The sequence below is a fragment of the Neoarius graeffei genome, chromosome 8 (genome assembly GCF_027579695.1).
Source record: "Neoarius graeffei isolate fNeoGra1 chromosome 8, fNeoGra1.pri, whole genome shotgun sequence".
NCBI lineage: Eukaryota > Metazoa > Chordata > Actinopteri > Siluriformes > Ariidae > Neoarius > Neoarius graeffei.
Window position 1 is genome coordinate 8,235,619 of NC_083576.1, and position 54,279 is coordinate 8,289,897.

At 40.9% G+C, this 54,279-nt stretch overlaps 3 protein-coding genes and 1 gene segment (V, D, J or C); all 4 read right to left on the reverse strand.

The window, feature by feature from the left end:
• LOC132890416 (Ig kappa chain V region 12F2-like) overlaps nucleotides 1-2,333 on the reverse strand; it is a 3,478-nt gene extending 1,145 nt beyond the window's left edge. Inside the window, 3 exon segments of the V gene segment in view lie at nucleotides 1-1,409; nucleotides 1,592-1,966; nucleotides 2,155-2,333. The exon segment at nucleotides 1-1,409 is cut by the window's left edge and continues 1,145 nt beyond it. Coding sequence covers nucleotides 1,252-1,409; nucleotides 1,592-1,966; nucleotides 2,155-2,197 — 576 coding nt within the window.
• Nucleotides 2,334-25,835: 23,502 nt separating this feature from the next.
• LOC132890016 (uncharacterized) lies at nucleotides 25,836-29,101 on the reverse strand. The gene is made up of 6 exons (XM_060926817.1): nucleotides 29,033-29,101; nucleotides 28,435-28,776; nucleotides 26,619-26,954; nucleotides 26,354-26,470; nucleotides 26,143-26,186; nucleotides 25,836-26,049 (listed from the first exon to the last, which is right to left on the reverse strand). Exons 1-6 carry the CDS (start codon nucleotides 29,076-29,078, stop codon nucleotides 25,918-25,920), a joined length of 1,017 nt encoding a protein of 338 aa, XP_060782800.1. The 5' UTR covers nucleotides 29,079-29,101; the 3' UTR covers nucleotides 25,836-25,917.
• Nucleotides 29,102-37,818: 8,717 nt separating this feature from the next.
• On the reverse strand, nucleotides 37,819-41,989 carry LOC132890012 (uncharacterized). Its single transcript, XM_060926813.1, has 6 exons — nucleotides 41,915-41,989; nucleotides 41,296-41,640; nucleotides 38,877-39,212; nucleotides 38,501-38,611; nucleotides 38,058-38,101; nucleotides 37,819-37,950 (listed from the first exon to the last, which is right to left on the reverse strand). The coding sequence occupies exons 1-6, from the start codon at nucleotides 41,985-41,987 to the stop codon at nucleotides 37,819-37,821; spliced, it is 1,041 nt and encodes a 346-aa protein (XP_060782796.1). The 5' UTR covers nucleotides 41,988-41,989.
• A 4,043-nt stretch (nucleotides 41,990-46,032) lies between these two features.
• LOC132890013 (uncharacterized) lies at nucleotides 46,033-51,766 on the reverse strand. Of its 2 annotated transcripts, none has more exons than XM_060926814.1 (6): nucleotides 51,677-51,766; nucleotides 51,072-51,413; nucleotides 49,267-49,602; nucleotides 47,018-47,131; nucleotides 46,577-46,620; nucleotides 46,033-46,457 (listed from the first exon to the last, which is right to left on the reverse strand). In XM_060926814.1, exons 1-6 carry the CDS (start codon nucleotides 51,747-51,749, stop codon nucleotides 46,326-46,328), a joined length of 1,041 nt encoding a protein of 346 aa, XP_060782797.1. In that variant the 5' UTR covers nucleotides 51,750-51,766; the 3' UTR covers nucleotides 46,033-46,325. The 2 variants fall into 2 exon arrangements, 1 of the variants encoding a protein (XP_060782797.1); XR_009655130.1 differs by having other exon boundaries at nucleotides 46,403-46,457; nucleotides 46,577-46,709.
• Nucleotides 51,767-54,279: the final 2,513 nt, after the last annotated feature.

Consider the following 54,279-nt stretch of genomic DNA (forward strand, 5'->3'; position numbering starts at 1 on the left):
TTTAGACTACTACTACCACCACCACTATTAATACTACTGCCACCAATATACAGTAACTACTACCACTACCACCACTATGGCTACTATTACCATTAATACTACTAATATTACTACTACCACCAATATAACTACTACTACTACCACCACCACTATGACTACTAATACTATTAATACTACTAATATTACTACTGCCACCACCAATATAACTACTAGTACTACTACTACTACCACCACCACTATGACTGCTATTACTATTAATACTACTAATATTACTACTACTACCACCATCATCACTATGGCTACTATTACTATTAATACTACTAATATTACTACTACTACTACTACTACTATTAGGGGTGTCACGGTGGTGTAGTGGTTAGCACAGTCACATCACAGTAAGAAAGTTCTGGGTTCGAGCCAAGCGGCTGGCGGGGGCCTTTCTGTGTGGAGATTGCATGTCCTCCCCGTGTCTGTGTGGGTTTCCTCCGGGTGCTCCGGTTTCCCCCACAGTCCGAAGACATGTGGTTAGGTTAATATGGGATGGCCTTGGGCTGAGGTGCCCTTGAGCGAGGCACCGAACTCCCAATTGCTCCCCGGGCGCTGTTAGCATGGCTGCCCACTGCTCTGGGTATGTGTGTGTGTGCTCATTGTTCACATGTGTGCATGTGTGTGTTCACTGCTTCAGATGAGTTAAACGCAGACAGGAATTTCACAAGTGTGTGATGAATAAAGTTGTGCTTGCTTGCTTGCTTGCTTCCTACTAATAATAATAATGAAGCTGAAATTATAGTACACAGCTGATCAAAGAGACTGTATAAATTAAATGTAGACAAATTACAGGTGTAAATAAATGTAAAAGCATTTAATGGTCATGCATGTTAGGCTCATCTTTATGCGTGCTATCTACAGAACTATAGTCTATCATACAGTCTTTACTTACATTATACTGTAGATTGTATGAATTGTTTACTGATCTGCACACGTACCTGCATCGCTCCGGGAGAAAATTCTGTAGATGCTTTTGCTATGAACACAGAAACACACCTATTAGTCTTTTTGTTAAAACTGTATGGAAGTAATTATTATCTGATCACAAAGCACTTACTTTTATCCCATTTTCTTCTCCTCAGTATGAAATAAATGAGACAGAAAATCAGAAGTGCACACAAACCCAAAGCCGTTCCCAAACCGAGCACTGAGGAGTGGAGAGATCTGGTCACTTCTGAAAATGTGATTTCACTATATTATGAATTAAGGATGATTAATTAATAGTGAATTATCAGGCATCTGACCTGTTTTCTGTTGTGTGTTCATGTTAGTGCTGTTTCCATGCAGTGTTGGTTCACAGCCCACTGAATTATCACCCAGAGCTGGTTTAGATGTTTCTGATTCAATAGTAACATGTTCACCTGGAAACATTTATCATCATTCATTGACTAAAAGTCTGTAACTCAGTGTAGTTGAAGAAGAAAACACAGTGAACATTTCACTACTTCAGGATTATTTGTCTTCCATGTTGAACATGTTAATGATAAGGAAAAATATAACGACATTAAACCAGGAGTTTAAGAAAGTTTAGTGGAAATCCTACCTTTAATTTTTAAATATGTCCCATTTCCAAACACACTGTATGGTGCTGGGGTAGCACAGTAGTACATGGCTTCATCAGACTGGATGATGTTAGAAATGGTCAGATTAGAGCGGTTTGAAGATCTTTTTACTTGAAAACGAAGATTTTGGAATTCATTGTAAAATATTTCTTCACTACTTGTAAATACTCTGCTCATAAGCCGGGGCTGTTTTCTGTTTGGTTGCTTGTACCACATAATCACCCCATCATATTTTCCAAAAATACAGCACTGTAGAGTAACCGAGTCACCGATATCCACACAGAGTACTTCATCCAGCTGATAAACATCTGGTTCTGTGACAGAATGGGAAAAATTCCTCCGAGTTTGGACTGTATCTAAAAAAGCAAATGTGTTTATTGGTTGAATTGAATTCTTATCCCTGAAGATAAAGATATATATTATTATAAAATAATAACTGGACACTTAACACATATTTATTTGAAGGTTGAAGCTGAATTTAAATCCCAGATCATTTTGAAGAAGGAAAACATTAAACATGATGAAATTTGCCAATATTACTCACTGATGGTGCAGAAGATCAGAATGAAAACCCAGGAACCAGCCATGTTCCGTATTCGTACTAAACAGAGTGCATATGAGGCAAGGGTTGTATTTATACTATAGGCGGTCTTTACTGAGCATGCCTGAAAATAGGTATGTGACTGGTTCTAATAAATGAAGGAAAAAAAACCCAGATCACATGCAGTACTCACATCCACCCACATCTCACCCACATTTCCATATTTCTGTTGTGCTGTAAATGAAAACAAAAAAAGTGATATCACAGTTGTGATGGAAAAGAAATATAATCTATGCACACCCTCATATATAGTCTAGTTAACTATGTTTACAGAGCAGTTAAATAAACTAGAGTGCATTTCCACAGAGAAAATGAAGTGTGCTTGCTGAGCTGTAGCACAGGGTCACCGACGGTAACTCAATCAGACATGAGATGTCACGCTCTACAACCGGTTTAAATGGCTGAGTTTGCAGCGTGAGTGTGCCAATACAGCAAACCATTAACACTGAGCATGCTAACATGCTAAGGCTAGCATGCAAACTGAATGCATGCTGATAAGCTAACATTCTATCATGGCAACAGCTATCATGCTAACATGCTAACTGCTAGCATGCTAACATATGAAGGCTAATATTCTAACTGCTGCTGATGATGATGATGTTCATCCTTCAGGGTCAAAGAGGACTATGACTTCAATTTAGTGGGTGGTGGTTGTGGAAGTGACTGATGAGGCCACTGCAGGCTTTGAAGGTAGGACCACATGTCGGGCACGCATGGGGAGGTGCTGTAGTGGGGGTGGCAGTAGTTTGAGCCTTCCACGCAGCTTGTTTCTTTCAGGCCTTGGCGATGCATTTCATCTCTCCTGCATGTGCACCACCATGTTAGACGATCCTGAGCAAGTGACTCAAAAGAGTTGAGATTGATTTCTCAGGTTTTGAAGGACTCTTTGAGATCATCCTTGAAGCATTTCTTCCACCCCTCCAGATGAGTGCTTGCCTTGGCGCAGCTCTCTATACAGGAACTGTTTGGGCAGTCGATTGCCTGGTATTCTGACAACATGGCTGGCCCATTTGGCTTGGTCCAACTTCCTTTTATTTAATGACATATCACTCAATGTTGAAAAACAACTGGATTGAGAAGTTTGTGTTTATTCTCCCTGGATAAATATCAAATCCAACGTCTCATCAGGCCACCTGCCAGCTCTCCCCGATTAAACCACACCTACCAAACAGGGAAGGTGAAGGCTAACACCTGATCCTTCCAAGACACATGAAGCCGATATCTGCTTGTTTTCAAACTGCTGCTCATCTGCATCACAGTGAAGTGTAACACAGTCAGAGGAAAGTGCTATCTACCCTGGTCTGCATACTTTCGCAGACTCACAGACACCAATGGTTGTCCAGTGTCACTATGATTGACAGTGGAGAGAGAATATGCAGTCCCTCCCACCTGAGAGGCCGAAAGTTATTCTATTGCACAACTCAGGAGTCGATAAGCAAGGAATTTCATATAGCTTGTGGATCATCAATGAAAGACTGATCACACACCCTGCAGGGGTCGGTGTTAATCAAGACTTGAGTATAATGGAGTTTAAACAGAAGCCTGTAAATGTTAAACCGGTACTGAGTTCCCATTTATATGACACTCACGAGTGGTTTGGATCAATAAGCTAGCAGGGCTAAGCTCCGCCCATCTTTCAAAGGTAAAAGAAAAATCAGTATGAGTTTCCTTTTGGACATCCACATCATCTTAACTGCGGTTAACAAACACTTTAAAGAGTGTAACAGCACCACTGGTGGTTGTACAAAAAACATACAATGATATGAAGCGAGGCTTTGGGTGAACTGGAACATGCCCAGTGCTGTAAGTTCATGCAGCCAATCAGCAAAAGTTATGTCACATGATTACACAGTGTGACACACCCATCTATTTTTGAGTTCCTATTGTCCGATATACAAATTCCAGTCCATTTTGATGATGTTTATGTTATACATCACCAGTGGGTGTGTTCCAGACTTAGTGTGAACAAAGTGGATTATTTATTCTATCATTATTTTTCCAGGGCGGCACGGTGGTGTAGTGGTTAGCACTGTTGCCTCACAGCAAGAAGGTCTGGGTTTGAGCCCCGTGGCCAGTGAGGGCCTTTCTGTGTGGAGTTTGCATGTTCTCCCCGTGTCCGCATGGGTTTCCCCTGGGTGCTCCGGTTTCCCCCACAGTCCAAAGACATGCAGCTTAGGTTAACTGGTGACTCTAAATTGACCGTAGGTGTGAATGTGAGTGTGAATGGTTGTCTGTGTCTATGTGTCAGCCTTGTGATGACCTGGCGACTTGTCCAGGCTGTACCCCGCCTTTCGCCCGTAGTCAGCTGGGATAGGCTCCAGCTTGCCTGCCACCCTGTAGAACAGGATAAAGCGGCTAGAAATAATGAGATGAGATGAGATTATTTTTCCAAGAAAATATGTTTGAAAGAGAAACTGGAAGTTGATCAACTGAGTAAACATTGTCTCATCAAAGTACAAAGTACACAATATAGCCACAAGTGGCGATGAAGGGCCCAAGCACCTCCGCTATACCAAACCTGGCTTGAATCCAACAAATGGCCGAGGATGAGAATGTCAAAACGTCATACGTGTCAAAATGCACAAAACCAAAAATAACTCACTTCCTGTTGAGTATGGCTAATACAACATACATTACAATTTTGCTCGTCTTGGGGCTCCTCACACACCTACCAAATTTGACATGGATAGGTGAAACTAGGTACCAGGCAAAAGTCTCAATGACATGTGGGGTCACTATGGAGTCCCCCAGACACACCTGGAGTCAAGCTTCTATACCTGAGTAGCAGTGGCCAGGACTGATGTGTGTAACATGTTTTATGAGTTTTCGCCCAAGGGAACCACCTCAAAAATGGCCAAGTCTTGAAGAAGAAGAATCCTTCGGAAAACAATATGGCCTTGGACCTCAGTACAGTGCCCTCTGGTGGACTTGAGTATAATGGAGGTTAACCTTCATCCTACCAAGTGGGTTCCATCTGGACCCTGCACCTATATGTTGTTTGCCATTTTAAAAATATGTGACATACTGCCTCACCGTTTTATGAATTTGTCAGAATTTATGTCTTAATTAAAACACTAAAGCACCGGAAGATCAGCTTTTTGCATTGTGAAGGTATAATTAATTTGTTACTGGGGTCCAACTGGACCCCAGAGTAAAGTTTATCTGTCTTTCATTTTATAATTGAATAGCACACTGAAAGTTAACTTCTTTTATTTCCTTTATGTTCCATAATGAAACTACCAAGGCATTCCTTCTTGGGGTCCGTGTGGACCCCACTGCTGCAATAAGCACAGGCTGCAAAACAAAAGCCCTAAATTATTTTACAATTACTTTTTTGTTTTAAATTCTGTAAGAAAAGACCTAAGTTGTAATCCAGAATGTTTTACAGCTGCATGAGCTGCAAAAATCATGTATATAATGCCAATTTTTTTTTTGTGGCGCTATAATTTGCTACATGTATGCTAGTTATTGCAATATTATTGCAATGTTATTGCATTTATAATACATCATTGATATTCAGCCATAGTGGATTTTGTTCTTCAATAAAGTTATGTCTGTTTGCTGCATTGAATTGGTTCTTACTGCATTGATTTCAAGGTATTCCCTCCTGGGGTCCATACGGACCCCGCCTGGTAGTTTATGTATGTAAAATTGGCTGGTAGGATGAAGGTTAAGTGTGTTCTTTATGCCTTGGGCCCTTTAGTGTATTGCTGTTATTAATACAAGATGTTCTGAACAAAACTTATCTGGTGATTTTGTCTTTATAAGCTTTAATTTTAAAGAAAAGTATTGGGGTCCAAACGGACCCCACATGGTAAGATTAAGGTGTAAAATAGCATGGTAGGATGAGGGTTAAACAGAAGCCTGTAAATGTTAAACCTGCACTGAGTTCCCACTTATATGACACTCATGAGTGGTTCAGATCAATGAGCTAGCAGGGCTAAGCTCCTCCCGTCTTTCAATATTTAAAGAAAAATCGGTATAAGGTTTAATTTTTGGTCATCCACATCATCTTATCTGCAGTTAAACATTTTAAAGAGTGTTACAGCACCACTAGTGGCTGTACAATTTTTTTTTTTTTTAAATACAATGATATGAAGCAAGGCTTTGGGTGAACTGGAACACGCCCAGTGCTGTAAGTTCATGCAGCCAATCAGCAACAGTTCTGTCACATGATTACACAGTGTGACATGCCCATCTAGTTTTGAACTCCTATTGGCTGATATACAAATTCCAGTCCATTTTGATGATGTTTATGTCATACGTCACCAGTGGGTGTGTTCCAGACTCAGTTGCAGGTGTAATGAGTGTGAACAAAGTGGATCATTTACTTTATCATTATTTTTCCATGAAAATATGTTTGAAACAAAAACTGGAAGTTGATCAACTGAGTAAACATTGTTTCATCAAAGTACAAAGTACACAATATAGCCACAAGCGGCGATGAAGGGCCCGAGCACCTCCGCTATACCAAAATCTAGTATGAATCCAACAGCCTACAAGGAGAACGTCAAAATGTAACACGTCAAAATGCATAAAACCAAAAAATAACTCACTTCCTGTTGAGTATGGCTAATACAACATACATTACAATTTTGCTTGTCATGGGACTCCTCACACACCTACCAAATTTGACACAGATAGGTGAAACTATGTCCAGAAGTCTCAATGACATGTGGGGTTGCTATGGAGTCCCCCGGACACACCTGGAGTCAAGCCTCTATCCCTGAGTAGCGGTGACCAGGACTGATGTGTGTACCAAATTTCATCAGTTTTTGCCCACAGAAGCCACCTGAAAAATGGCTAAGTCTTGAAGAAGAAGAAGAAGAAGAAGAAGAGGAAGAAGAAGAAGAAGAAGAAGAAGAAGAAGAAGAGGAATCCTTTGGAAAACAATATGGTCTTGGACCTTGGTGCAGCACCCTCTGGTGGACACTGGGGGCCACAGACCTCCGATGTTCAGGCCCTAAATCAGGGGTGTCCAAACTGATCCATAAAGTGTGGCTGCAGGTTTTCATTCCAGCCATGCAGCAGCACACCTGATTTGGCTTATTCAATCAACTGACACACCCACCCTTTAATCAAGGGTGGGTGTGGCTGCAAGTATTTGACTGTGTGAAGACAGTTCAGTTGATTGAATGAGCCAAGTCAGGTGTGCTGCTGCATGGCTGGAATGAAAACCTGCAGCCACACGGCCCTTTATGGATCAGTTTGGACACCCCTGCCCTAAATAATACAGACGACAAACCTGTAAATTTAGTGTTTGTTTGTTTGTTTGTTTGTTTATTTGAAAAAAACAGTTTTACAGTTTTTCTGTGTGCTGTGTTTGTTATTAAGGCGAAACACAGTTCAGATTCAAATTGCAAAAGTTTTATATATAAACTTTTAAGTTATATCTTCAGGCTATATATTACTCACTGCCTCCCCAACCAGCTGCCAATGATGATACTTACATATTTATTTAATTGTATTTATTGGGTATACTATTTTGTACCGGGCAGCCCAAGTCCACCATATAGTTGAGGTATTTGTAACTTTTTTGTCTTTTTCAAAATAACATTTTGAGTAAAGATTGATTTCAGACTTCAGATTTCAGATCTGGGTTGGTAGAGAAATTATTGCCACCTTGTGGTGAAAACTTGTGTATGCTTGGAGCATCAATTATTTGTATACAGTAGATGACTTGCAATCATGTGATCAAAATGTGCTACATTATGAGCGTCCACCATGATGGTGGATATACAAAGCAACTACAGTAGAATGGCAGCCACTGAAAGCATGTCTGGAAACAATGCTGAATTTTCTCAGTATTACCACGATTTGAATACTTGAGCAAAGATTCGATACAAAGAGAAGATAGATATGTGTGGTTTTAACCCATATTATTTAAAAAGTGAAACTTTTCTGAAGATAAGATACTTCTACCAACCATCGAGTACCCAGATATCGCGTTCTATCTGGTTTGGCTGACGAAGAATCAAGTCTGACCTTGGACGAAACACAGCCTGTTTTCTGAGTGGGTGCCCTGTCTGGATTGTTTCTGTGGTATAATTTTGCTGGTGCTCCTAGAAGGGAAATGGTAATACACGTGCTAAAATTATAACAACGACCAAGTGAACCACGACAAGAGAACACTCATTTTATAGCAAAATTCTAGCAACACAAAATAAAATTCTTCCATGATATTATCAAAAAAGCTTTTGAATATCACATGAGATAAAATGATTCCTGCAAACATGAGATGTTTTGGTTTGAGCCTCTGTTAGATCAGCCCTGACGATGTTGTTCAGCCGTGCTCGTCTCCTCTCTGTACTAAGCCTCAGAGTTTCCTCGTGCTCTTTCCGAATCACGGACAGAATTCTAAAAAATCGGAACATGCCACGGTCATGAGTACTGTTGTGACCACAACCATATACAGCATAAAGATATGGCCGAGCTAAAAGAACACTTAAAGCAGTGGAAAAACAAAGAGAGTTGTGCACGCATGATTATGTTTTGTATGGAATATCGCTTGACCCCGCATTTGTATCTCCACCAACATGGCCGACATCCGGGTTTCTATTTTGCTTTGATGTTACTTACAAGTCAAGGATTGGAAGGGTGTGAGTTTAAGTCCCAGCACTGCCCCCTGTAGGGTCCTGAAGTGTGACCGTTTAAAATTTACTCAATCATGTAGTTCACTAAATATTCAAAGTACATCAAGTATATATCTAAATATATTCACCACTCAAAGATAAACTTCATGTCTTCAAGCCAGCATGTGATTTTCTTTTTAATATAGAGACACATTCACAAACAAAAAGTCCCCAAATTTATGAAAACAAATCATTGATTTCTTCAAGATCGACATGGAGAGAAATATGCTGTGGTTGCCGTCCGGTCCGGATGTAGTTTATCTGAAAAATACAAGTATTTGTGTATATATAAAGAGAGATATACATAAAGAGATATATACTGTTGACCCTACATTAAATATATATATATATATACACTGTAAACCGGGCGGCATGGTGGTGTAGTGGTTAGCGCTGTCGCCTCACAGCAAGAAGGTCCGGGTTCGAGCCCCGGGGCCGGCGAGGGCCTTTCTGTGTGGAGTTTGCATGTTCTCCCCATGTCCGCGTGGGTTTCCTCCGGGTGCTCCGGTTTCCCCCACAGTCCAAAGACATGCAGGTTAGGTTAACTGGTGACTCTAAATTGACCGTAGGTGTGAATGTGAGTGTGAATGGTTGTCTGTGTCTATGTGTCAGCCCTGTGATGACCTGGCGACTTGTCCAGGGTGTACCCCGCCTTTCGCCCGTAGTCAGCTGGGATAGGCTCCAGCTTGCCTGCGACCCTGTAGAAGGATAAAGCGGCTAGAGATAATGAGATGAGATGAGATGAGACACTGTAAACCCGAATAAGTTGAGTTTACTTAAAAAAATTGAGGAAAGTGGTTGCCTTAAAAAAAATAAGTAATTATTAATGATTGAATTGAGTACCTTAAACTTACCAGAAGATTGTAAGTTTAAGGTACTCAATTCAATCATTAATAATTACTTATTTTTTTTAAGGCAACCACTTTCCTCAATTTTTTTAAGTAAACTCAACTTATTCGGGTTTACAGTATATATATATATATATATATATATATATATATATATATATATATATATATATATATATATATATAGAGAGAGAGAGAGAGAGAGAGAGAGAGAGAGATTTGTGTTTGATGTTCAGTGGGAACATGTGATTTCAACATGATGATGTGTGTTTTTTGGAAGAGAGGGAAGAAAGGATGCACAGCCACAGATAAAGACATTGTCACGTTTTAGGCTTTTTGTGCTGTTAACATTCTACTTCTCTCCCTCTTCAAAATTTATATTTGGTTACATCCACAATGTCAACAAATATTCTCATTAAAAATTCTACCATGTCTTGTGTAATCACACAAGCTTGTGTTTTCTTTTGTGAATTATTCTGTAAATCCAGCATGATAATATATCCATAGATAGATAGATAGATAGATAGATAGATAGATAGATAGATAGATAGATAGATAGATAGATAGTGAATATTCATGAGTTTGTTTGTTTTTTGTTTGTTTGTATATTAGTTTTTAGTTTCTTGCTTATGTTTATAGCTCATGTTTGTTTCTTCGGCTTCCAGCTAAACCACAGACCTACACACTAAATAGAAATCCATAATACCTGCTATCACAGAGGGAGTGAGTGACTTTTTCACCACACTACTGAGTACACTGTTTACTCTGCAGTTTGGGACACAGCCTTTCGTCTTCGGTCATGTCTCTTTTTGCACCTGGTCAGGATTTTGTCGCTGTCCATGGTGTTGAAACTCAAAGCAAGTTAATTGTCTTCATCACATGATATAAAAATACGCCATGGAAAAGAAAAGTAAAACATTAAGAAAAACATAATTTTGCAACCTGTAATACAAACATTTTCTGTGTTTATGTTGATCATCTCACACATGTCAAGCAAATAAAAATAAACATCAGGGATGGAGATGGTCAAGTAAATGATGAGCTCGATGTGGAAAAGTGTTAAAAGCTCAGGCGTTATCAAACCCTTCAGTGTCCCGATTCATGACAATTATTCTTCTAATGTCAGAGAGTCATTTTAACTTCAAACTTCATTTACAACAGACACCAGACATATGTTAAAAACACCTCAACTGGATAAAGTTTTAACCACTAGATGGAAGCATCCAGCTCTGAGAATGAAATCTAGTCATACACAGACTCTAGATAAACAAGTGTTTCCAGGCAAAACAAACCTCACCCAGGAGCACTTATTTTATACCTATATGTTGATAATGGTAATATTTCTCAATCATCAACTGTCAGGTTATAGTCCTATGAAAACCCATGACCTTGAGTTTGACCTTTCAAGGTCACCCAAGGTCAAAGATCATGGTGCCAAATGAAAGGTCATATGGCACTTCCTATAAGTTGATAATGGTAAATATCTGTCTACAATCAACCTTTTGCAAGTTATAGCCCTTTGAAAATGTGACCTTAAGTTTGATCTTTCAAGATCACTTAAGGTCAAATATCATTGTGCCAAATGAGAGGCCATATGGGAGTTCCTCATTTCAACTCATCTCATCTCATCTCATCTCATCTCATCTCATCTCATTATCTCTAGCCGCTTTATCCTTCTACAGGGTCGCAGGCAAGCTGGAGCCTATCCCAGCTGACTACGGGCGAAAGGCAGGGTACACCCTGGACAAGTCACCAGGTCATCACAGGGCTGACACATAGACACAGACAACCATTCCCACTCACATTCACACCTATGGTCAATTTAGAGTCACCAATTAACCTAACCTGCATGTCTTTGGACTGTGGGGGAAACTGGAGCACCCAGAGGAAACCCACACGGACATGGGGAGAACATGCAAACTCCGCACAGAAAGGCCCTCGCCGGCCACGGGGCTCGAACCCGGACCTTCTTGCTGTGAGGCGACAGCGCTAACCACTACACCACCGTGCCGCCCTATGGGAGTTCCTATATGCTCATAATAGCAAACATCTGTCTATCAGCAATCATTTTTGAGTTATAATGGAAAATATGTTATTCTGAAAGGTTTACCTTTCCGGTGACCTTGACCTTCACCTTGACCCAATTATCCCCAAAATTTAATCAGGTAACCTACAGCCGATTGCCCACCTATCCTGAAAATCTGAAGTCAATCGGTGCAACCGTCTAGACGCTAGATTGTTAAAAGGCAGACACACAAACAAACCACAATGATTACAATACAGTGGTGCTTGAAAGTTTGTGAACCCTTTAGAATTTTCTATATTTCTGCATAAACATGACCTAAAACATCATCAGATTTTCACACAAGTCCTAAAAGTAGATCAAGAGAACCCAGTTAAACAAATGAGACAAAAATATTATACTTGCTCATTTATTTCTTGAGGAACATGATCCAATATTACATATCTGTGAGTGGCAAAAGTATGTGAACCTCTAGGATTAGCAGTTAATTTGAAGGTGAAATTAGAGTCAGGTGTTTTCAATCAATGGGATGACAATCAGGTGTGAGTGGGCACCCTGTTTTATTTAAAGAACAGGGATCTATCAAAGTCTGATCTTCACAACACATGTTTGTGGAAGTGTATCATGGCATGAACAAAGGAGATTTCTGAGGACCTCAGAAAAAGCATTGTTGATACTCATCAGGCTGGAAAAGGTTACAAAACCATCTCTAAAGAGTTTGGACTCCACCAATCTACAGTCAGACAGATTGTGTACAAATAGAGGAAATTCAAGACCATTGTTACCCTCCCCAGGAGTGGTTGACCAACAATGATCACTCCAAGAGGAAGGCACGTAATAGTCAGCGAGGTCACAAAGGACCCCAGGGTAACTTCTAAGCGACTGAAGGCCTCTCTCACATTGGCTAATGTTAATGTTCACGAGTCCACCATCAGGAGAACACTGAACAACAATGGTGTGCATGGCAGGGTTGCAAGGGGAAAGCCACTGCTCTCCAAAAAGAACATTGCTGCTCGTCTGCAGTTTGCTAAAGATCACACGGACAAGCCAGAAGGCTATTGAAATAATGTTTTGTGGAAGGATGAGACCAGAATAGAACTTTTTGGTTTAAACGAGAAGAGTTATGTTTGGAGAAAGAAACACTGCATTCCAGCATAAGAACCTTATCCCATCTGTGAAGCATGGTGGTGGTAGTATCATGGTTTGGGCCTGTTTTGCTGCATCTGGGCCAGGACGGCTTGCTATCACTGATGGAACAATGAATACTGAATTATACCAGCGAATTCTAAAGGAAAATGTCAGGACATCTGTCCATGAACTGAATCTCAAGAGAAGGTGGGTCATGCAGCAAGACAATGACCCTACGGACACAAGTCGTTCTACCAAAGAATGGTTAAAGAAGAATAAAGTTAATGTTTTGGAATGGCCAAGTCAAAGTCCTGACCTTAATCCAATCGAAATGTGGAAGGACCTGAAGCGAGCAGTTCATGTGAGGAAACCCACCAACATCCCAGAGTTGAAGCTGTTCTGTAGAGAGAAATGGGCTAAAATTCCTCCAAGCCAGTGTGCAGGACTGATCAACAGTTACCGGAAATGTTTAGTTGCAGTTATTGCTGCACAAGGGGGTCACACCAGATACCGAAAGCAAAGGTTCACATACTTTTGCTACTCACGGATATGTAATATTGGATCATTTTCCTCAATAAATAAATGAACAAGTATGATATTTTTGTCTCATTTGTTTAACTGGGTTCTCTTCATCTACTTTTAGGACTTGTGTGAAAATCTGATGATGTTTTAGGTCATATTTATGCAGAAATATAGAAAATTCTAAAGGGTTCACAAACTTTCAAGCACCACTGTACCTCACCCTGCTTACTCCGTCATGGGCAACTCTGCAGTGTTGTATTTCTAAAAATGTAGCGAGGATAATCAACTGGTTTAAGCAACCAAACAGAAAACAGCCTCAAATTATAGTCAGAGTATATAAAACTACTGGAGAGAAGTTTTACAATGGATTCCAAAAGTCACATTTCTAAATCGAGAAATCTTCAAACTGCTTCAATCTGATCATTTTAAACACCTTTCAGTCTGATGAAGCCATGTACTACTGTGCACTGACGACACCCAACCTTGTGTTTGCAGATGGAACTTATTTAAAAATTAAAGGTAGGATTTCCACTAAACTTTCTTAAACTCCTGGTTTAATGTTGTGATATTTTTCCTTATTATCATTAACATGTTTAACCTGGAAGACAAATAATCCTGAAGTAGTGAAATGTTCACTGTGTTTTCTTCTTCAACTACACTGAGTTACAGACTTTTAGTCAGTGAATGATGATAAATGTTTCCAGGTGAACATGTTACTATTGAATCAGAAACATCTAAACCAGCTCTGGGTGATCATTCAGTGGGCTGTGAACCAACACTGCATGGAAACAGCACTAACACGAACACACAAGAGAAAACAGGTAAGATGCCTGATAATTCACTATTAATTAATCATCCTTAATTCATAATATAGTGAAATAACATTCTCAGAAGTGACCAGATCTCTCCACTCCTCAGTGCTCGGTTTGGGAACGGCTTTGGGTTTGTGTGCACTTCTGATTTTCTGTCTCATTTATTTCATACTGAGGAGAAGAAAATGGGATAAAAGTAAGTGATTTTGTCATCAGATTAATAAAAAATATGGTTACTAAAAGTTCTATCAAAAACACTAATCGGTGTGTTTCTGTATTAATAGTAAATGCTTCAGAAGAAAACTATCCAGTAATGAGGCAGGTACGTGTGAAAGATTTTTTTTTTTACTATTATACACTGTATGGGTAATTCAACTATATAACTGTACAGATTACTATACGGGTAATTTCTGTTTGTTTCTGTTGAGGAGTCTGATGACTAGTGTTGTGAGTTATATGTGTGAAATGTTGCTACATCTATATGCTGCTTCTTATAATGTTCTAGATATAATTTATACACTTAGATTGATGAGATTTGTGTAACAATCCCAAGCTTTTATTTTGATGTTGCTCTTTTTCTGTGTATAGTGCAGTTACCCACACAGTATGTGTTTGATTCCTGATATTATTATTATTATTATTATTATTATTATTATTATTATTATTATTATTATTCAGGAATCTGCTGAAGCTGAAACACTGAATTATGCAGCTTTGCAATTCTCCAAGAGGAAAGCCAAAGCTGAAAAAAAGAAAACTGGCTCATCAGATGAGTGTGTGTACTCCGGTGTGAAGAAAACTGTCAGGTGTGACAGAAATAATTCATAACACATGATATTACAGTATTCATCTCATCTCATTATCTCTAGCCGCTTTATCCTGTTCTACAGGGTCACAGGCGAGCTGGAGCCTATCCCAGCTGACTACGGGCGAAAGGCGGGGTACACCCTGGACAAGTTGCTAGGTCATCACAGGGCTGACACCTAGACACAGACAACCATTCACACTCACACCTACGGCCAATTTAGAGTCACCAGTTAACCTACTGTAACTGTGGGGGAAACCAGAGCACCCGGAGGAAACCCACACAGACACAGGGAGAACATGCAAACTCTGCACAGAAAGGCCCTCATTGGCCACGGGGCTCGAACCTGGACCTTCTTGCTGTGAGGCGACAGCGCTAACCACTACACCATCATGCCGCCGATATTACAATATTGCATTGCAAATACAATGAAAAGAGTTTAGCAAGTTAAAATATTGACTGTACACTAATTTAGTCCATATTTTTCATATTGAGATGAAAAGGTTATTAAACGAATAGGAATTAGAGACTTGAACTTGTCTCATTCAACTGAAAAATGCATCTATTTTTAGAAGGAAAATAATATGTAAATTGCAAAAAAAGAGAAGTCTGGGATTTTTTATTTTGGAACTAAACTTCTTTGCCACATGTTTTGTTTATTTATACTTAAGTAACGCCTGATGTTTTCCCCACCATTATTTCCTTCAAATGTAATACTCCAAACTTTGACTCACAGTGAACTTGTGAAAAATAATTCAGTTTTGTATGACTTCAGATTTTGTTGCCTCATTTGTACGTATGATTCTCACTTTTGCTGAAAACACAATAAAGAGCAACTTCATTAAAAATGTAACAAGAAATTATAAACAAAATTCTGAAAACTTTGTAACTGAGCCCATGTTTACATTAGACCGTATCAGCGGATCATCAGATTAACGTTTTTAAAATGATTAGTGTGCACACAGCAACACCAATACACGATTTGCGTGCACACAGCAATACCAATACACGGATACGCTCGGCTCCGCAGGCATCCTGCGCTCCAAATCACTCCGCCCTGAACAGCGAGTGCCCTCTGGAGAGTGCGCACTCCGGCCCTGCGCAGCTCACAGAGCGCGCGAGTGAAGTGAACAAGCTGTGTTTTCGGGACTGAGCCGCTGTGTGTGAGATCTCAGTGCATATCACTTACCACTTGCAAGTGGAAGGATGGCAAGCCTAAAGACAATTATAACTACACAATGGGCAGTATTTGCATCAGTATTTGCAGTATTTTCATACTTTTATACTCTTTAATGAAAGGTGATACAAGGCGGAAGTCCGCGCCGTTTTTCAGCAGTCGCTTCACATGACCAACGCCAGCGAATCAGGAAGGTGGATGTCACAGTGACGTTGTCCAATGAGACGCCAGCTAGAGCTCAGCACAGCGTATCCGCGTATTCTGAATGTTTACACAGCACCGGAGCTGACACGATCTGGATTGAATACGTGGACGCTGGCGGATTCCCGTTTCCCGGCGTTTCCAGGCGGTTTAATGTAAACGGACAGTGCATCCGCAAAGAAAACAAGACAGATACGGTTTAATGTAAACGTAGCCTCACAGAAAAGTAATGTCCATTACTGGTGTATTTTTAAAAAGGTTGTGGGTTGGTCTTAAACATAAGTTAAGCACTGTGATGGCCACATTAACTGGGGGGGGCGGGGCTTGCTTTATTCACCTACCTCTGCGCTCACATTTACAGCACTAGTGAAATAGCAAGAAGGTTCTGGGTTCGAGCCCAGTGGCTGACGAGGGCCTTTCTGTGTGGAGTTTGCATGTTCTCCCCATGTCTGTGCTCCGGTTTCCCCCACAGTCCAAAGACATGCAGTTAGGGTAACTAGTGACTCTAAATTGCCCAGAGGCATGAATGTGCAGAAAGGAACGGGCCACACAGCTAAACATGGTTCGCCTCAAGCCTGCATCAGGTTTGGCAGTGACGATGATGGAACACAAAATACATTAAATATTTTAATATAATATAAACAGATAATGCACTCTGCTGGCTAAATAAATGTTGCTTAATATTCAGGATGGGATTTAATAAATAAATCTAATCACATCTCATCTCATCTCATTTTCTTCCACTTATCCGGAGCCGGGTCACAGAGGCAGCAGTCTGAGCATGGAAGCCCAAACTTCCCTCTCCCCAGACACCTCAGCCAGCTCCTCGGGAAGAACACCGAGGTGTTCCCAGGCCAACCGAGAGACATAGCCCCTCCAGCATGTCCTGGGTCTTCCCCGGGGCCTCCTCCCAGGGGGACATGCCTGGAACACCTCCCCAGGGAAAGAGATGCCTGAGCCACCTCAGCTGATTCCTCTTGATGTGGAGGAGCAGCAGCTCTACTCCAAGCTCCTCCTGAGTGACTGTGCTTCTCACCCTATCGCTAAGGGAGCGCCCAGCTACCCTGCGAAAGAAACTCATTTTGGCCACTTATATCCACGATCTTGTTCTTTTGGTCATTACCCAAAGCACATGACCATAGGTGAGAGTTGGAACGTAGATCGACCAGTAAATCGAGAGCTTTGCCTTTTGGCTCAGCTCCTTCTTCACCACGACAGATTGGTAAGGTGACTGCATCACTGCGGAGGCTGCACCAATCCGCCTGTCGATCTCATGCTCCATCCTTCCCCCACTCATGAACAAGATCCCGAGATACTTAAACTCCTCCACTTGAGGCAGGACTTCTCCACCAACCTGAAGAGGGCAAGCCACCCTTTTCCGGTTGAGAACCATGGCCTCGGACTTGGAGGTGCTGATTCTCATCCCGGCCGCTTCACACTAGACTGCAAACTGCCACAGTGCATGCTGAAGGTCCTGGTTTGAAGAAGCCAACAGGACAACATCATCTGCAAAAAGCAGAGATGAAATCCTGTGGTTCCCAAACAGGATTCCTTCCGGCCCCTGGCTGCACCTAGAAATTCTGTCCATAAAAATTATGAACAGAACCGGTGACAAAGGGCAGCCCTGCCGGAGTCCAACATGCACTGGGAACAAGTCTGACTTACTGCTGGCAGTGCGAACCAGACTCCTGCTCTGTTTGTACAGGGACTGGACAGCCCTTAGCAAAAAGCCTCGAACCCCATACTCCCGAAGCACCCCCCACAGGATACCACGAGGGACACGGTCGAATGCCTTCTCCAGATCTACAAAGCATATGTGGACTGGTTGGGCAAACTCCCATGAACCCTCGAGCACCCTATGAAGGGTATAGAGCTGGTCCAGTGTTGCACAACCAGGACGAAAACTGCATTGTTCCTCCTGGATCCGAGGTTCAACTATTGGTCGAATTCTCCTCTCCAGTACCCTGGAGTAAACCTTCCTGGGGAGGCTGAGAAGTGTGATTCCCCTATAATTGGAGCACACTCTCCGGTCCCCTTTCTTAAAAAGAGGGACCACCACCCCGGTCTGCCACTCCAGAGGCACTGTCCCCAACTGCCTTGCGATGCTGCAGAGGTGTGTCAGCCAAGACAGCCCCACAACATCCAGAGACTTGAGATACTCAGGGCAGATCTCATCCACCCCCGGTGCCTTGCCACTGAGGAGCTTGCAAACCACCTCAGTGACTTCGGCTTGTGTAATGGACGAGTCCACCTCTGAGTCATCAGCCTCCGCTTCCTCAATGGAAGACATGATGGTGGGAATGAGGAGATCCTCAAAGTATTCCTTCCACCGCCTGACAATATCCCCAGTCGAGGTCTACAGCTCCCCACCCGCACTGTAAACAGTGTTGGCAGAGTACTGCTTCCCCCTCCTGAGGCGCCGGAGGGTTTGCCAGAATTTCCTCGAGGCCGACCAATAGTCCTCCTCCATGGCCTCACCGAACTCCTCCTAGTTCCGAGTTTTTGCCTCCGCAACTGCCCAAGCTGCGGCACGCCTGCCCTGCCAATACCCATCAGCTGCCTCAGGAGTCCCAGAGGCCAACATGGCCCAATAAGACTCCTTCTTCAGCTTGATGGCATCCCTTACTTCCGGTGTCCACCACCGGGTTCGGGGATTGCCACCACGACAGGCACCAGAGACCTTGCGGCCACAGCTCCGAACAGCCGCGTCGACAATGGAGGCAGAGAACATGGTCCACTCAGACTCAATGTCCCCCGCCTCCCTCGGAAGCTGGAAGAAGCTATCCCGGAGGTGGGAGTTAAAGACCTCCCCAACAGAGTGCTCGGCCAGATGTTTCCAGCAGACCCTCACCATATGTTTGGGCCTGCCAGGTCTGTCCGGCTTCCTCCTCCACCAGCGGATCCAATACACCACCAAGTGGTGATCAGTTGACAGCTCAGCCCCTCTCTTCACCTGAGTGTCCAAGACATAGGGCCGGAGATCAGATGAAACGACAACAAAGTCGATCATCGACCTCCGACCTAAGGTGTCCTGGTGCCACGTGCACTTATGGACACCCCTATGCTCGAACATGGTGTTCATTATGGACAAACCATGACTACCACAGAAGTCCAATAACAAAGCACCACTCGGGTTCAGATTGGGGAGGCAGTTCCTCCCAATCATGTCCCTCCAGGTGTCACTATCATCGCCCACGTGAGCATTAAAGTCCCCCAGTAGAACAATGGAGTCCCCAGTCTGAGCACCTCTCAGTACCTCTCCCAGGGACTGCAAGAAGGCCGGATACTCTGCTATTTGGCCCATAGGCACAAAGAGGGCAAGAGCCCTCTCCCCAACCCGAAGGAGCAGAGAGGCGACCCTCTCGTTCACTGGGGTAAACTCCAACACATGGCGGCTGAGCTGGGGAGCTATAAGCAAGCCCACACCAGCCTGCCACTGCTCACTGTGGGCGACTCCAGAGAAGTGGAGAGTGCAGCCCCTCTCGAAGAGCTGGGTTCCAGAGCCCAAGCTGTGCATGGAGGTGAGCCCGACTATCTCTAGCCGGTACCTCTCAACCTCCCGCACAAGCTCAGGCTCTTTCCCCCCCAGTGAAGTGACATTCCATGTCCCAACAGCTAGCCGCTGTTTGGGGATCAGGTCGTCGAGGCCCCTGCCTTCGACTGCCCCCCAATCCACACTGCACCGGCCCCCTATGGCTACTTCTGTGGGTGGTGAACCCACAGGAGGTCGGGCCCACGTCACCGCTTCGGGCTGAGCCTGGCCGAGCCCCGTGGGCAAGGCCCGGCCACCACGCACTCGCATATGAGCCACAACCCCAGGCCTGGCTCCAGGGTGGGGCCTCGGCTGTGCCATACCGGGCGACGTCACAGTCCTTGATTTTTTTTCATTTCCATAAGTGGGTTTGGTGAACTGCTCTTGGTCTGGCCTGTCACCTAGGACCTATCTGCTTTGGGAAACCCTAACAGGGGCGTAATGCCCCTGACAACATAGCTCCTAGGATCATTCAAGCACACAACCCCCTCCACCACAATAAGGTGTCAGTTCTAGGAGCGGTAATTAATTAATTAATTAATTAATTAATTAATTCCAGACTGATTAATTTATGATGATTTTAAGATTTTTTTTTTTTTTTTTTAGAGTTTAAGCTCAGAGAGAAGTGCAAAGATGAGTGAAAGTTTGTCGCTGTCCATGGTATTGAAACTCCTGTGAAGTTTGCTGACCAGAGCAACATAAACAACACAACAATCAACAACAAATACAAATTCTGACGAGTAATTGAGTCATACATATTAATGTACAGACAAATATGTCAAATAAAAAAAACAAACAAATAAATAAATAGTCCAGCACTGTCTTCCAATCAGAAGGCCGAGTCTTATATAAACATAATTTCTGAGTGTTGTTTGTCCTCTCCTGAGAAAAGGTGGGATTTGAAGGCAGCATGGCGTGTCTCCTTCTCAGACAAGACAATCCCATAATGCACTTCACCAGACCAGAGATCTGAAATTTGGATTCAGTTCAATTACGTTTAAACTCACAGCTTTCTCCAGCAGCGACCAAGCAATGTTTTCATAAATGATTTAAATCTACACCAGTTTTAACCAATAGGGGGCAGTGCCCAGCTCTGATAGTCAAATCTTGGTGTAAAAATTTAGTTCAGTTACCGTATACAATTCAATTTTTTTTTTTTTTTATTATTATTATTGTATGTTTAAGTGATGTATATTTGTCTCTACTGGATTATTAAAATGTTGTCTTGTGTCCAGTGGCCTGTTTTATGACAATAACAGAGTGTGTTATTAGATATTCTGGATATAAAACTGCTTTTCATTCAGTATTTATTTAATTATGCAATTAAAATGTACCCACTATGAACAATTAAATAAGGAAAAGAAAATTAAGCAGGTTTTAAATCACATTTCAATTTTTTTTTTCTACACTGTAATGAGGCTCTAAATGAGTGGATCAAGTGAATGCACTACTTTAGTGATGCATTTGCAGTGAAACTGTGAGTTCGGGTAAAATAAAATTTGCAAACATTTCTCAGTTCACTTTTACTTTCTAATTCTAGAAGTCCATGGCTTCAATTTTCTAAATCTTGAAATTGTTCACACAGTTTGTTCACAAACCTTTGACTGTGAGCATATACACTCACACACCACTTTATTAGGAACACCCATAAGGTACACCTGCTGTTCGATGCAGTTCTGTAATCAGCCGATCCCTTGACAGCAGCACAGTGCATAAAATCATGCAGAAACAAATCAAGAGCTTGACTTAATGTTCACAATGTTCAAACATCAGAAGGGGAAAAATTGTGATCTCATAGTGAAGTGTCACTTTCTTTCACTGTGGCATGGGTGTTGGTTTGAGCCAGATGGATTGAGCAGGTTTGAGTATTTCAGAAACTGCTGATCTCCTCCTGGGGTTTTCACACTCAACAATCTCTACACAGAATGGTGTGAAAAACAAAAACCACTGAGTGAGTGAGCGACAGTTCTGTGGGTGGAAACAAATGCCTTGTGGATAAGAGAGGTCAGAGGAAAATGGCCAGATTTGAGGTGGTTCAAGCTTTTTTTTTTTTCCAGGAAGGATATAGTAACTCATATAATCACTCTTTACAACCGTGGTGAGCAGAAAAGCATTTCAGCATGCAACAAAAAGAGAAGACCACATTGGGTTCCACTCCTGCAGCCAAAAGCAGGGATCTGAGAATCAAGAACAAGTTCCTATTAAAGTGGCACCATCCAGCCATGGCATGATTGTTCCTAACAGATGGACTGGTTTGAGTATTTCAGAAACTGCTGATCTCCTGGGGTTTTCACACACAACAGTCTCACAAGTTTACACAGAATGGTGCGTAAAACAAAAAAAAAAATATCATATCCTTTGAGCACAAGGTCTCCAGACTGAAACACCTTGTTGATGAGAGAGATCAGAGGAGAATGACCAGACTGGTCTGAGCTGACATGAAGTCTACGGTAACTCAAATAATCACTCTTTACCACTGCAGAAAAGAAGAAAATTAAACTTTTGTCCTTGGAACACATGTTCACCCTCAGGTACTCACTCATCATCATCTACATTCACTGGGCACTTTATCAGGTCCTCCGACCACTGTGTCGGAGTACAGTTAGGCCTACTGACTGTTTACACAAGTGTCTGAAAATCAGTTAAGCTGAAGTGAATGCTGAGGTCTTTCTAACAATGTGCACAATTTTAGGATTAATGTCTCGTATCCCAAGGTGTATATTTAAAGTGTGCTTCAAGTAGATGGCACTTAAACACTGTCAGAAAGAAAGTTAAGCACATGAAGAGAATGCTTGGTGACTGTATAGTCAACTTCATTTCATTTGTCTGCAGCAGGCAGGCCTATAACCCATTCCAGAAAAGTTGTGATGGGGCAATTTAGGGTGAGTAATGAGGTAAAACAATTAAATAATGATGTGCTTTGAAACAGGTGATGTTGACAGGTGATTGTAATCATGATTTGGTACAAAATCAGTCTCCAGGAAAGGCCTAGTCTTTGAGGAGCAGAGATGGGCTGAGGATCTCCAGTTTGTCAACAAATGCTTGAGAAAATTATTGAAAGGTTTAAAAACAATGTTCCTCAAAGAAAGACAGGGAGGGATTTGGATATTTCACCATTTGTGGTGCATAATATCATTAAACAATTCAAGGAATCTGGAGGAATTTCAGTGCGTAAAGGTCAAGGGCTCAAGCCTAATCCGAACACCCTTGATCTCCGATCCCTCACTCCATCAAGAACCGTCATTCATCTTTAGCTGATAGAACCACATGGGCTCAGGATTACTTTGGCAAACCTTTATCAAGGTCTATAACACAGAGTTACATCAACAAACACCAGTTAAAACTTTACTGTGCAGAAAGGAAGCCTTATGTTAACTGTGTCCAGAAGCGCTGTCAAATTCTCTGGGGTAGGAGGCATCTGGGATGGACCATCACACAGTGGAAACATGTATTGTGGTCAGATGAATCAGTATTCAGGGTCTTTTTGGAAGAAATGGACGCCATGTGCTCTGAAGATAAAAAGGACCATCCAGACTGTTACCAGGAAGTCCAAAAGCCAGGGTGTGTCATGGTATGGGGTTGGGTCAGTGCCCTTGGCAAAGGTAACTTACACTTCTGTGATGGAGCATTGATACAGAAAAGTATGCTGAGATTTTGGAGCAACATGTGCTGCCTTCAAGACAACGTCTTTTCTAGCGAGATTTCACCAAGACAATGTAAAACCACATTCTACATGTTATAAAGGCATAGCTGTGGAAGGAGAGGGCATGTCCCGTCTGTCCCCAATAGACAACGTGTGGAGAATTTTGAAATGAAGAATATGACAGTGACGACCCTGGACTGGACTGGTACACACCTTAAGACCTGTTTGCAGGAAGAACGGGACAAAATAACACCTAAAACACTTCATCACTTGGTGTCTTCAGTCTCTAAACATCTTTTAACCCCTTCAATGCCCTTGGACAAGTTACATACGTCATGAAATCTTTTACCGCTGTGCCTTATGACGTACGCTACTCATCATAAACACCTCCTTTTATGTACCTTACATGGCACATTACTTTTACTTCACAGTGGCACATGTGAATTACAGTCAATGCCTAAAACATTCTTCCATCATAAGGCACAGCGGTAAAAGATTTCATGACGTACATGACTTGTCCAAGGGCATTGAAGGGGTTAAGTGTTGTGAGAAAGAACGGAGACATTATAAAGTGGTAAATGCTTTACTGTCCCAATTTTTATTAAAATGTCTTGCAAGAATAAAAAATTAAATGTGTTTACTTTGAAAGAAAGAAAATCCATGAGTTAAAACATCAACGATTGTGCTATTATATTGTTTTGCATGCAATACAGGTCAACAATTATTTACAAATCATTGTTTTCAATTTTAATTTCAATTTCAGCATACCACCCACTGCTCTGGGTATGTGTGTGGAATTTCACAAGTTCTTCTTCTTCTTCTTTCAACATTTTCTGATTTGGTGTTGTAACATCTGTTAAACGTGTAGCCTTTATTTTTATTATTAAAAACACTTTAAAACTTGCACATTGTGTTCAAAGATCAGACAATAATCCACAACGGTGTCTTCAGAGGTGAAATACCACTCAAGTCGAGCTGCTAAAATGTGGTCAAAGGATGAAAGTACCACGCGTTTTGTAATGGAGACGTCATCTGATTGGCTGCTTCAAGTCACAAGTTGTATTTCCTTTTTAGATATGTTTCTATTTTTGTAACACACTACACAGCAAAATCCCCAGTGTTGAATAACACCCAGAGTGTTGATTTAACACCCTACTGTGTTTACTGTATATACACTACCGTTCAAAAGTTTGGGGTCACTTTGAAATGTCCTTATTTTTGAAAGAAAAGCACTGTTCTTTTCAATGAAAATCACTTTAAACTAATCAGAAATCCACTCTATACATTGCTAATGTGGTAAATGACTATTCTAGCTGCAAATGTCTGGTTTTTGGTGCAATATCTCCATAGGTGTATAGAGGCCCATTTCCAGCAACTCTCACTCCAGTGTTCTAATGGTACAATGTGTTTGCTCATTGCCTCAGAAGGCTAATGGATGATTAGAAAACCCTTGTACAATCATGTTAGCACAGCTGAAAACAGTTGAGCTCTTTAGAGAAGCTATAAAACTGACCTTCCTTTGAGCAGATTGAGTTTCTGGAGCATCACATTTGTGGGGTCGATTAAATGCTCAAAATGGCCAGAAAAATGTCTTGACTATATTTTCTATTCATTTTACAACTTATGGTGGTAAATAAAAGTGTGACTTTTCATGGAAAACACTAAATTGTCTGGGTGACCCCAAACTTTTGAACGGTAGTGTATGTCCAATTGGACACAAATTAACTCTGAAAGTGTTAATTCAACACTGAGGAATTTGCTGTGTAGAAAAAAAAAAACTTGTTGGAAGAAAAGGTCACAGAAAACGTATCTGCACTGTTACATATCTGTTTCCAATGGAATGAAACTAAATCCAGATCAACAAAATATTCATGCAAGCTTGAAGAACGATCAGAGATTTTAAATGTCATCATGAGTGGTTGATTTATTCATGTTTCTCTTGTCACATTCAATGTCACGTTCAGATTTTGAATAAAACCTAACACATGACTACATTTTTAGTTTAATGTACTTTATTTAGAGACGTATGAATAAAATATGACATTTTTTTTGTGAATCTGTTCATTTGAGTCCTCATTCAGAGTTCATTTATAATAAATATTCTTCGCATTCTTGTGAAATCTTAGAAACAAAACTTGAGCACTTTCTTAAGAACAATGTTTTCTATTAATCAGCTCATTCTCAATGATAATTTTAATCAGGCTTTTCCTGATTGATAAATATAGAAAATGTAGGTGCCATTAATATCCGATCACAATTTATTTCCTGGAAGTCTTTGAGATTAAAATGAAATAAGCAGCCACTAGTATAAACGTTATTCCTGAACAGACTCAAAACAAGTAAAAATTTGAGTTAATGAAGTTAATTACTGATGATGTGCGATCTAAGTGAGGGCCAGAGATCTGACTTCAGAATACACAGTGTCTTCCGATTGTTCTTTTTGTTCTCTCTTTTTTGTGGTTTTCCTTTCATTGAAATATAATGCAGTGTAATTCATCTCCACAGCATCATGGTCCTGTGAGAATGAAGATTAAATCAGAATTAAATTATAGAAATAAAATGACTAATAAGGGAAATAGTCTATTCTGAGTCATTTATTGTACCGTACCTGAGTGCTTGTTCTTTCTGTTCGTCTCTCAATGCTTTGTCTCTCTGGTAAATCAATCAATCAATTAATAGGATTGAACATTAATTTTAGTTTTTAGAGAGCCAGTCTCATCATGCGCAGAGATCTGACCTGATCTGATATTACTGTAGTTCTAGAAAACCCAATTTAAATGTATTTTAATAACTGTATTGCAGTGCGGTAGAACACTTACTTATAAGTTGGTCATGGTTTCTACATTTGCAGAGTAAAAGAGCTTGAATGAAGTTCACAACCGCACACACTCCTAAAGCTACAGCGAGGCAGATCACTACAGGATCCACAGACTCGACTGTAGCACAAAAATAATAATGAGGTAATAATCACTTTACCTGCCTGTAATCACAGTGATATTATAAATATTGACAGTCAGTAACTTTAGCAATTAAAGACAACAATCACAAAATAAAACCCAGCAATTTTCAAACACGTGTTCTTACCCAACTGTACTCGAGTCCCGTTCCCAAAAATGATCTTCCCACACACGGCCACAGCGCAGTAGTAAGTTCCAGTATCATTGATGCTGAGGATGTTCTTGGAGAAGTTGTACACACAGGTGTGTGTAGAAGAGCCGCTCTCACACTGACGGCTGCTGTTGTGATGAGTGTAAATGATTTGAGGATGGGATTGTGGTGAAGCAGCTCTGAACCAGAGCACTTGGTGTTCTGCTGCTCTGCTCTCAGAGAGAACCGAGCACTGCAGAGTCACTGACGCTCCTGCAGGAACCGAGTCCAACACGCCGCTCTGGGTCACTGACACTTTTATATCTCCATCACCTGTTCAGTGTGATAGAGACAGAGTGAGATCTGAGTATAATGTAATGTGCAGTCCAGAAAGCACCTGTTCTCAGTTACAGTATTTTATACCACAGTTGATCAGTCAGAATGCTTTGATTAATTTTCTATAACAGCAGCTCTGACAGTAGTGCAGTTGCAAATCACTGGATTACACAGGATTGAGAAATTTTTTCTCATGCGTGATCATTTTTTGAGTAAAAAAAAAGCTTTGAGATTTCAGATATTGTAAAGTCTTCAGGATAGAGGAGTTTACATACTCTGGGTTCTCTTTGACATGAAAGGCAGCTGTTTTTTTTTTTTGGCTTATTAACTTCTCCAGATGGATGAAAGAGAGGTGGGTGAGGGAACGGCTGTTTATCGATAATAAAACATACTGTAATTGAGAACAAAAGTGAACTTGTTTTGAAGATTTTTGGACATACAACTCTGCTTCATGTCTGGCATCATCACACCAACAGGTCATTGATGATTTTCCTATTAGAGCGTGGCACAGTGTTTTTATCGTTCATTTATTTCAACCATGAAGCAAAAAAATAAATAACACAAATACAACCATATAACGATCTGTACTGAGAGACACCAACTTTGCTGGAAGAAATGAATCTAACATGGCACTGTTTACAATGCAAATACAGTACCAGTCAAAAGTTTGTACACCCTTAGTCTACTCATTCATAGTTTATTTTTTTTCTACATTGTCGAACAACACTAGAGACATCAAAACTCTTAAATTACAGCTGGGACATATGGAATTATGTGGTAAACAAAAAAAGTGTTTAAAAAACAAAATATATTTGATATTTTAGATTCTTCAAATTATCCAGAGTTTACCTTGATGACACTTTGCACGCTATTGGCGTTATCTTAACCAGCTTCATGAGGTGGAACGTTTTTCAGTTACCAGATATGCCTCATTAAGAGTTAATTAGTGGACAAGTTTCTTGCTTTCTCAATATGTTTGAGATCAAACAGTTAATAATAAATAATTAAAATGCAGTTAATAGCCCTATTCCAGTCCACAACTGGCATGTAATCCATATTATGTCAAGAATTGAACAACGAATTAAAGAGAAATGACATCCATCATGACTTTAAGATATGAAATGAGTTTTAATGAATAAAAGTAAAGAACAAACCTTGAATTAGAAGGTGTGTCCAAACTTTTGACTGATACTGTATATACTGTAGTTTCACTGTGCGATGAATTAAATAGAGAGTTCATTGGTACACATACTGGATGTTGAAATTTGACACTATGTTTTCAACAGGTTAGAAAATGGTATGTCATAAAAATGGAGAATACATAAACATAAAATTTCTCATCTCGTACAACATTTAATTACTTACAGTCCTGTGATCATTAATGAAACAGGGGAAAAGATTCGGTGAGATCAAATTGGCTTAAAATGTATGCCTTTCTTATTATTTATTTGGTTTCAAAATGAATCAAAATTCTTACCTTTCACTGATAAAAAATTTCCATTTCCAAACCTTGTTAAAAGATTTTTAAGTCCACAGTAATACATGGCTTCATCCGATGGTTCCACTTTGGCAATTTTCAAATGGCAGCTCTTTTTTTTTTTCTTGATACATGAATTCAGTGACTTGGACTGATCTTTATTACTGGATTGATGGAGTACTGTGAGCATTACACGAGGCTCATGTCCTACTTTTTGCTTGCACGAAACAAAGGGTTGACTCAGACCATCTTTTAGGCTAAAGCAGTGCAGAGTTGTGTTATCACCAACATCAGCAGTGATTATTAAGTTTAGTTGATTGATGCTATTTTCCTTTGCAGAAACTGTTGGGAGGAGCAAAAAAGCATGCATAAATGTACCAAAGGTTTATGTTCTGCATGATACACAGGGGTAATTATAAAATGCTGTAAAAGTATTCTAGCAAGAATGTTTTCTAGCAAGAAATAATAACCAAATAAACTGGCAGTTCAGCACATAATCCAATAAAAAAGCAATGATTTATTGACAATGTTATTATATTTGCATCAGTAATCCTAATTACAGTATCCTGTATTTGATCAGAAAACTCTCCACACTTACCAATTTTATTAAAAAGCACCACTGTAATCCACACCCATGTCATCATCTTCAGTCTGAGCTCTGTGTACAGCATGTCTCCTCTTGCTGCACTGGTAGATGGTCAAATTGATCACAAGTCACTTTGTGCCAAAGGTTTATGTTGTGAAACTCTGACATCACAGAATTTTCCGCTATGGTCAAGACTAAAAAAGCTCACTGCAGAAGAAACCTTGCTGTGGCCTCAACTCACACCTTTCTGAAGCTTTCTTCAAACAGGAACCGAAACTCTTCAAAACTGACAGCAGAAAATAAAAAAGCAGGAAATTAGGCTGATGATTTTTTTTTAAATGTGTGTGTGTGTGTGTGTGTGTGTGTGTGTGTGTGTGTGTGCGTGCGTGCGCGCTTTAGTCTGTTTAAAAAATTGCAAGCTCAAATCAGAAAAAAATTGAGACAGTTTGTTGAAATTGAAATTACAACTGAAAATACTGATTTTGGAAATAACCTTTGACCTGTACTGGACTCAAAACAATACAGCAGCATATTTTTGATGCTTCACCTCATGAACTGTATTTTTTTGTTTGTTTATTTGTTTGTTTGTTTGTTTTGTTTTGTTTTCAAATAAACATTTTTTCCAGTTTTGATTCTTGCAACAAAGTATAGTGCCCAGTGTTGCCCAGGTTATCTGGGACTTTTTAGTGGAAGACTATATGCCTGTCCTGAAAAAGAGTGAGTGGCAGGAGATTGGCATCGATTTCCAGCAGAGGTGGAACTTCTCCAATTGCGGAGATGCAGCTGACAACAACCTCATTGTAATACTAGTGTAGGCCTGTGCTATGTTTAGATTCAGTTCATTGGAAGGTTTAAATTCATGGGAGTTATTAAAGGGTTAAAATGTAAAATGAGAGAGAACGTTTGGAAGTGGAAGTGCTGGAACTTGTAAATGTCCTATGCCAATATGTTTTTGTTTCTAAGAATTTGTATTTCATTTCTGTTTCTAATAATGTGACGAATTATTTTCCTAACTTCTGATTGGTCAAGAATTGTGACCCCTGAACTGTTGCAGAGTAGGAAGTAGAGAGCGCAACACAACGTATTCAGTTCGTTGGAGGATAGTGAAGGGGACAGTCGGGTAGTTTGTCTCTTCCTGTTAGCTATGCTAAAGTCTGAACTTTCCCAGGCTTTGGGGAAGATTTCTGCTGCCAAGTGTTCGGCTAGAGCATTAATGAAGCAGGGGGCTTTGCTGTGTGAGACGGGACACTTTCCTTTTGAGGTTCCATGTGAGTTTTAATGACCGACTGTCGTGGAAAGCCGTTAGTGACCAGAGAAAACGCACGCTAGTTTCGGTTACAGTTAGAAGGGTTGCTTCAACGTTATTGTGCTACCCGTTGGCTGTGTTTGTGAAACTACTAAGTGCTAGAATTGTCCGGTACACCGGAGGAGTTGGGATTCGTTTAAACAAGACGGTCAAGACCAGCAAACGTGGTGGGGAGACGGGACATTCAACGCTGCTGTTATACATGCGGGAGGCACGTGATCAGCTAGGAACACGCCACGACTGGGTCCATGCTTCAGCTGCGCTACATGCAGTGAGCAAGTGAACACTCGCAACTGCTTCTCCTACTTTTTGTCTCAACGATCAGGTACAGATCATTTTCATTTTATTTAGCTCGCCGAGTGAAGCGGCCAGTGTTTATTTTCCAGGCCCCAACGCACCCAAGCGACGTTCAGGCCTGCAACTGGGTATATTTTGAGTCCCTTTAGTTATTTTAAAGCCGGCATAGTTTAGGGCATTTACATGTGACTGAGACATTTGCATTTCGATTGCATTTCCTTGGGTTTCCTATTTAATTTCCTATTGCATTTGAAAGAGTGACTTTGACTCTAAGGACTTTGAGTTTAAAGGGTGATTTTTCATTTTAAAGGGGAACTGTGAAATCTAAAGGAGAACTTTTTCCCTTTGAAGGTTATTGTGATAAGGTGACAATATTACTGTGTCTTATTTGTTATAAGAGCAATTCTAAGTTTACTTTTAAGTGGTAACTAGCTCTGAGAGTGTGTCTTTTCAGTTTATTAACAAACAACAACAAGGGAGTTTCATTTCATGCTTTATTCATTTGTAATTTGAGTGTAAATAATCTATTTTTTTTAGTAAAAGGTAAGAAGACATGTCATTTGAATTTCATTATTTCATGGTGACATTTTACTGGTTTAAATCAGTCTAAAAGGTATATTTACAGTGTATTTACAAGGTAATAGGTAACACTACTCATAACCAATCCGAAAAAAACTACTGCTGTTTTATCACCATAAATGATAAGAACTCAGGGCGCCCCAAAGTTGGAAAGTTGATTTTAGATGTTTTGGATGTCATGCCAGTAATGTAGGCATGGGGGCGCTACACTAGTCTGGCTAACGCGACTGCAAAGCTCTACGAGCTATTGGTCTGGCCAAGATATTAAGCCCAAGCGTTTCCCAGAGCCCGTGGTTGACCCGCCTCCCTGAAATGCCTCAGTTTGCTACTGGTCAAAGCCAGAAAAGGCTGTGACGAAGCTTAAACCAATCACATCACTCTTTCCTCTGACGTATGTGACGCGACGGGGAGAACTGGTAGATTAAACTCTTACCAAAGCTGGTCCGGAGCAAGGCGAAAACGTCCTTCCTTTCAATAAATACCTCCAGGGCTGCTCTTTGCTCCGTTTTCAATGAGAACTTGCTCCATGTTCATAATGTTTCTAGTGAATGAAGCACTTCCGGCATAGATTCTGTAAACAATATATGGCTTCCGGTCGCAGTTCTACTATGTCACTCACTCAAAAAAAAAAAAACATTGGACTTACTTAACCGAGTTATGGCAACCGGTCCCAAGAAACTGTGTTAATTTAGATTTACTGAATACAGTTATGTTGAGTTTTTCAACACATAACTGTATTCAATACATCTAAATTAACACAGTTTTGTTGGACTGGTTGCCATAACTCGGTTAAGTAAATCCAATGTTTTATTTTTTTGAGTGCTGCCTTGAACACGCCTCTACCCAGGGCCATTGGAGATGCTCAAAGTTGATTGGTTCCCGATTTTTCGGGAGCTTGGAAGAGCTGTAGATAGCTTGGCTGGCCAGACTAAGCTCGCAACAGGCCCTCATGTTGCGTCACGCTTAGGATGGGCGGGCCCAGGCTATTGTAATACAGGCTTCTGCCTCATCCAGGTCCCTGTTTCTCAACTACAAAGGCACCTTCTCCATCATAATGCTTGTCACTGTCGATGCAAGATACTGGTTCAGGGTGGTGGATGGAGGTCCCTATGTGAGAAACAGGCACATCCACCCTCTGTCATTTTGGAATGAATCTCCAGGCAGGGTGTGTGGATCTCCCGGCAGATAGTCTTCTTCCCAGTGCTGAACATCTTGGGCCAGTCCCACTTGTTTCTGTCAGGGATGAGGCCTTACCATTGCAGAAAGTCCCTTGATATCCATTTCCAGGATGTCAGGTCACAGCGCCAGTAAATGTTCAACTATCATTTTTCCTGAGCCAGGGAGCTTGTATAGAATGCTTTCAATATCAGAGACTATGGCCTTTGATTTGGAGGTGCTGATTCTCATCCCAGCCACTTCACACATGGCTGCAAACTGTCCCAGAGCATGCTGGATGTCACAGCTTGATGCAGCCAAGAGGACCACATCATCTGCAAAAAACAATGACACATTTCTGACATCCCCAAGCCTGACACCTTCCACCCCCTGAATGCACCTAAAAATCCTGTCCATAAAAATTATGAACAGAATCTGAGACAAAGGGCAGCGCTGGTGGAGTCCAACACCCACCAAGAACACCTCTGGCTTACTGCCAGCAATGGGAACCAAGCTCTCACTCCATTCATAAAGGGACCTAATTGCCCATATCAGAGGGTCCGGCACCCCATTCTCCTGGAGCATGTCACACAAGCCTCCCTGAGGGACATGGTCGTATGTGTTTTCCAAGTCCACAAAGCACATGTGGACTGGTTGCACAAATGTCCATGAACTCTCCAGTATTCTTGAGAGGTTAAAGAGTTGGTCCACTATTCCCCAGCCAGGACAAAAAAAAAACAATGTTCCTCTTGAATCCAAGGTTTTACTAACAGACAAATCCTCCTTTCCAGTATCCTGACATAGACCTTCCCAGGGAGGCTGAGGAGTGTGATCCTCCTAAAGTTGAAGCACACCCTCCAGTCCCTGTTCTTAAAGATGGGAACCACCACCCCACTCTGCCAATCCAGAGGTATTGTGTGTAACCTCCACACAATGTTGAAGAGGCATGTCAACAAAGACAGCCCAACAACATCCAAAGCCTTTGGTTACTCAGGATGAATCTCATCCACTCCTGAAGCCTTGATGCTGAGGAGTTTTTTAATGACCTTAGCGACCTCAGCTCTAGTTGTGGACAAGTACTCCCTGAGTCCTTCAACTCTGCCTCCTCTAAAGAAGGTATGTCAGATGAGTTCAGAAGATCCTCAAATTATTCCTTCGATCTGCTGACTATATCCCGAGTTGAGGTCAACAGCACTCCATCCCTGCTGTAAACAGCATGCACAAAGCACTTCTTTCTCCTTCTGAATTGCCTGACATTTTGACAGAATCTCTTCGAGGCCAACCAAAAGTCTTTTTTATGGCCTCCTACCACATCTGAATTTTTGCTTCCACAAATGCTGCAGCCATGCTCTGCTTGCTTGGCCTGTCAGTACCTGTCAGCTACTTCAGGGGTTACACAACTTCCACAAGTTTCACAAACTTTCCCTCTATGGCAGGAAAGGAGTCTGAGCTGGTGTGGGAGGCAGAGAGAGGTTCCAGATGGATATAGATAGGCTCACTCACATCAATGGACAGTACAGGCTCCAGAACAGAACTGCTGGAAACAGTCTAAACTCTATTCTAGAGTTGCCATCAGTGAGAGGTGGCAAGCAGGTGTGGGTTTTCATATAGCCCCCCAGTCTAATGCCAGTACATTGGCATTCACCCTGGTGGATGAGAGAGTTGTCTCTCTGAGGCTTCAAGTTGGGGCACATGCTCTGACTGGTGTCTGTGCTTCTGCACTGAACACCAGTTTGGAGGATTTGGCCTTCTTGGAGGCCTTGGGTAGGGTGCTGGAAGGCACCCCTTTGGATGACTATCATTCTGCTCAGTGACTTTAACACTCACATGGGCAATGACAGCAAAACCTTGAAGAGTGTTTTTGGGAGGAACGGTCCACCCATCTGAACCCAAGTGGTGCTCTGTTATTGGACTTCTGTGCTAAGCATAGTCTGTCCATAACAAGCACCATTTTCGAGCATTAGGTTGTTCATAAGTACACTGGGTACAAGAGCACTCGAGGTTTTAGGTCAATGATTGATTTTGTCATCATATCATTAGACGTGCAGCAGTATGTCTTGGACACTTGGGTGAAGAGAGGAGTTGAGCTGTCAACTGATCCCCTGGGAGTGAGTTGGATCAGTTGGCAGGGAAAGCTACTGGACAGACCTGGCAAACCCAAACGTCTAGTGCAGGTTGTGCTGGGAACATTTAGCATCGCTCCTTGTCAGAGAGATCTTCAACGTGTACCTTCAGCAGAACTTCTCCTGCATTCTGAAAGAGGCTGGGGACATTGAGTCCAAATGGACCATGTTCCATATCTCCACTGCTGAAGTGTCTGTATGAAATTGTGTTAGCAAAGCTATTGGTGCCAGTCATTGTGGTAAACCCTGAACCCAGTCATTCAGACATGTTCAAACATCTCATCTCATTATCTCTAGCCACTTTATCCTGTTATAGAGGGTCACAGACAAGCTGGAGCCTATTCCAGCTGACTACGGGCAAAAGGCGGGGTACACCCTGGACAAGTTGCCGGGTCATCACAGGGCTGAAACATAGACACAGACAACCATTCACACCTACAGTCAATTTAGAGCCACCAGTTAACCTAACCTGCATGTCTTTGGACTGTGGGGGAAACCGGAGCACCCAGAGGAAACCCACACGGAGAACATGCAAACTCCGCACAGAAAGGCCATCGCCAGCCATGGAGTTCAAACCCAGACCTTCTTGCTGTGAGGCGACAGCACGAACTACTACACCACCGTGCCGCCCCATGTTCAGGCATATTAAAACAAACATACATTAATATCCCGGTAACCACACATTACGTGCATCTGGAAGATTTGAATGTGTAAGCAGATTTAACTTTTTTATTGAAATATCAAGGTGTTCTTATTAAACCGTAGACATTCAAAATTTGTGGCTCAGAGACATATTACAGATGAGCACATGTCATGTAGACATCCCAGAGATGGACATGTATGTTTGTTTACAGTCATACCAATACACATTTAAATACTAATCTCATCTCATCTCATTATCTGTGGCTGCTTTTTCCTGTTCTACAGGGTCGCAGGCAAGCTGGAGCCTATCCCAGCTGACTACGGGCGAAAGGCAGGGTACACCCTGGACAAGTTGCCAGGTCATCACAGGGTGTCATGATAAATTATTTTATGATATATAAAATGAATTGTAAAAGAGTCCAGGTGCTAAACTGGCCTGCCTGCAGCCCAGACCTGTCTCCCATTGAGAACATTTGGCATATAATGAAGAGCAAAATATAACAAAGGGAAATGCCAATCTGCTTAGCAACAGAAATTGTTTATCAGGCAAGAATGGGAGAACATTTCACTTTTAAAACTACAGCAATTGGTCTCCTCAGCTCCAAAACATTTCCAGAGTGTTGTTAAAAGTAGAGGAGATGAAAACCACTGGTGCTAAAGAAGGCAACTGGACTTGCTTTAAAATTCTTGAAGACGTTTCACCTCTCATCCAAAGGGCTTCTTCAGTTCTGTATGACTAGTGGGGAGTTCCCGGTACTGTATTTATCCTCTAGTGGATGAAAAGCAACCCTAAGGAGACTCGTTGAGGTCGCATGGGTCGTTGAGTCATCCTGTAGGTGTAGGTCACTGGGTGCCAGGTGTGAACAGTGTCAGCAGCCTAGAGAGTCATTAGGGTAGTCTGTGGGTCATTGGCTCTCTCTATCATCATGTGCATCATTGAAGTCATCTGAGTTTTGGTGTGGATGTGTATTCAATTTTCTGGGAATTGTGCCAAGGACTGCATTGTAGGTGGCTGATAAATGGTGTCTCAGACCACCTCATCTGTTCAGTGATGTTTCAAAAGATGTTTCAAAAAAGTTGGGACAGGGATATGTTTACCACAGTGATGCATCACCTCTATGTCTGTGAAGGTTCCCAGTCATCTATGTCATGGTAAACTGTTGGTGCTAAAGAAGGCAACTGGACTTGCTTGAAATTCTTGAAGACATTTCACCTCTCACTCAAAAGACATCTTCAGTTCTGTCTGACCAGTTCTATCACTGAACAGAGGAGGTGGTCTGACACCACTTATCAGCCACCTACAGTGCAGTCCTTGACACATTTCCCTGAAAACTGAATACACATCCACCCCAAAACTCAGCTGACTTCAATGACTCACTTGATGGCAGAGAGAGCCAACGACCCACAGATCACCCTAAGAACGCTCTAGGCTGCTAACAACATTCACACCCGGTCTCCAGTGACCTACCTTCAACATGACTCAACAGCCCAGGTGACCTCAATGACTCTCCTTAGGGTTGCTTTTGATTCATTAGAGGATAAATACCTGGAACTCCCCACTAATCAGACAGAACTGAAAAAGCCTTTTGGACGAGAGGTGAAATGTCTTCAAGAATTTCAAGCAAGTCCAGTTGCCTTCTTTAGCGCCAATGGTTTACTGTAACCTGGATGACGGAGAACCTTCACAGACGTAGAGGTGATGCATCACAGTGGTAAACATACCCCTGTCCCAACATTTTTGAAACATGTTACTGGCATCAAATTCAAAATTCCTTACTTTTGCAAGTTCATTAGCCATCATCATAATGATTGATGCTGATTATTGATAGGGGTGGAACTCTTGTACAAGCCCTTCGAGCTTCGTTCCCTCCTTGCACCATTGTTCTTATGAGTGCTAAATAAATAAACCTAAACCTAAAATGTGCATTTAAAAAAAAACAGTACAATTACAAATATATGTATGTATAATGTTTGCATTTTATGCCAGTGTCACTCCACCCATGTTTCAGTATGTCACACAGTAAAATCATTGAATATACTCAGAAAGGTCAGCGAAAAAAAAAAAGGTTGAAATGCAATCAACTTGAAGTTTTTAAATGCCTGGTTTAAACACTACACTATTCTTAGGTCAGAATGGAGGTGTGATGCTCTCCTAATAGGAAAACAATGGCAAAGTGAGTGTTGAAAGATTCTTTTCGTCTTCTTCACATTGATGGAAAGGTTCAAGTTAAGTGATATTTAGGTTCAACAGCACTGGCAGTAATCAAGCCAGGGTGTGTGTGTTGTGTAACGGAACGCATTTATGTATTAAATTTGGTTGATTGAGAAACTTGGGGGCGGGCTGATTAGGATTTGGATAACTTTGTTCCTTTGGAAAATAAATAAATTAATTCAAAAACTGCATTTTGTGTTTATTCAGATTGCATTTGTTTTATTTTCAGATCTGTTTTGGTGATATGAAACAGTTAAGTGTGAGAATTACAAAAAAAAAAAACAGAAGAAACAGGGAAAATGCTTTCTCATGTCACTCTGAGACAGAACCAGTGTTCCAGTGTTTCAGTGATTTTGAAACTTCTAGATCATTCAGCTTAAATTCAGTCTGAACAATCATTAATCATTAACAAAAACATATATCTACAGTCAAAATGAAACCTGATAACAGAATTAATGACACTGAATCAGATCAGAGATCAAATCTAAGTTACAGAATTATATTGTACATCAGTATATATAGTATCTTGAGGTTGTTGTTTCTTTACTCTTCCTCTTTTGGCTCTCCTCTCACTGAAATGTAAGGCAGCGTAATTCAGCTCCACAGTGTCACAGTCCTGGAGGGATATGAGATTATTAGACTTTTTATTACACTTATAATGCAGCAATTTTACACTAATTACTTGTCTGTTTACTGCATTATTCACATATCCTGAATATTTACCTGATTGAGGGTCTTGTCTGTCACAGAACCGTGTTTTAATCTCACTGTAGAGAAGAAAATGCAACACCAGTTTATCGCTGATAGGTAACAGGAACTAACTTGTTTTGTGGATGTTCCACATCATTTAATGTAACTATAATAAAGGAATAAAAAGTACAAAAAGTTGTTTTTATCAGTGAAAAAGGTAAATGTTGCAAATTGCTGTTGTATAAGAGGAATAAAACACTTCAGGACACGATATTAGTGGGAAAACGTTGGGGCGATACCATGAACTCTGCTTTGTACGAGATATGTATGTTTAATAAACAGGAACTTGGTGTTTAAGATAACAATATAATAACTAATAAACTGGAGACTCGTTGTATATAATGGAAATAATATAATTTTAAAATTACTTTAGAATTGTAGAATAACTTTAATAAAAATCCATAATGCAGACTCACCTCTGTTTCTTCCTTTACAGGTTATGATAAAGATCAAAGCAAAGATCACAACCACACACACTCCCAAAGCTCCAGCGAGACAGATCACTACAGGATCCACGGCAGATCTCTCTGCTACACAGGAAATATCACAATAATAAATATTCGCTCAGTATTTACTTCTATGCTAAACAAACTTATTTCTTCAGATAATTGAAAATGAGAGAGAATAATAATTTAAGATGTAGGTTTTGTTAAAAATTTAAATATCTGGAATGAGAAAACATTGTGCCAAGTCTTATCGGACGGCCCAATACAAGTACACAGACAGATATTAGACAGACAAATAATTACTATACACTCTGGCATATCACTAAAACATGACACGTGTTCTTACCCATTAGTACTCGGGTCCCGTTCCCAAAAATGATCTTCCCACACACGGCCACAGCGCAGTAGTAAGTTCCAGTATCATTGATGCTGAGGATGTTCTTGGAGAAGTCGTACACACAGGTGTGTGTAGAAGAGCCGCTCTCACACTGACGGCTGCTGTTGTGATGAGTGTAAATGATTTGAGGATGGGATTGTGGTGAAGCAGCTCTGAACCAGATCACTTGGTGTTCTGCTGCTCTGCTCTCAGAGAGAACCGAGCAATGCAGAGTCACTGACGCTCCTGCAGGAACCGAGTCCAACACGCCGCTCTGGGTCACTGACACTTTTACATCTCCATCACCTGTTCAGTGTGATAGAGACGGAGTGAGAGCTGAGTGTAATGTAATGTGCAGTCCAGAAAGCACCTGTTCTCAGTTACAGCATTTTATACCACAGTTGATCAGTCAGAATGCTTTGATTAATTTTCTATAACAGCAGCTCTGACAGTAGTGCAGCTGCAAATCACTGGATTATACAGGACTAAGGCATTCGCTCGAAATTAATGTGTGATCATTTTTAGAGTTAAAAAAAAGCTTTAAGATTTCAGATATAGTAAAGTCTTCAGGACAGAGGAGTTTACATACTCTGGGTTCTTTTGGCCCTGTACAGATCTGATACAAAAATGTTTATAATGCAAATACAGCATCAGTCAAAAGTTTGTGCACTCTTACTCTACTCATTCACAGTTTTTTCTGTATTTTCTACATTATAGAACAACACTGAAGACATAAAAACTATAAAATAACATCTGGAACATATATGGAATTATGTGGTAAACTAAAAAGTGTTAAAAAAAACAAAATAAATTTGTTATTTTAGATTCTTCAAAATATTCAGCGTTTTCCTTGACTACGCTTTGTACACTATTGGTATTATCTTAACCAGCTTCATGAGGTAGTCACCTGGAATGTTTTTCAGTTAACAGATGTGCCTCATCAAAAGTTAATTAGTGGATGAGTTTTTTGCCTACGTAATGTGTTTGAGATCAAATAGTAAATAGTAAATAATAAAAATTCAGTAAATCGCAATATTTCACTCCACAACTGTAGTAATCCATAGTATATCAAGAACCGCTCAACTAAGTAAAGAGAAATGACATCCATCATTACTTTAAGATATGAAGTGACTTTTAATTCATGAAGAATAAAAACACTGAATTAGATCTGTCCAAACTCTTGACTTTTGGTTCTGTTTTTTTTTTCTCTTTTCTGTGGGACAAATTAAATATAGGTACACATACTAGATGCTCAAAAGCACATGATGTTTTAACAGATTAGAAATTTTAAATTCATTCAAATGGAGATTACATTAACCTTCATCCTACCAAGTGGGGTCCATCTGGACCCCGCACCTATATGTTTGTTTGCCATTTTAAAAATATGTGACATACTGCCTCACCGTTTTATGAATTTGTCGGAATTTATGTCTTAATTAAAACACTAAAGCACCGGAAGATCAGCTTTTTGCATTGTGAAGGTATAATTAATTTGTTACTGGGGTCCAACCGGACCCCAGAGTAAAGTTTATCTGTCTTTCATTTTATAATTGAATAGCACACTGAAAGTTAACTTCTTTTATTTCTTTTATGTTCCATAATGAAACTACCAAGGCATTCCTTCTTGGGGTCCGTGTGGACCCCACTGCTGCACAGGCTGCAAAACAAAAGCCCTAAATTATTTTACAATTACTTTTTTTGTTTTAAATTCTGTAAGAAAAGACCTAAGTTGTAATCCAGAATGTTTTACAGCTGCATGAGCTGCAAAAATCATGTATATAATGCCAATTTTTTTTTTTTGTGGCGCTATAATTTGCTACATGTATGCTAGTTATTGCAATATTATTGCAATGTTATTGCATTTATAATACATCATTGATATTCAGCCATAGTGGATTTTGTTCTTCAATAAAGTTATGTCTGTTGCTGCATTGAATTGGTTCTTACTGCATTGATTTCAAGGTATTCCCTCCTGGGGTCCATACGGACCCCGCCTGGTACAGTAGTTTGTGTATGTAAAATTGGCTGGTAGGATGAAGGTTAAGTGTGTTCTTTATGCCTTGGGCCCTTTAGTGTATTGCTGTTATTAATACAAGATGTTCTGAACAAAACTTATCTGGTGATTTTGACTTTATAAGCTTTAATTTTAAAGAAAAGTATTGGGGTCCAAACGGACCCCACATGGTAAGATTAAGGTGTAAAATAGCATGGTAGGATGAGGGTTAATGTATAATTTCTCATGTCATGCAACATTTAATAACTTAAAGCCCTGTGATCTCGACTGAAACAGAGGAAAAGATTCGGCTTGATGAAAGTGGCTTCAATTTTTTTTTGTTTATTTTTCAAATTGTATAACATGACAGCTAGGTATGTTTAATAAAGTTCTTACCTTCCACTGATAAATATGTTCCTTTTCCAAACACATTAAAAATATTTAAAAGTCCACAGTAATACATGGCTTCATCCGCTGGTTCCACTTTGGCAATTTTCAAATGGCAGCTCATTTTTTCATTCTCGATGCTGAATCTTGGTGACTTGAACTCATCTTCATAATTTGGTCGATGATGAACTGTGACCATTACATGAGGCTCATGTCCTACTTTTTGCTTGTACCAAATGATTGGTTCACTTTGATCTCCCTGCAGGCGAAAACAGTGCAGAGTCACGTTTTCACCAACATCAGCAGTGATCATTGGGTTCGTCTGATTGATGCCATTTTCCTGAGCAGAATCTGCTAGTAGGAGCATAAAACATACATAAATGTACCAAAGGTTTATTTTACCAATAATACACAGAGATTGTCACTGGGTTAGTAATAAAATGTTATAAAGGTATGTTTCAAGCAAATCTGGATATGCTAGAAGAAATAATCACCAAATGAAGTGGCAGGTCAGTGAATAATCTTATAAAACAGCCTACACATTGATTTATTTACAAACTTGTTATATTTGCATCAGTAATCCTAATTACAGTAACCTACATTTGATCAGAAAACCATCCACACTTACCAATTTTATTAAAAAGCACCACTGTAACCCACACCCATGTCATCATCTTCAGTGTGAGCTCTGTGTACAGCATGTCTCCTCTTGCTGCACTGGTAGATGGTCAAACTGAGCACATCTCACTTTGTGCTAAAGGTTTATGGTGTGAAACTCTGACATCACAGAATTTTCCACATATGTTCTTGACTACCAACTGAGCAGCAGAATAAACTTTGCTGTGGCCTCAAGTCACAATTTTTTGAAGCTTTCTTCAAATAGGAATTTAATCTCTTCAAAACTGATATCAAAAATGAAAAAGCAGGAAATGAGGTGGATAAAAATTTTTGAAAAATGTTTGTGTGTTTTAGTCTTCTGAAAAAATTACAAACGTAAATCAGAAAAAGTTGAGATGGTATGTTGAAATTAAAATTAAAATTGAAAACAATGATTTGTAAATAATCTTTGACCTGTATTGTACTCAAAAGAATGCAACAGCACATTTTTTGATGCTTTGCCTCATGAATTGTATTGTTAATAAACATTTTTCCAAATTTGATTATTGCAAGACAGCAGCACGGTGGTGTAGTGGTTAGCGCTGTCGCCTCACAGCAAGAAGGTCCGGGTTCGAGCCCCGTGGCCGGCGAGGGCCTTTCTGTGCAGCGTTTGCATGTTCTTCCCGTGTCCGCGTGGGTTTCCTCCAGGTGCTCCGGTTTCCCCCACAGTCCAAAGACATGCAGGTTAGGTTAACTGGTGACTCTAAATTGAGCGTAGGTGTGACTGTGAGTGTGAATGGTTGTCTGTGTCTATGTGTCAGCCCTGTGATGACCTGGTGACTTGTCCAGGGTGTACCCCGCCTTTCACCCGTAGTCAGCTGGGATAGGCTCCAGCTTGCCTGAGACCCTGTAGAGCAGGATAAAGCAGCTACAGATAATGAGATTATTGTAAGAAATTAAAAAAAGGATGGTAAACCATTGACCAATTTGCAATGCTGCTGTTACTGCAAAGATGTGAAGTATATTGCCCAGTTGATTTGGGACTGTTTAGTGGAAGAATATATTCCTGCCCCTAGTCCTGGGTATAACTTTAAACTGCAACAGGTGGTGAGTATCAGGTCCAGGAGGACTTGAGTATTGGGGAAAATGGAGTTACCCCTTAATTACCATTGCTCCCAGGTATGCTCTGAGGCCAAGTTTACATTAGACCGTATCAGCGGATCATCAGATTAACGTTTTTAAAACGATTAGTGTGCACACAGCAACACCAATACATGGATACGCTCGGCTCCGCAGGCATCCTGCACTCCAAATCACTCCGCCCTGAACAGCGAGTGCCCTCTGGAGGGTGCGCACTCCGGCCCTGCGCACCTTACAGAGCGCGCGAGTGAAGTGCACGAGCCATGATTCGGGACTGAGCTGCTGTGTGTGTGATCCCAGCGCATATCACTTACCACTTGCAAGTGGAAGGATGGCAAGCCTAAAGACAATCATAACTACACAATGGGCAGTATTTGCATCAGTATTTGCAGTATTTTCATACTTTTATACTCTTTAATGAAAGGTGATACAAGGCGGAAGTCCGCGCCGTTTTTCAGCAGTCGCGTCACATGACCAACGCCAGCGAATCAGGAAGGTGGATGTCACAGTGACGTTGTCCAATGATGACACCAGCTAGAGCTCAGCACAAGTGTATCCGCGTATCCGCGTATTCTCAATGTTTACACAGCACCGGACCAGACACGATCTGGATTGAATACGTGGACCCTGGCGGATTCCCGTTTCCCGGCGTTTCCAGGCGGTTTAATGTAAACGGACAGTGCATCCATGAAGAAAACGAGACAGATACAGTCTAATGTAAACTTGGCCTGACCCAGAGTGGTAGCACCTGCCTGGATTCCAGCTATGGGTTAAATACTCCATCACCAAGAATGTGCTGGCAGCAGGGCGCTTTTCAGTGCAATGTGGCAGATGAACCCAACAGCTTCAATGGCACACCACCAGATGGCATGCAGAAGAGCCACTCAAATGGCCAGTGGATGGCATCACTCAGCAAGTCAGTTGTCACTGCGGAGCAACTTGCATACCTGTCAGGTCTGTAGGACTTTTGTGCACCACTTGGCATCGAATCTGGAGGTCCAGAGAGACAACATGATGGGAACATGACATCATTTGTCTTACCTTACTGCACAAGGTGCTTCATTTATTAACTACCTCAATGACCTCAGCTCTAGTTGTGGGCAAGTACTCTGCTGAATCCTTCAACTCTGCCTCCTCTGTGGAAGGTGTGTCAGATGAGTTTGGAAGATCCTTGAATTATTCCTTCCATCTGCTGACTGTATCCTGAATTGAGGTGAACAGCATTTCATCCCTGCTGTAAACAGCATGCACAAAGCACTGCTTTCCCCTCCTGAGTCACCTGACATTTTGCCAGAATTTCTTTGAGGCCAACCAAAAGTCTTTTTTCATGGCCTCAACAAACTCCTCCCACACCTGATGCTTTCACAAGCGCCACAGCCATGCTCTGCTTGGCCTGTCGGTAACTGTCAGCTGCTTCAGGGGTTCCACAAGTTTCACAAACTTCCCCTCTATGGTGGGAAAGGAGCCTGAGCTGGTGCAGGAGGCAGAGAGAGGTTCCAGCTTGATATAGATGGGCTCACATCAATGGACAGTACAGGCTCCAGAACAAAACTGCTGGAAACAGGCTAGACTTTATTCTGGAGTTGCCATCAGTGAGAGGTGGCAAGCAGATGTGGGTTTTTGCATAGCCCCCCAGTCTGATGCCAGTACATTGGAATTCATCATGATGGGTAAGAGAGTTGCTCCCTGAGGCTTCAGGTTGGGGCACATGCTCTGACTGTTGTTTGTGCTTCTGCACTGAACACCAGTTCAGAGTATTTGACCTTCTTGGAGGCCTTGGGTGGGGTGCTGGAAGGCATCCCTTAGGGTGACTATCATTCTGCTCAGTGACTTTAACATTCACATGGGCAATGGCAGTGAAACCTGGAACGGTGTGTTTGGGAGGAACGGTCCACCCATCTGAACCCAAATGGTGCTCTGTTATTGAACTTCTTTTCTAATCATAGTCTGTCCATAACAAGCACCATTTTGAAAAATAACAATGTTCATAAGCACACTGGGTACCAGAGCACTCTAGGTCTTAGGTTAATGATCGATTTTGTCATCATATCATTAGATCTGCAGCAATATGTCTTGGACACTTGGGTGAACAGAGGAGCTGGGGTGTCAACTGATCATCACATGGTAGTGAGTTGGATCAGTTGGCAGGGGACGATATCGGACAGACCTGCCAAACCCAATGTATCGTGTACACAGCAAAATCCCCAGTGTTGAATTAACACTCAGAGTGTTGACTTAACACCCTACTGTGTTTATATAGGTCCAATTGGACACAAATTAACTCTGAAAGTGTTAATTCAACACTGAGGAATTTGCTGTGTAGGTGTGCTGGGAACATTTAGCACCAATCCTCGTCAGAGATCTTCAAGTCATACTGTACCTGAGGCAGAACTTCTCCTGCATTCTGAGAAAGACTGGGGACATTGAGTCGAATAGATCATGTTCTGTATCTCCATTGCTGAAGTGGCTATATGGAACTGTGGTAGCAAGGTTGTTGGTGCCAGTCATAGCGGCAACCCCTGAACCCAGTGGTTCAGACATGTTCAAACATATTAATACAAACATGTATCAGTATCCCTGTAAGCACACATTCTGTACATCTGGAAGATTTGCATGTCTAAGCAGATTCTTGTTATTTACTTGCATGTGGAAGCAGACTTAAAAAAAAAGGGTTGAAGTGCAATCAACTTGAAGTTATTAAATGCCTGGTTTAAACACTACACTACTCTTGGGTCAGAATGGAGGTGTGATGCTCTCCAAATAGGAAAACAATGGCAAAGTGAGTGTTGAAAGATTCTTTTAGTCTTCTTCACATTGATGGAAAGGTTCAAGTTAAGTGATATTTAGATTCAACAGCACTGGCAGTAATGAAGCCTGGGTGTGTGTCATGGAACTGAACCCAGTTATTAATTAAACTTCGTAGATTGTGAAACATTGGGGTGGGATTAGGATTTGGATAATGTTTTTCCATTGGAAAATGAAATATTTTTTGTTTTTTAATGTGTTTTGTGTTTATTCAGGTTGCATTTGTTTTATTTAAGATTCATTTTGGTGATATGAAACAGTGAAGTGTGACAATTACACAAAAACAGAAGAAAGGGGGAAAAATGCTTTCTCATGTCACTCCAAGACAGAACCAGTGTCCCAGTGTTTCAGTGATTTTGAAATTTCTTGATGATTCAGCTTTCAGCTTAAATTCAGTTTGAACAATCATTAATCATTAACAAAAACATATATCTACACTCAAAATGAAACCTGATAACATAATTAATAACATTGAATCCAATCAGAGATAAGAGAATTTAAGTTACAGAATTATGTTGTACATCAGTATATATAGTATCTTGAGGTTGTTGTTTCTTTACTCTTCCTCTTTTGGCTCTCCTCTCACTGAAATGTAAGGCAGCGTAATTCAGCTCCACAGTGTCACAGTCCTGGAGGGATATGAGATTATTAGACTTTAGAATTATTCCACTTTTAATGCAAAAATTTTACAATAATTACTTGTCTGTCTGCAGCATCATGTACGTATTCACATATCCTGAATATTTACCTGATTGAGGGTCTTGTCTGTCACAGAACCGTGTTTTAATCTCACTGTCGAGAAGAAAATGCAGCACCAGTTTATCGCTGACAGATAACAGGAACTAACTTGTTTTGTGGATGTTCCACAGCATTTAATGTAACTATAATAAAGGAATAAAAAGTACAAAAAGTTGTTTTTATCAGTGAAAAAGGTAAATGTTGCAAATTGCTGTAGTATTAGAGGAATAAAACACTCAGGACACGATATTATTGGGAAAACGTTGGGGCGATACCATGAACTCTGCTTTGTACGAGATATGTATGTTTAATAAACAGGAACTTGGTGTTTAAGATAACAATATAATAACTAATAAACTGGAGACTCGTTGTATATAATGGAAATAATATAATTTTAAAATAACTTTAGAATTGTATAATAAGTTGAAGAAAATCTATAATGCAGACTCACCTCTGTTTCTTCCTTTACAGGTTATGATAAAGATCAAAGCAAAGTTCACAACCACACACACTCCCAAAGCTCCAGCGAGACAGATCACTACAGGATCCACGACAGATCTCTCTGCTACACAGGAAATATCACAGGATTAAATATTGACTCAGTATTTACTTCGATGCTAAACAAACTAATTTCTTCAGACAATTGAAAATGAGAGAGAATAATAATTTAAGATGTAGGTTTTGTTAAAAATTGAAATATCTGGAATGAAAAAACATCGAGAGGAATCAGCTGAGGCGGCTCGGGCATCTCTTTCGGATGTCTCCCTGGGGAGGTGTTCCAAGCATGTCCCCCCGGGAGGAGGCCCCGGGGAAGACCCAGGACACGCTGGAGGGACTATGTCTCTCGGCTGGCCTGGGAACACCTCGGTGTTCTTCCTGAGGAGCTGGCCGAGGTGTCTGGGGAAAGGGAAGTTTGGGCTTCCATGCTCAGACTGCTGCCTCCGCGACCCAGCCCCGGATAAGCGGAAGAAGACGAGAGGAGACGAGAAAACATTGTGCCAAGTCTTATCGGATGGCCGGATACAAGTACATAGACATACAACCCCGATTCCAAAAAAGTTGGGACAAATTACAAATTGTAAATAAGAACGGAATGCAATAATTTACAAATCTCAAAAACTGACATTGTATTCACAATAGAACACAGACAACATATCAAATGTCGAAAGTGAGACATTTTGAAATTTCATGCCAAATATTGGCTCATTTGAAATTTCATGACAGCAACACATCTCAAAAAAGTTGGGACAGGGGCAATAAGAGGCTGGAAAAGTTAAAGGTACATAAAAGGAACAGCTGGAGGACCAAATTGCAACTCATTAGGTCAATTGGCAATAGGTCATTAACATGACTGGGTATAAAAAGAGCATCTTGGAGTGGCAGTGGCTCTCAGAAATAAAAATGGGAAGAGGATCACCAATCCCCCTAATTCTGCACCGACAAATAGTGGAGCAATATCAGAAAGGAGTTCGACAGTGTAAAATTGCAAAGAGTTTGAACATATCATCATCTACAGTGCATAATATCATCAAAAGATTCAGAGAATCTGGAAGAATCTCTGTGCGTAAGGGTCAAGGCCGGAAAACCATACTGGGTGCCCGTGATCTTCGGGCCCTTAGACGGCACTGCATCACATACAGGCATGCTTCTGTATTGGAAATCACAAAATGGGCTCAGGAATATTTCCAGAGAACATTATCTGTGAACACAATTCACCGTGCCATCCGCCGTTGCCAGCTAAAACTCTATAGTTCAAAGAAGATGCTGTATCTAAACACGATCCAGAAGCGCAGACGTCTTCTCTGGGCCAAGGCACATTCAAAATGGACTGTGGCAAAGTGGAAAACTGTTCTGTGGTCAGACGAATCAAAATCTGAAGTTCTTTATGGAAATCAGGGATGCCGTGTCATTCGGACTAAAGAGGAGAAGGACGACCCGAGTAGTTATCAGCGCTCAGTTCAGAAGTCTGCATCTCTGATGGTATGGGGTTGCATTAGTGCATGTGGCATGGGCAGCTTACACATCTGGAAAGACACCATCAATTCTGAAAGGTATATCCAGGTTCTAGAGCAACATATGCTCCCATCCAGACGACGTCTCTTTCAGGGAAGACCTTGCATTTTCCAACATGACAATGCCAAACCACATACTGCATCAATTACAGCATCATGGCTGCGTAGAAGACGGGTCCGGGTACTGAACTGGCCAGCCTGCAGTCCAGATCTTTCACCCATAGAAAACATTTGGCGCATCATAAAACGGAAGACATGACAAAAAAGACCTAAGACAGTTGAGCAACTAGAATCCTACATTAGACAAGAATGGGTTAACATTCCTATCCCTAAACTTGAGCAACTTGTCTCCTCAGTCCCCAGATGTTTACAGACTGTTGTAAAGAGAAAGGGGATGTCTCACAGTGGTAAACATGGCCTTGTCCCAACTTTTTTGAGATGTGTTGTCATCATGAAATTTAAAATCAACTAATTTTTCTCTTTAAATGATACATTTTCTCAGTTTAAACATTTGATATGTCATCTATGCTCTATTCTGAATAAAATATGGATTTTTGAAACTTCCACATCATTGCATTCCGTTTTTATTTACTTTGTCCCAACTTTTTGGAATCAGGGTTGTATATTAGATAGACAAATAATTATAATGCACTCTGGCATATCACTAAAACATGACGTGTGTTCTTACCCAAAAGTACTTGAGTCCCGTTCCCAAAAATGATCTTCCCACACACGGCCACAGCGCAGTAGTAAGTTCCAGTATCAGTGATGCTGAGGATGTTCTTGGAGAAGTCGTACACACAGGTGTGTGTAGAAGAGCCGCTCTCACACTGACGGCTGCTGTTGTGATGAGTGTAAATGATTTGAGGATGGGATTGTGGTGAAGCAGCTCTGAACCAGAGCACTTGGTGTTCTGCTGCTCTGCTCTCAGAGAGAACCGAGCACTGCAGAGTCACTGACGCTCCTACAGGAACCGAGTCCAACACGCCGCTCTGGATCACTGACACTTTTACATCTCCATCACCTGTTCAGAGTGATAGAGACAGTGTGAGATCTGAGTGTAATGTAATGTGCAGTCCAGAAAGCACCTGTTCTCAGTTACAGCATTTTATACCACAGTTGATCAGTCAGAATGCTTTGATTAATTTTCTATAACAGCAGCTCTGACAGTAGTGCAGCTGCAAATCACTGGATTATACAGGATTAAGAAATTTTTTTTTCTCATGCGTGATCATTTTTGAGTTAAAAAAAGCTTTAAGATTTCAGATATTGTAAAGTCTTCAGGATAGAGGAGTTTACATACTCTGGGTTCTCTCTGACATGAAAGGCAGCTGGGCTTTTTTTTTGTCTTATTAAATTCTCCTGAGGGATGAAAGAGAGGTGGGTGAGGGAACGGCTGTTTATCAATGATAAAACATACTGTAATTGAGAACAAAAGTGAATTTGTTTTGAAGATTTTTGGACATAAAACTTTGCTTCATGTCTGGCATCATCACACCAACAGGTCATTGATGATTTTCCTATTAGAGCGTGGCACAGTGTTTTTATTGTTCATTTATTTCAACCATGAAGCAAAAAAATAAATAACACAAATACAACCATATAACGATCTGTACTGAGAGACACCAACTTTGCTGGAAGAAATGAATCTAACATGGCACTGTTTACAATGCAAATACAGTAGCAGTCAAAAGTTTGTACACCCTTAGTCTACTCATTCATAGTTTTTTTTTTCTACATTGTCAAACAACACTGGAGACATCAAAACTCTTAAATTACAGCTGGAACATATGGAATTATGTGGTAAACAAAAAAAGTGTTTAAAAAACACAATTTGATATTTTAGATTCTTAAAATTATCCAGCGTTTACCTTGATGACACTTTGCATGCTATTGGCGATATCTTAACCAGCTTCATGAGGTGGAACGTTTTTCAGTTCCCAGATATGCCTCATTAAAAGTTAATTAGTGGATGACTTTCTTGCTTTCTCAATGTGTTTGAGATCAAACAGTAAATAATAAATAATAAAAATGCAGTAAATAGCCTTATTCCACTCCACAACTGGCGTGTAATCCTTATTATGTCAAGAACTGAACAACGAAGTAAAGAGAAATGACATCCATCATGACTTTAAGACATGAAATGAGTTTTAATAAATACAAGTAAAGAACAAACCTTGAATTAGAAGGTGTGTCCAAACTTTTGACTGATTTTGTGTATAGTTTCACTGTGCGATTAATTAAATAGAGTTCATTGGTACACATACTGGATGTTGAAATTTGCACACTATGTTTTCAACAGGTTAGAAAAAGTTATGTCATAAAAATGGCAAATAAATAAACATAAAATTTCTCATCTCGTACAACATTTAATTACTTACAGTCCAGTGATCATTAATGAAACAGGGGAAAAGATTCAGCGAGATCAAATTGGCTTAAAATGTATGCATTTTTTATTATTTATTTGGTTTCAAAATGAATTAAAATTCTTACCTTTCACTGATAAAAAAGTTCCATTTCCAAACCTTGTTAAAAAATGTTTAAGTCCACAGTAATACATGGCTTCATCTGATGCTTCCACTTTGGCAATTTTCAAATGGCAGCTCATTTTTTCTTTCTCGATACTGAATCTCGGTGACTTGAACTCATCTTCATAACTGGGTTGATGGAGTACTGTGAGCATTACACGAGGCTCATGTCCTACTTTTTGCTTGTACCAAAAAAAGGGTTGACTCAGATCATCTTTTAGGCTAAAGCAGTGTAGAGTCACAGTATCACCAACATCAGCAGTGATCATTGGATTTGGTTGATTGATGCTATTTTCCTGTGCAGAAACTGTTGGGAGGAGAAAAAAAAACATGCATAAATGTACCAAAGGTTTATGTTCTGTATGATACACAGGGGTAATAATAAAATGTTGTAAAAGTATTCTAGCAAGAAAGTTTTCTAGCAAGAAATAATAACCAAATAAACTGGCAATTCAGTATATAATCCTATAAAACAACCTAAACAATGATTTATTTACATTGTTATTATATTTGCATCAGTAATCCTCATTACAGTAACCTGCATTTGATCAGAAAACCATCCACACTTACCAATTTTATTAAAAAGCACCACTGTAACCCACACCCATGTCATCATCTTCAGTGTGAGCTCTGTGTACAGCATGTCTCCTCTTGCTGCACTGGTAGATGGTCAAATTGATCACATGTCACTTTGTGCCAAAGGTTTATGGTGTGAAACTCTGACATCACAGAATTTTCCACATATAGTCAAGACTAAAAAAAACTCACTGCAGAAGAAACCTTGCTGTGGCCTCAACTCACACCTTTCTGAAGCTTTCTTCAAACAGCAACTTAAACTCTTCAAAACTGACATCAAAAACTAAAAAAGCAGGAAATTAGGTTGATGAATTTTTTTGAAAATGTGTGTGTGTGTGTGTGTGTGTGTGTGTGTGTGTGTGTGTGTGTGTGTGTGTGTGTGTGTGTGTGAAAAAATTGCAACCCCAAATCAGAAAAAATTGAGACAGTTTGTTGAAATTGAAATTACAACTGAAAATACTGATTTGTAAATAACCTTTGACGTGTATTGGACTCAAAACAATACAGCAGCATATTTTTAATGCTTTACCTCACAAACTGTATTTTTGTTTGTTTGTTTGTTTGTTTGTTTTGTTTTTAAATAAACACTTTTTCCAGTTTTGATTCTTGCAACAAAGTATAGTGCCCAGTGTTGCCCAGGTTATCTGGGACTTTTTAGTGGAAGACTATATGCCTGTCCTGAAAAAGAGCGAGTGGCAGGAGATTGGCATCGATTTCCAGCAGAGGTGGAACTTCTCCAATTGCGGAGATGCAGCTGACAACACCCTCATTGTAATACAGGCTTCTGCCTCATCCAGGTCCCTGTTTCTCAACTACAAAGGCACCTTCTCTATCATAATGCTTGTCACTGTCGATGCAAGATACTGGTTCAGGGTGGTGGATGGAGGTCCCAATGTGAGAAACAGGCACATCCACCCTCTGTCATTTTGGAATGAATCTCCAGGCAGGGTGTCTGGATGTCCTGACAGATAGTCTTCTTCCCAGTTGCTGAACATCTTGGGCCAGTCCCACTTGTTTTTGTCAGGGATGAAACCTTACCATTGCAGAAAGTCCCTTGATATCCATTTCCAGGATGTCAGGTCACAGCGCCAGTAAATGTTCAACTACCACTTTTCCTGAGCCAGGGAGCTTGTACAGAATGCTTTCAATATCAGAGACTATGGCCTTTGATTTGGAGGTGCTGATTCTCATCCCAGCAACTTCACACTTGGCTGCAAACTGTCCCAGAGCATGCTGGATGTCACAGCTTAATGCAGCCAAGAGGACGACATCATCTGCAAAAAACAATGACACATTTCTGACGTCCCCAAACCTGACACCTTCTGTAAATAATCCAATTTCCACTCAAGGGTGTATTCCACAGTAGATTATTATATTGATGAATTCACTGGAACACATACAACACAGTTTGCTCACTCGAGGCACACATTTGAATCTCACTCTGGTCATACTCAACAAATACACATGCGCAGTGGTGCTGAATTCCCTTAAAGCTGTATCACACCATTTACGGTACATGTAATCACATTATATGACATCTCCCCTTTTAAATTTTTGTATTCCCCTGCAAGCAACAAAGGAACAACAATACGGTATTACTGAACATTCAATGGATACTGCATTCAAAGGATACTGCAATTTTAGATTATCATAGCCTTGGAACTAATCTAACTTTTTCTTTCCTAATGTCTCCTCCCCACAGTCCCTTACTCATCTCCTAAAGTAAGCAAAGTAACCTAAACATGAAATACACAAACACAATGAACATTTTTTTTCTACAATGTTTCTCTTTTTTTTTCTTCACAAATTCTGTTTTTCAACTGGTTTACTGAGTCTGCCAGACCGGGTATACAAAAGTCTGTCAGGCTTGTCTGGTGGTACGACACCAGTGGTGGGCAAAGGGGTGTCAGTGGGGGCTGCTGGGTCAGGCGGATGTTTGGCATTGCCTGGCTGATGCTCAGTGGGGACGCAGGGGACAGTCACTGCTGCAGGGGCGTGCTGAAGATGATGCCGATTGCATCTCACTTTCTCTCCTTGCGGTGTTTTGAGGATGTAGGACCGTGGTGTGATGCTCTCTCCTGTGACCACAGCAGGTGTTTGCCACAACTTCTTGTGGTCCAACTTTACGAGGACGGGATCCCCAGGTTTCAGTGACGGTAAGGGCCTTGCACCATGGCGCTGGTTAAAGTAGAAGGCTTGTTTTCGCTTTTCAGTTGCATCTTTGTTCCTGACTGCCACTAGATCGGGCCATTGTGACTGAAGATTCGCCTCCAGTGTTGGCAGGGTTGTTTTTATCTTGCGGCCCATCAGGAGCTCTGCGGGGCTCACACCAGTGGTGCTGCAAGGTGTGGACCAATAGCACATGAGGGCGAGCAGAGGGTCTTTCTGTTTAAGAATCCTCTTTGCAATCTGGACTCCCTGCTCTGCATGCCCATTCCCTTGGGAATTGTGTGGACTCGAGGTGATGTCCACAAAATCAAAGTCTGTAGCAAAGTTTTTAAACTCCTGACATGAGAACTGGGGTCCGTTGTCAGACACCACCTCGTCTGGACCTCCGAATCTTGCAAAAATTGCTTTCAGCTTTGTGATGACTTGTG

What these genes read in the sequence shown, in the direction of transcription:
- LOC132890012 (XM_060926813.1), bottom strand. Translation starts at nt 41,987, where the DNA reads ATGCTGTACACAGAGCTCACACTGAAGATGATGACATGGGTGTGGGTT. An exon ending in CTGTAAAGGAAGAAACAGAG is followed by an intron (nt 38,102 to 38,500) that starts GTGAGTCTGCAT and finishes TCTTCTCTACAG; the next exon opens with TGAGATTAAAACACGGTTCT. An exon ending in CAGACAAGACCCTCAATCAG is followed by an intron (nt 37,951 to 38,057) that starts GTAAATATTCAG and finishes ATATCCCTCCAG; the next exon opens with GACTGTGACACTGTGGAGCT.
- LOC132890013 (XM_060926814.1), bottom strand. Translation starts at nt 51,749, where the DNA reads ATGCTGTACACAGAGCTCACACTGAAGATGATGACATGGGTGTGGGTT. An exon ending in CGGGACTCAAGTACTTTTGG is followed by an intron (nt 47,132 to 49,266) that starts GTAAGAACACAC and finishes TTTCCTGTGTAG; the next exon opens with CAGAGAGATCTGTCGTGGAT. An exon ending in CAGACAAGACCCTCAATCAG is followed by an intron (nt 46,458 to 46,576) that starts GTAAATATTCAG and finishes ATATCCCTCCAG; the next exon opens with GACTGTGACACTGTGGAGCT.
- LOC132890016 (XM_060926817.1), bottom strand. Translation starts at nt 29,078, where the DNA reads ATGATGACATGGGTGTGGATTACAGTGGTGCTTTTTAATAAAATTG. An exon ending in GGTGCTTTTTAATAAAATTG is followed by an intron (nt 28,777 to 29,032) that starts GTAAGTGTGGAG and finishes TCCTCCCAACAG; the next exon opens with TTTCTGCAAAGGAAAATAGC. An exon ending in CAGAAAGAACAAGCACTCAG is followed by an intron (nt 26,050 to 26,142) that starts GTACGGTACAAT and finishes TCATTCTCACAG; the next exon opens with GACCATGATGCTGTGGAGAT.